At 39.2% G+C, this 72,089-nt stretch overlaps 1 long non-coding RNA gene across 1 annotated transcript; it reads right to left on the minus strand.

Annotated features, from left to right (window-relative positions):
- Positions 1-27,996: 27,996 nt before the first annotated feature.
- LOC142163544 (uncharacterized) lies at positions 27,997-30,702 on the minus strand. Its single transcript, XR_012694493.1, has 3 exons — positions 29,849-30,702; positions 28,421-28,541; positions 27,997-28,055 (listed from the first exon to the last, which is right to left on the minus strand). It is a non-coding gene; the product is annotated as an uncharacterized LOC142163544 (long non-coding RNA).
- Between the last annotated feature and the right edge of the window lie 41,387 nt (positions 30,703-72,089).

The raw sequence follows: 72,089 nt of genomic DNA on the forward strand, positions 1-72,089 counted from the left end.
ACCATAATGCATTCATAGGTCAAATCTGTATCTTAGCATCTTCTGCCTGTCCTTCATCAGGGTGATTTTTAGTCTATTTTTGAGTCTAGGTTTATTTTCAAAGTTTGCTTTTTCTTTTGCAAAATGTAGTTTGTAACAGACTGCTTCAATAATAAAGAGTTTGCTTCTTTCACGCTCATTCGTGTTTTCGAACTACGTAATGATCTGATTCACGTGAGTATCGTGATACGTAGGCAATCCTCATCGGATCCGATCGCATTTTATTTTGCTACAAAAAAAAAATATAAAAGAAAAATAAAAAAGAAAAATAAATGAAAAAAAAGGGGGGGAAAATAAAAGGAAAAATACCGGAATGACGCATGCTCTCGTAGCAGACATATAGTAATCCACTTAATTGTATAGGTGCATCATGCCCTACGTGAGACTAACTATCTGTTATTTGCTGCAAATTAACCGTGCGTTTGTCATTGAGCATATCCAGGGTTTTTGAAAAGACGGTTGGTTTGGTGAAAGTCTGGCCTCGCATTCATACTTCACGAGATCAAGGAGAGGTGCTCAACTACCTGTTGTTAGGACTAGAAGCAATACTCACACTTACTTCACCAGGTCAAAAGGAAGTGTGGAAATGTCTTCGGAAATTCCATTGCAAACAGTCCCCGTCTCTGAGGAGAGCTCAATCTCAGCCGTCCTTACGCCTGAATCCGCAACTGCGGAAGAAAATAGAATCCTACGGCTCCGCATGTTGGAAATGCTGGACGACTGGAGCAATGGGAAAGAGCCGCCAAGTGTCGTCCCCGGATTCCCTGAATTATTCTCCAGGTCAGGTGGGACTTCTAATGTCCCCATAAATTACCCTGCTACCCCATTCGGGTACCCAGCCAACTCCGCTCTCTCCACAGGATCACCTTCTGAGCCTCATCCCCGAATGTCGGCCACTGATGCAAGCATGAACATCTTTACTGCATCACCTTGCCCAGCTACGGCACAGCCTGCCACATACAAGCCAAGCTTTGACGCATCCTCTTTTACATTCCAAGCACCATCGTTCTCAATGGAACCAACCAGGTTCGCTACCAACAATAATCCTCTACCGCCTCAGTGCGAACTCGCACCGGGACAGGATCAGAACCCCAGGATTGCAGAACAAAATGAGATTGCTAAGAGAATGAGAAGCCTTGAACAAAGTTTGAAGAATATGCAAGGGTTGAGTGGACAAAAGAGCGTCTCTTACGCCGATCTGTGCATGTTCCCTCACGTGCACCTGCCAACGGGTTTCAAGACCCCCAAATTCGAGAAATATGATGGGCACGGTGACCCCATTGCACATCTTAAGAAATACTGCAACCAATTGCGGGGAGCCGGCGGAAAAGAAGAACTGCTCATGGCATATTTTGGGGAAAGCTTAGTAGGGATAGCTTCGGAATGGTATATGGATCAGGAAATGTCCCGATGGCATATATGGGATGATCTCGCCAGAGATTTTGTAAAGCAATTCCAGTATAACATCGACATTGCGCCAGACCGAAACTCTCTGTCGAATTTGAAGAAGAAGCCGTCGGAAAGTTTTAGAGAGTATGCTATTAAGTGGCGTGAACAGGCGTCGAGAGTGAAGCCTCCCATGGATGAAGTGGAAATGGTCACTACCTTTCTCCAGGCTCAAGAGTCTGACTATTTCCAAAACATGATGTCGGCCATGGGTAAGCCATTCGCGGAAGCAATCAAGATAGGAGAGATGGTAGAGAATGGGTTGAAAACGGGTCGGATTCTGAGTCAAGCAGCCATAAGGGCAACCTCCCAGGCCGTCCAAAGCGGGTCGGGAGGAACGACAAGGGGGAAGAAGAAGGAAGAAACGGCTATGGCAGCCTCTGAAGCAAGGGAGTATCGTCATCCCAGGCCCCATTTTCCGGAAAGGGCCTCACAACACTACTACCCCCACTCAAATGCGGCATATGCTCATCAACCTTATATGGTCATGAATGCCCAACCTTATAACCATTCACCACAACAAGCCAACCGAGGCCCAGCTCCACCTCCCAGAAATCAGCCTCCTTACCGCAACCACTATAACCCACAACCCCCGCAAAATAACTACCGCCCCCAAGAGCCACCTCGACGGCGGACTTTCACGCCCATTGGTGAACAATACTCCACATTGTTCCCTAAGCTAGTCCATTTGGGTTTTTTGCAACCAATTCCCCAAACGAGGCAAAACCCGACATCTCCTTCTTACAAAGCCGGAGTCAGATGCGCCTATCATTCAGGGGCCGAAGGACATGATACAAACGACTGCTGGTCATTGAAAAGAGTGGTCGAAAATTTGATAGAGCAGGGGAAGATAGTGCTAAGGGACGAAGAGATCCCAAATGTAACTAACAATCCATTGCCCGCTCACAATAATGGGCCGCTGATCGGCATGATTTGTGAAGACAAAGAGTTCGACCCTGCCTTGAAAGCCATAATTGCCATTGTCGACACAGCGAGGAGGCCTGAAACAGACCAGAAATCAGAAAGGGGGAGGAGGCCAAGGCTGCAGAAAGCAAGCCTGAAAAGAAGGTGGAGAAGAAAGTGGTACCGGCAAAGGGTGGAGTTCTTTACATACCGCGAGGTCAAGCCAAGAAGACGCAGAACTTCGGGATCAAAAAGACAAAACCTATGTATGTGCCAAAAGGGGCCTATGTGGTCCGGGGGACGATTCAACCACCTCGGCTGAATGAGCCAGTGGTTATCGGACGCGTGCCACAAAAGCCAATGACCAACCCGTCCACAGTACCGTGGAATTATCAAAAGACTTTGGTAACATACAAAGGTAAGGAGGTCATGGAAGAACTTCCAGAAAATACTTTCGTTGGAGGGTACTCAAATACCCAAGAACTGAACAACGCCACACAAAGGCGCTTCCCTCCAAAGGAGCCTGTGAGTGTTGAAGAAGCGGAAGTGTTCTTCAAGCAGATGAAGATGCCGGATTACGAAGTGATAGACCAGCTGCGCAAGCACCCTGAGCAAGTGTCCATGCTGTCACTATTAATGAGGTCAACCGAGCATCAAAAGATCCTGCTGAAAACCCTGAATGAAGCATACGTACCGGTCGAAACCTCGGTGGAGCAACTAGAGCGGATGACAGAAAGATTCTTCGCCGTCAACCAAATCTCCTTCAGCAAGAACGATCTACCCCCGGAAGGAGCAGCACACAACAAGGCATTGCATTTAACAGTCAAATGTGAGGACTACTATGTCAAGCGGGTGATGCTGGATGGGGGATCAGGTGTTGACATCTGCCCGCTCTCCACGCTGCAAAGAATGGAAATTGAGACCGGAAGAATCCGACCCAACAACGTTTGCGTGAGAGCTTTCGATGGTATCAAGAGAGACACCATGGGAGAAATAGACCTGTTGCTGGTCATAGGACCAGTCGAATCTCGAGTCACTTTCCAAGTGATCGACATGGACACATCTTACAATTTCCTCCTTGGAAGGCCTTGGATCCATGCGACAGGAGCCGTGCCTTCTACTCTTCACCAGATGGTGAAGTTCGAGTATGAAGACCAAGAGATCGTGGTCCATGGAGAAGATGAACATGCCATTTATCGGGACCCATCTATCCCGTATCTTGAACCAAGAGAAGGGAGTGAGCATACGGTCTATCAAGCTTTCGAGGTGGTATTGGCAGAGCAGCACGAAGAGGGAGTACCTTGCCCCCAGCCTTTCTTGTCTAACGCTTCGGTTATGGTGGCCAAAGAGATGATCCGACACGGATTTAGGCCGGGGAAGGGGCTTGGACGAAATCTTCAGGGAACGACGGAACCCATTACTTTACCAGTCATCAAGAAACCTTTTGGACTAGGTTTCAAACCTACTCCAGCAGACGAAAAATGGGCAAAGAAAAGGAGAAATGAGGGCTGGAAGTTGCCTCAACCACTGCCGGATTTACATGCGACTTTTGTCAGGCCAGGGTACACTGAAGAAGAAGAAGATGAGGTCTTCACAGTTGAGGAAATCGAGGAAATATGTGGGGCAATGAGGGAAATGCTCTACGAGGTCCATATGGTTCAACCAGGCGAAGGCACGAGCACTGCTGAGATGATATACATGGGGCCAAACGCCAAGCTCCAAAACTGGGAGATCACGCCATTCCCAACTAGACGGAAGTCCGGGTAGACCTGTCCTGCCACCTTTCCTGTATCACAAGTTATCTCCGGGACATAACTTGAACGTTTTCTTCTTTTCATTTGTTGTTCCGAATTCCTAGTTGTAAACGTTGTTGTCTTCCAATTTTCCAAAGAAAATGAAAAAAAAATCTTCATTGCTTTCCTTTCTTTCTTTCGTTCTGATTTTATTACTTTTCCTCTTATCTTCCTTTTCAGTCCTAATAATGCGGCTTTAAATATGACATGCTTGCGGACTTCACGCCCGGATCACAATGAGCTATTTAACTGCGAATTAATGAATCCAGAACCAGAATATGATGCGGAAGAGGCTTTTAGGGAGATAAACCGAGAGTTGGAATATTTCGAGAATAAACCTAAGCCAAATCTGAATGACACTGAACCGGTAAATTTAGGAACCCCGGAAGAAATCCGGGAGACCAAGATAAGCATTCACACGGACAAGAAAACGCGAGAGGCGATAATTCAACTTCTTCTTGAATTTAAAGACGTGTTTGCTTGGTCATATGATGACATGCCGGGACTAGGTGTCGATCTAGTGGTTCACAAATTGCCGATTCATCCTGATTGTCCTCCGGTTCAACAAAAGCAACGAAAGTTCAAAACCGAGGTCAGTGACAAAATTAAAGAGGAGATCACCAAGCAACTGAAAACAGGAGTGATCCGGGTAGTCCAATATACAACATGGTTGGCGAATGTGGTTCCAGTACCGAAAAAGGACGGGAAAACTCGAGTATGTGTAGATTACCGAGATCTGAACAGAGCAAGTCCTAAAGATAATTTCCCGCTGCCCAACATCCACATCCTCGTTGACAATTGCGCCAAGCACGAGATACAGTCTTTCGTAGATTGTTACGCTGGGTATCATCAGGTATTGATGGATGAAGAGGATGCCGAGAAAACTGCCTTCACCACGCCTTGGGGCACCTACTGTTATCGGGTCATGCCGTTTGGTTTAAAGAATGCTGGGGCTACTTATATGAGGGCCATGACCGCCATTTTCCATGACATGATGCATCAGGAAATAGAGGTGTACGTGGACGATGTAATAGTCAAGTCCAGGACACAGGATAATCACATCCAAGACTTGAGGAAATTCTTCGAGAGGCTAAGGAAGTATGACTTGAAGCTAAATCCAGCCAAATGCGCTTTCGGAGTTCCGTCGGGTAAACTTTTGGGTTTCATCGTAAGTAGGAGAGGTATCGAGCTAGATCCGACTAAGATAAAATCTATCAGAGATCTACCCCCCCCAAGAACGAAGAAAGACGTGATGAGTCTTTTAGGCAGGCTGAACTACATCAGTCGGTTTATTGCCCAGCTGACAAGCACGTGTGAGCCCATATTCAAGTTGTTAAGAAAAATGCGGCGATTAAGTGGACAACGGAGTGTCAAGAAGCCTTTGATAAAGTCAAAGAGTACCTTTCGAATCCCCCAGTCTTGGTCCCTCCCGAACCAGGGAGGCCACTTTTCTTGTATCTGACAGTCTTGGAGAACTCCTTTGGCTGCGTCCTGGGGCAACACGATGTGACCGGGAAAAGGGAACAGGCGATCTACTACCTGAGCAAGAAATTCACCAGCTACGAGGCCAAATACACTCTGTTGGAGAAGACATGCTGCGCTCTCACATGGGTTGCTCAAAAGCTGAGGCATTATCTCCAAGCCCACACTACATTCCTCATAAGCAGGTTGGATCCCTTGAAATATATATTTCAGAAACCAATGCCTACTGGGAGACTGGCTAAATGGCAAATCTTGCTTACGGAATTCGACATAGTTTATGTCACTCGCACGGCAATGAAAGCCCAGGCGTTAGCAGATCATTTGGCCGAAAACCCGGTCGATGAGGAATACCAGCCATTGGATACCTATTTTCCAGATGAAGAGGTAAACACCGTAGAAGTGATCTCAGAGGAAGCTCATGTTTGGAAGATGTTCTTTGACGGAGCCGTGAATGCCAAGGGTATAGGGATTGGGGCAATTTTGATCTCACCTGCCGGTCAGCATTATCCCGCCACAGCTAGACTTCGTTTCTTCTGCACAAATAATACAGCTGAATATGAAGCCTGCATTATGGGCATACATATGGCAATCGATCAGGATGTCAAAGACTTACTGATTATGGGAGATTCTGACCTGATCATCCGGCAAGTTCAAGGCGAATGGGAAACTCGGGATGTCAAACTTATCCCATACCGACAACATGTGGAGGACCTCAGCAAGCGCTTTAACTCAATAGAATTCAGGTATATTCCGAGGTGTCACAATGAACTGGCAGATGCACTTGCTACTCTGGCTTCTATGCTACCCTACCCGGGCGACGCCCACGTCGATCCTTTGGAAATCTAAATCAAGGAAAGACACGGTTACTGCAGTGTGATCGAGGCGGGATCAAATACGCAGCCTTGGTACCATGACATCAAGAGATTCTTGAAGACACAAGAATACCCCGAGCATGCAACTGGAGATCAAAAGAGGACCATTAGGCGACATGCAAGTGGTTTCTTTTTGAGCAGTGAATTGTTATATAAGAGGACTCCGGACCTCAATCTCTTAAGATGTGTCGACATCGAGGAAGCGAGAAAGATCATGCACGAAGTACACGCAGGTGTGTGTGGACCTCACATGAACGGGTATGTCTTAGCGAAGAAGATCCTTAGAGCAGGTTATTACTGGATGACCATGGAAAAGGATTGCTTTAGCTTTGTCCGGAAGTGTCATCAGTGTCAGGTGCACGGTAATTTGATTCATGCACCTCCCACGGAACTGCATCCCATGTCCGCACCTTGGCCATTTGTCGCTTGGGGCATGGACGTCATTGGACCAATTGAACCAAAGGCTTCGAATGGACACAGGTTTATACTGGTTGCCATCGATTACTTCACAAAGTGGGTAGAGGCTGTCACTCTCAAGTCGGTCACCAAGAAAGCTGTAGTGGATTTTGTACACTCAAATCTTATCTGTCGCTTCGGTATTCCTGCGACTATCATTACAGATAATGCAGCAAACTTGAACAGTCACTTGATGGGAGACGTGTGCGAGCAATTCAAGATAACACACAGGAATTCCACTCCTTATCGGCCAAAAGCCAATGGTGCTGTAGAAGCTGCAAATAAAAACATCAAGAAGATTTTGAGGAAAACAATACAAAGTTCCCGACAGTGGCATGAGCAGTTACCTTTTGCGTTATTGGGGTATCGCACTACGGTGCGCACATCGGTGGGAGCGACTCCTTATCTTTTGGTTTATGGAACCGAGGCCGTAATACCGGCAGAGGTAGAGATTCCTTCACTTCGAATCATTGTCGAAGCAGAAATCGAGGACAGCGAGTGGGTTAAGACTCGACTGGAGCAATTGACGTTGATTGATGAAAAGCGGATGGCTGCAGTTTGTCACGGACAGTTATACCAACGAAGGATGGCCCGTGCTTACAACAAGAAAGTCCGACCTCGGAATTTCGAAGTAGGACAATTGGTACTGAGGCGTATTCTGCCGCATCATGAAGAAGCAAAAGGAAAGTTTGCCCCAAATTGGAAAGGCCCATACATCGTAAGGAAAATATTGCCAAGAGGAGCATTGTATTTAGGTGATATCGAAGGAAATGACCCTGACACAGCGGTGAATGCAGATGCAGTCAAGAGGTACTACGTCTAGATCACACTCCAAGTGGTCCTGACACGTTGAAAAGGGCGAAGGTGTTTATTCCCCACTACTCCCCAAACACTACCCAATTCTCGCTACCACCTTTTTGAGCCAAAAAAAAAAAAAAAAAAAAAAAAAAACATTGATTGAGGCCTGAACTACGTTTGACTTGATTCCGAAAGGATACGTAGGCAGCCTCTCCCTGAGGTTCAGTCACACCAACAACAAAATCCCATTCACCCTGAAATTGAAAACCGGGGCATGTCGGACACTTGAGAAGTTTAGTATCAGCTACCTCTCTTTACCAGGTACAAGCCTTCAAATCAATTACCAAAGATAGTGGGAAACCGATAAGCATCACAAATAGAAACCGGCACACCCCGAGTTGAGAGAAATAAAATGAGAGAGTCTCGGCGGTGAAAACCTTCGGGCACCACGAGGCGACGGGAGAAGAGAAACCAAAATGAGAGAGCTTGTTTAGTAAAAACTCGCAAAGAGTGCTATCAAGCGACGACAGGAAGAGAAATGAGAGAGGTCAGCCAGCGAAAACCCGCAAAGGGCGCTGTTGGCCGAAAAGGAATGACGCCACCCCAAGAAGGTCTCGGCAAAGTTCCACCAGTTTTGGAATCACAGATCTGTTCTGGTTCAGGAAAACGCAAGCTCTTAGAAGGTCAGACGTCCAGTCCAAAAGGCATGTCATGTCATTTAAAGCCAGCGTTATCTTCCTCAGATAAGTCTTTCTCGTCCCGAAAAGGGTATTCCTTTTCTGATTTATTTTCCCCTGCTTTGTTTCTTTTCGAATCCCTTTTTGCATTTTAACCCGGAGTTCAGGACGCACCGGAAAGGGCAGGTGGCATGGTTTGTTTGCACGGAATCCCATCTCATGAAGGAAAGCACCTCATCTCGTTGATATGATTACCCAAGCATGATGAATCATGACGTTTGATGGTGTTCCGGAGTAAAGGAAAAGAGAGAAATCTTGAAATCTTCCCCAGCAAGTCCACCTTCGGACAAATCCCCACAGAGTCTCCCCCTGTACAAATCCCAACAGAGTCTTGTACAATCTCCCACAAAATCTCCCCAAATAAATAAAAAAAAAAAAAAGAGAGAAAAAGAAAAATGGAATCTCCCCAGCACATCCCAGCAAGTCCTTTTGTAAATATTCCCCAGCAAGCTTACCCCAACAAATCCCAAATCCCACTTTGAAATAAATCCCCAGCATGCCCATTGTACAAAAATCCACACGAAGAATCCACTTTGTAAATATTCCCCACAAAGCTTCCCTTTTGTACAAATCCCCACAAAATACCTCCAATAAAATCCTCGTTGAGAATCTCCAAGCAAAACGGGACACAAAAAAAAAGAGCCTTACGAGGCAAATCATCACAGAATCTGGAAATACAAGCCTGAGCGGTCTAAAGGGTTTCGGCATATGAATCAAATCAATGGCGGGACTTCACAACAGAAATGAAGACGCAACAAAGCAACCGGGAACGATCGAGGTCACCAAACCGACCGTCATTTCCGAACTAACAATTGTCCTTTGTTTGAAAAGTTGAAACAGGTATGATCCAAGACAACCGTGCAAGGAGCAGGTGTCGCCCAAAGAAGAAGGTACATGGGTACAAGAAATATTTTGGCAATAAGGAATTCACTCGAAAGGTAAGTTTCCACGAAACTCCCTTGTATCTTCTACTAAAACAAGAAAGTTCAAAAAAAAAAAAAAAAAAAGGTCGTTTAGTATTCTCGAACTTTGCCCCTAGCCAATCAGCATTAGGGTTTTAAACCCTAAACTGAATTTTCCTTTAGTCAGCATTAGGGTTTTAAACCCTAAACTGAACTTTTCCTTTTAGCCAGCATTAGAGTTTTAAACTCTAAACTGAGCTTTTCCATGCAATCAGCATTAGGGTTTTAAACCCTAAACTGAATTTTCCTTTAGTCAGCATTAGGGTTTTAAACCCTAAACTGAACTTTTCCTTTTAGCCAGCATTAGAGTTTTAAACTCTAAACTGAGCTTTTCCATGCAATCAGCATTAGGGTTTTAAACCCTAAACTGAATTTTCCTTTAGTCAGCATTAGGGTTTTAAACCCTAAACTGAACTTTTCCTTTTAGCCAGCATTAGAGTTTTAAACTCTAAACTGAGCTTTTCCATGCAATCAGCATTAGGGTTTTAAACCCTAAACTGAATTTTCCTTTAGTCAGCATTAGGGTTTTAAACCCTAAACTGAACTTTTCCTTTTAGCCAGCATTAGAGTTTTAAACTCTAAACTGAGCTTTTCCATGCAATCAGCATTAGGGTTTTAAACCCTAAACTGAATTTTCCTTTAGTCAGCATTAGGGTTTTAAACCCTAAACTGAACTTTTCCTTTTAGCCAGCATTAGAGTTTTAAACTCTAAACTGAGCTTTTCCATGCAATCAGCATTAGGGTTTTAAACCCTAAACTGAATTTTCCTTTAGTCAGCATTAGGGTTTTAAACCCTAAACTGAACTTTTCCTTTTAGCCAGCATTAGAGTTTTAAACTCTAAACTGAGCTTTTCCATGCAATCAGCATTAGGGTTTTAAACCCTAAACTGAATTTTCCTTTAGTCAGCATTAGGGTTTTAAACCCTAAACTGAACTTTTCCTTTTAGCCAGCATTAGAGTTTTAAACTCTAAACTGAGCTTTTCCATGCAATCAGCATTAGGGTTTTAAACCCTAAACTGAATTTTCCTTTAGTCAGCATTAGGGTTTTAAACCCTAAACTGAACTTTTCCTTTTAGCCAGCATTAGAGTTTTAAACTCTAAACTGAGCTTTTCCATGCAATCAGCATTAGGGTTTTAAACCCTAAACTGAATTTTCCTTTAGTCAGCATTAGGGTTTTAAACCCTAAACTGAACTTTTCCTTTTAGCCAGCATTAGAGTTTTAAACTCTAAACTGAGCTTTTTCCGTGCAATCAGCATTAGGGTTTTAAACCCTGAACTGAATTTTCCTTTAGTCAGCATTAGGGTTTTAAACCCTAAACTGAACTTTTTCTTTCAGCCAGCATTAGAGTTCTAAACTCTAAACTGAGCTTTTCCAGCCAATCAGCATTAGGGTTTTAAAACCCTAAACTGAATTTTCCTTTTAGTCAGCATTAGGGTTTTAAACCCTAAACTGAACTTTTTTTCCTTTCAGGCAGCATTAGGGTTTTAAACCCTAAACTGAATTCTTCCTTTGTTCGGCGTTAGGGTTTTAAACCCTACACTGAACTTTTCCCCAGCTAGTCGATATTAGGGCTCCAACCCTGCACTGAGCATGCATATCCTCTTTCATCAATTTTATGAACTACCTAGTGAATAATTAACGAAATTTTCCTAGTGAAACTGGGGCAGAAAATTTCGTTCGTTTGTTTTCTCCCGCAGGTCTGACCTCGAGCCACATGAATCGAAATGACCCACGAGATGAATCCCAGTTCGGAATCAAAGAAGAAAAAGACAAAAAAAGAGATATCCCGAGATATCAGAGTAAAGGGAAAGCAAATCGACTCCAACATTTGACTAACGTCCTGACCTCTGCCGGTCACATTTTATTCGGTATCCCGGAGATTAAAAAACAAGTCGCCACAACTCGCAAGCATCAAGATTCAGATCAGAGTCTACAAGCAGAATCAGCTAAGACCCAAGATCAAGTCGTAAAAGAATCATAGATAGGAATCTTGTAACTAGCAGTTGACATGCATAAAAGTAGTTAAGTTCAGTTTCCAATTTTCGCTTGGTTGTAATAAGGCGGTCAGTGACGTAGCAGTGACAACAGCAGCAGCAGTAGCGGCAAGCATTGCAGTCCCATGGTAGTCCCAGCTACCAAAACTTCTCGAACTACATTGACCTGATTCCTGTTTAGCCCAGGATATGTAGGAAATCTTTGAAGCAAGATTCGGTCAGATCTTTCAAAAAATGCTTCATACGGAGTGGTCTATAGGCAAAAATCGCTCATACACGCTCACTTGATCTTTGCACGAAAACCCTTCGTGTTTCCGAACAAAGAGGGGCAGCTGTGAGCACGTGATTTTTGCTTCACACGACAATCGCTCCAAAAAGAAATAAAAAAATATATAATTGGCCCCGCTGTACAATTTCGGATTTCTGTGCGGCACCTTGTGGATTTATTTGTGATTTTGGCCCATTCTTATTTATTTACTTTATTAAAATAAAATTCAAAAAAATATATATGTGTCCTGCGTAATTCAAACCGTAATTCGGTCGTTAAATAGAAAATCGTGAATAGGCATTTTCGTCCGTGATTTTATTTGGTTTGACTTTACCGGTTTTGAAGTATTTTAGTATGTGTGCAAATAATTGTATTTGAGTGTGTATTTAATTTTAATTTGATTTTTTTGGCTTAGCTTTGTTTTAAAATAAATCAGAAAAGAAGAAAAAATAATAAAAAAAAAATAAAAAAAAAATAAAGAAAAGACCCCTTCCGGACTTGGGCCAATTTTAACAAAATTGGCCCAAACAAACAGCCCAAGACCCAGGCCTGCCCAGCCCAGGTCACCTGATGCCCAGGATGTCCAAACGACGTCGTTTTGAGTCGTGCCTGATCTGGGCCGTTGATCTCAGAGTGATCAACGGCCAAGATCAATCCCCATAACCCATCAACAAACCCGACCCGTTTACACCCGGACCAAACCCAAACCCTCAACATTTGAAACGACACCGTTTCACTTAAGACCATCAGATCCAAACCGTAGATCTAGATTGATCTAACGGTTGAGATCGACCCACCCACTAACTATATAAGCCCGAATCCTTACCCTACCCCCCTATCCAATACCCCGGCCTCGTCGTCTTCACCCAAACCCATCTCCTTCAAACCCTAGCCGCCCCTGCACACTTTCACCAGAAACCCGGCGGCCTGAACGCCGGTGACCTTCCCCTTAACACCCTAAAACCCCCTTGCCATCCTGAACATGGATCTGCTAACCATGTGGTTCGAATCACCCCCCAGGTCCTCGAATCTTCATTCGAAGATTCGAGTCAAAACTCGATCTAACCCAACCAACCCCATTTTCGTACCAGACACTCCCCAGACCCCCCTCGTGACCAAACCATACTTGGTTTGGTCCGAATCTGATCAGGAAAGCGTGAACCCCAGATCTGAGTTTTTGGAATTTGTGGGTTCTTCGTCACTGGTCCATATCCGTTCGAACCAAAGAGGTTAAGGTCTAATGGACTTTAATCCAAGTGTTTCTCGTCTGAGAAACACTTCGTTTAAAGTCCGTTCAGCCTTAAGAAAGGCTTGGCCAAGTCCGAGTTAAGGTTTTGATCTTTTTGCGGTTTAAGGTGAGTTTTCTTTCTTTTCTTAGTTGTTTTGGTTTGTTTGTTCGTTGTAAGGGTCTGTTCGTTTGCTGTTTATGTCCTTGACCTCTATCAACTGTGCTTCAACTACTTCGCCTGAACCTCTGTTTTGTTTGTCTAAATTCCCCCTCCTATTCTGATAAGGCATTGTGTATTTGTTTGTGCAAGTAGCTGATTTTCGAGTTTGGACTGGTTAGTTGACTCCCCTAGTGTATTCCTGTTTAGTCAGTATAATGCGAACCATGTATCAATACTGTTTAAATGTTTGATTTTTGGCTGCGATTGTGTATGTTCATACTAATATAGTCGAGTCGACATGTGTCGTCAATTAATTTCAACTGTCTGAGCATAGTAAATCGATTTGCTTCTGTTGAACATTTGTTGAAATCAATTCAGAACCAGTTTTGTTTACTTATAGCTGTTTGATTTGGATCAGTCAATGTAAAAAAGGGATTGTTTATGTTTAAATCCTGAATTGGAAGGCATGTGCACTGGTGCACAGCATGTGCATTGGTGCACCTCATGTGCCTTGTGCACAGCCTGTTTTTCTGCATTAAGAAGCTTTTAAGTTTAAACAATCTGACAGTATATGCTGTCAGATATATTTTAATGCCCATACTTGCTTTTAGATAATAAAATGAAAAGTTAAAGCCTGCCAAGGGAATGTCATGGGATTAATACTTAAATAGCTAAAGTGGAACTGAAAAAGGGAGCACATGGGAGGGGTTATTTGATTTAATCCAACAGGCTGATAAAGGTGGGGGTTTGAGGCTTATAAAGGGAGGTTAGAGATACAGAGAGAGGGGAAGTTCTGGAGATAGACATACACACAAAGATAGAGAGAGGGACAGGATTAGGAGATAGAGAGGAGACAGAATTATAAGGGAAAAGAATATAGACAGACTGTGAGGAATTTTTGAAAGAGAGAGCTGAAATACACACTGAGAAGTATACACACACAGACATACATAGAGAGACAGAGGGGGAGCCTAAACTGAAATTCTGAGAATTGAAGTTCTGGGGAAAAACAGTAAAAAAAAAACTGGAAAAGGTCTCTTTCTGATAACTTAAGTATAAGTTCAAAACTGCAGACTGATATTGGATTCTTGAAAAGAAAGAAGATAGGAAAAGGGATAAGCAGAAAATCAGCAAATTACTTCTGTCTTGTTTGTCTGATTCCCAGTCTTGTTCAACCTGTTCAATCAATTCTGTTTTCTTCCAAGTATCAGCTGAGTTCATTAGTTGATTCATATTGTTCGTTTCCCCTGGGTTGGTCTGTCTTGGAGTATTATTCCTACTGCATTGTTTGCTGCTACCTGTCTACCATTTCTTGTCGGTTCTAACTGTATCTTGCACTGGGAGTTGTTCTATTGGTACCTGCTGTTACTGCTGCTGTTTGGTATCGCTTCTATTGCCCTACTGACCCCTTGCTCCTTCTGTTGTATCCAATATCCAGGTACATACTAAGACTCGCATTTGATGTAACAATGAAAGCATGAATCGAAAGATTTGAAGGATTTAGAAGCACCTGTTGTATTGCTTATGAATTGCCTTTTAATGTTGTTAAGATTTGTAGTTTCTTGGTCTGATTAGCCTAATAGAGACACATTAGTAAGGTTGTACTTAATTAAAGTTTATGCCAATCTGAAACTGTGACATTTTATTCGTTTAGTAGTATATAAGATGTAAATACCATCCATGAAAATGTGTAGCCATTTTAATACAATTGTTAGCTCAAACTCGCTATTTAAGCATGTTTCGAATATTTAAGGGCAAATGATTGTTTAGATCTGGCTAAAGATAATACAGTTTCAAACTCTTGAGTTTCAGTTTGCGTGAAGCAGTTTACAGGATGAGTTTCAAATACCACCAGTCGCATTTCCTAAACAAGCAATTTTAATTAATCTTGTCTGAATAAGTTAAAGTTAGGGAGCTCTTGTAACAGTCGTAACATTTCATCAATCCCATATACATTTCTTTTTTTATCAAGTTCAAAGCATGTTTTCATGAGGTACGATGTTTCTTCAGTCCGTAAATAATTAATCGGACGATTAGCTAAAATCCGGATTTGGGCCAAACACATAGTTAAAAATAGCACGCATCTTTTCTTCTATTTTTAAGAGACAAACACATCAGAAATGTAACCGTTTTAGGATGTTCCTTCTAAAATAATGAGACGAGCCTCGCCAAATGAGATGTAAATCGCGGGGCCCTCAATAAATAACCTTGATAATTATCTAGAATTCAGGATGGGCCATTTAATAAATTTCATGGCCTTCTACAAAGATGATTACGCGTTAGACTCTGTTGGCGCGGTTTAATTAAATCACATTCTTAAGTTCGGGTGCACATTGATGTGACCCAAATCCAAATCTCAATGAAGTCCAAATGTGTCGACAATCACGGGTGCATTGATTGTGACGTGGTTCGAGACGCATTTTCACGACGTTGCAATTCTGTAAAATAAATGACAATAATAAAGGCGATTAAAACTTAATAAAAGCACATAGGTCACAACATGTATTTAAATCAGATATTTAGCCATTATAACAATTTAAGCGACCGTGCTAGAACCACGGGATTCGAGGGTGCCTAACACCTTCCCTCGGGTCAACAGAATTCCTTACTTAGAATTTCTGGTTCGCAGACTTCATTTGGAAAAGTCGAAAATCTCCTCGATTTGGGATTCAAGATAAACCGGTGACTTGGGACACCAAAAGCCAAACCTTTCCCAAGTGGCGACTCTGAATTAAATAAATAATCCCATTTCGAATATTGTCACTTAAATTGGAAAAACTCCACCCGCGCATCTTACCCCTGGGGGCGGGGCGCGCAAAAAGGAGGTGTGACAATGAAAAGAGCTCAGAAGCTACGAGGCGACTCAAGGAAACTATTCGTGAATTCCCAGCTACAACATGAAATAACGTTTACAACATGTATAACATGAAGCTAAGGATAGAAGAAGATACTGTTCCATGATTCCAAAAAGAAGAAAAAGTAAGTTTGAGATGGCGGAAACCGAAAAAAGGTCCGATAAAAATAGGTACGAGCCATACATAGGACATGCGGGAAAAGATTCATGGTCAAAACAGGACAATCAAAGGTATGATCACAGATCAAGGAATAAAGAGTCAGGCTCTTCATCAAGATTTAGGAATGATTGAAACACCCATGAGTCACGAGATGATGATAGAAATTTGAAGGCGAGATTTGGCGGTTACAATTTCAATGTGAGCACTTTCGAGCTCGTAGCTATTTTGAGAAGCATGGGTGACAAGGTACGGTGGCCAAAAGAGATGAGATCAAATCCAAACAGGTGCAACCCTGATCATTGGTGTGAGTTTCATAATGATCACGGGCATAAAACAACAGACTGTTGATTTTTACAAATTGAAGTTGATCATTTATTAAAATAAGGGTATCTCACCGAGTTATTCAGTGAGAAAGGTAAGCAAGCTTACATGAAGAATAGGTAGGAATCACCTAAACCACCTTCTCCTAAAAGGACCGTCAACGTTATAAGCGGGGGTGAAGACATCAATGGCGTAACGTACACTGCAGCTAATAAAATTTCCAAAGTCACAATTACCCAAGGGAAACGGGTGCGACATGTATTAGAGGAAGATAGCATTACATTTGCTGATGCTGACGCGGATGGCATATTATCTCCTCATAATGGTGCCCTGGTAATATCTTTAATTGTACATGATACTAATGTGAAATGAGTTTTGATTGATCTAGGTAGTTCCGCGAACATTGTTTTGCTAAGAGTATTACGTGAGATGCAAGCTGAGGATAAATTAATACCAAAGGTGCATACTTTATCTAGATTTGACAATTCTAGTGTTATGACAAAAGGATAGGTAACACTCACCACATTTGCAGAAGGAGTTGTCAAAGACACAAAGTTTCAAATAGTAGATATGGAGATGGTTTACCATGAAATGGATGTTGTTCCTTTAACCTTGCATCAAGTTATTAAATTTCCATCACCATGGGGAATATGTCAAATCAGCGGGGATCAACATACATCCAGGAGCATCAACTCTGTAGCAGATTCAAGTACGAAAAAAGAAGAAAAATAGCAATCACAGAAGCCAGTTGACGGCACCACAGCACAAACCTCAACTGAACAAGGACGGACAGATGTGGATTCAAGGCCTGATACCATTCAAGAACCAGAAGAAAATGAAAATATCAAAACAACAATTGAAGAATTGGAGGCTGTGATGTTATTTACACAATGGACTGATAAGAAAGTCCACATATGGGCCAATCTAAGCCAAGGCATGAGAGGTAAATTAATTGAATTTTTGAAAACTAACATGGACTGTTTTGCTTGGTCCCACTCTGACATGATAGGAATACCACCCGAGGTAATGACTCACAAATTGAATGAAGACCCAACATACCCTCCTATCAAACAAAAGAAAAGAAAGCAAGGAACTTTCAAGAATCAGGTGATTCAAGAAGAGGTTCAAAAATTGCTAAAGATTGGATTCATCCGCGAGGTAAAGTATCCTAATTGGTTAGCCAATACTGTTGTAGTTCCAAAGAAGTATGGTAAGTGGCGAGTTTATGTGGATTACACAGACCTTAATAAAGCTTGTCCTAAAGATTCTTTTCCACTACCACGTATAGATCAGCTAATTAATGCTACTGCAGGGCATGAACTATTAAGTTTTTTAGATGCATATTCAGGGTACAATCAGATCAAAATGGATCCGGTAGATGAGGAAAAAACTTCATTCATAATAGACAGGGAGACTTACTGTTATAAAGTAATGCCTTTTGGTCTCAAAAATGCTGGTGCAACATATCAAAGGCTGGTTACTAAAATGTTTCAAGAACATCTAGGAAAAACCATGGAGGTTTATATAGATGATATGCTCGTTAAAACTCAGCATTCGAGAGATCATATATCACACTTGTCTGATACATTTCAGATTTTGCGCAAATTTAATATGAAATTAAATCCGGAGAAATGTGCATTTGGTGTCGCCTCAGGTAAGTTTTTAGGTTTTCTTATTTCTAACCGTGGTATTGAAGTGAATCCCGCACAGATTAAGGCCATTGAAGAAATTCCTGATATGCTTTCAAGCAAAAAAGAAGTGCAGAGGTTGACAGGAAGAATTGCAGCCTTGGGAAGATTCATTTCTAAATCATCAGAAAAGTGCTTTAAATTCTTTTCAACTCTTAAAAAGCAAGATCACTTTAAATGGAACGAAGAATGTCAGCATACACTCAAAAATTTGAGACATGCTTATCAAATCCACCATTGCTCGCAAAACCAAAGGCTGGGGAAAGACTGCTCATCTACCTTGCTGTTTCAGAAGTAGCGGTAAGTGCTGTTTTAGTCCGTGAGGACCAAGGTAAACAATCTCTGATCTATTATGTTAGCAAATCTTTGTTAGATGCGGAGACACGGTACCCTCAATTGGAAAAGCTTGCACTTGCATTAATCATGGCATCTAGAAAATTAAGGCCTTATTTTCAATGTCATCCTATTGCTGTAGTAACTTCTTATCCATTATGCAATATATTACATAAGCATGAATTGTCAGGTAGGTTAGCTAAATGGGCTATAGAATGAAGTGAATATGATATCACCTACCAACCTAGAACTACTATAAAATCTCAAGTGTTAGCTGATTTCGTGGTTGATTTTAGCCAATGGATGCAATTAGAAGCAGAAAAAGAGTTGCAGGTGTTTAACAAAGCTAACCCAGGAACTTGGACCTTGTTTACTGATGGTTCATCTAACGTAAAGGGTGCTGGTTTAGGTATTGTTTTGGTACCACCTACGGGTGAAACCATTCGACAAGCCATAAAATGTCATTCTATAACTAACAATGAGGTAGAGTATGAAGCTATGATTGCAGGTTTAGAACTGGCACAAGAACTTGGCATAAATCAGATTATAATCAAAAGCGATTCACAGCTCATAGTTAATCAAACGCTGGGGACTTATACGACCAGGGATGCAAGGATACAACAATACTTAGAGAAGGTACGGGATTTGATAAAGAAATTTCAAACCTGGAAAGTAACACAAATACCAAAGGATAAAAATGTTGAAGCCGACGCCCTAGCTAATCTTGCATCTGCGGCAGACCTAGCAAGCAATGAAAATGCTTCAGTTATTCATTTGTTTCATTCAATTCTCGACCTCGATAAGAATGAGGTAAATTTTAATAACTTAACTTGGGATTGTAGGAACAAGATTGTTGCTTTTTTGCAGTATGGTACCGTCCCTGAAGATAAGAAAAAAGCTCATGCGCTTCGAAAAAAGGCTGCTCGGTATTGCTTAAAACAAGGCAATCTTTACCGAAAAATGTTCAGTGGTCCCTTAGCAAGATGCCTCAGATCTTTTTAGACGGAATACGTAATGAGAGAAATACACGAGGGGTATTATGGGAATCACGCAGGAGGAAGGTCATTGGTAAGAACCTTAATTAGGGCAGGTTATTATTGGCCCAAAATGGAAGAAGAAGCGGAAAGTTTCATGGCTAAATGTGATAAATGCCAAAGGTACGATAATAATATGCATAGGCCCATGGAGTTATGACATCCGGTCATTGCACCGTGGCCATTTATAAAATGGGGTATGGATATCGTGGGTCCACTACCACAAGCAAAAGGATAGGTAAAATTTTTGCTCGTACTCACTGATTATTTTACTAAATGGGTAGAGGCAGGAGCATTTAAACTGGTGCGAGAAAAGGAAGTTAAAGATTTCATTTGGCGGAATATCATATGCCGATTCCGTGTGCCAAAGGAGATCGTGTGTGATAATGATCCTTAGTTTATAGGCACTCAAATCACAGAATTCTTTCAAAGTTGGCAGATTAAAAGGATTACGTCTACACCTTATCATCTGGTGGGTAATGGGCAAGCTGAGTCAACAAACAAAGTTATTATCAATAATTTAAAGAAACGTTTAGAGGAATCCAAAGGTAATTGGCCAGAAGTGTTACCTGGTGTTTTATGGGCATACCGCACAACAACAAAGACAAGTACAGGAGAAACACCATTTTCATTGGTTTATGGAGCTGAAACTTTAATTCCAATTGAGATAGGAGAGCCGAGTACATGATTTACACGGGCGACAGAAGAATCTAATGACGAGGAAATGCGTTTAAATCTTGATTTACTTGAAGAAAGAAGAGAAGCTGCACTAATAAGAATGGCAGCACAGAAGCAGGTCATAGAACGATACTACAACTGAAAAGAACACCTCAGATTCTTCAAAATTGGGGACTTCGTGCTCAAAAAGGTTTTTCAATATACGAAGGTAGCTAACTCGGGGAAATTAAGTCCAACATGGGAAGGACCCTATAGAATTCATGATATTGCAGGTAAAGGAGCATACGATCTGGAAACAATGGATGGCAAGATACTACCGTCACATTGGAATGTTGTTCATCTGAAGAGATATTATTTCTGAATAATACCCACGATCAGGATCCATATTTTAAAATTTAATTTTTAAATTGTTAAAATTTTACTAACGATTTTAGATGATAGGCAAAACGCGAACCCGTACTAAATGATGAGTCACGACCTGCAAGGCACGTGGAATAAATTAAACTTCTTGGCCTAGGGTTACAATTATTCTGATAGAAATTCAAACGAGTTAAGCAGTCTTCATCTATAATCATACCTTCGAGTACCGTATGTTTTTCCTTTACAGGGAAAGGACCAAATGAGAGGAACAATTAAGTGCTCGAGGCTTCATACTTCAACGCTCAAACACTTGGGGGACTACATAATATACATGGGCATGTGTATAAGGAAGGCAAAGAAGATCAAGCCCTGAAAAGTTCATTCATTGAATGAGTCAAGTGCAGAGCAAAGTCACGAGCTAAGGCCAAAGAAAAACCTTACCATAGTTAGGGTAAAGGTTATGTACTGAAACGAATTATAGATAAAAACCTCGTGTTCATTTTTCTTTTTTAAATCTGTTACAAGAAAAATAGTTACGAGAAAATTATAGATGTAATTCAAATACGTGTAAAGTGTTATTCAAAACTAGAAAAAGTTTAAATAAAAATTTGTCAAAGTTATTTCAAAGAAACATGTGTATTCCTATTTCTTTTATCGTATGTTAACACCATTATGAAGTTGAGACGTCTTCTTCATTAAGTGTCGAATATAAAAGAGCCCTCTTTTATAAAATTCATGATTAATGTAAATATTCATGGAGTTAATAGAAGCATTTGTAAAGAATAAAAATGCAAATTATTCTATAAGTCCTTAGAAATAAAGGCAAGAATAAACTAAACGGAAGTTCACGATAGTAACGAAAAAACTTCTTAATATTAAAAAGCTTAAGACTAAGTAGGAACTCAGTCATAAACTGCAAATTGTTTATACAAATTTCCCCATGAAAGGTCCGGAGGCTTGAATTTCCAAAACAAACCCTCAAATGAGACCAAGGGTTTTACCACAATTTTTCCAAAAAACAAAACAACACAAAGAAATTCAGATGACTTAAACTTATTACTAAGAAGATGTAGGAACTGAAGTAGGTGCTTCAACAGCAGCGGGCTCAACTGGGCTTGAAGGAGTTGGGATACCCGTATAAACTTCAACATTCACGGAAGCTTCAACCACGGGAGAAGGAAAATCTTGAGTTTGTTGAGCCTTCTCAATAGTTTCATTGATTTTAGCTAACTCAGATTTCAAGTTAAAAGTCTCTTGGCTAGCTTCAACTAGGGTATCACGGCGAGAATTCAAAAACGCCCAACTCACTTCAATGGCAGATTTATCCTCAAAGATTTCATAATCTCTTTCCCAGTCAGCAATTTCATTCTTTAATTTCTCATTTTCAGCCAAGGCAGAAGTGTAAGAAGCTTGAAGAGAAGCATAGGAACTTTCCAAGGCACAAACCTTATCAGAAGAAGCTCGGAGGTCTTATTATGCTTGAGTCAAATTCTGCACGAGCTCTCCAACATAAGCCTTTTTCTCACCCAAGAGAGCCTTCAACTCTCTAATCTCTTCACTTGCCTTGAACAACTGCTCGGAAAAAGAGGTTTCAAGACGAGCCTTTTCTTTATCCGCTTGACTTGAGGAAGCCTTTTCAATTGCCAACTATGAAGTCAAGGTCGTACCTGCTGCTCCAAGGTACTCTTACTTTTTTCTAAGTACTCCACATCAATCTGAAGGCTTTCATATTGTTCCTTCCAATTGCATGCCTCTAATTGAGAATCACGCACTAATTGCTCTGAGAGGGAAACCCTTTTCATTATCTTCGTGCCGATAAGATTGGCCTATAAAAAACAAAAAGGAAGGGAAATGAGAATCTTAAAGATAGAAAAATTTTAAAGCACAACAAAGGAAAAAAGAGAAGGGAATACCTTTAAAGAAGCATGCACAATATCATTCATCAAAGTCAAGGAGCTATGGCTCTCTAGCTTGGCTCTTTCAATTGATCCAATTAAGGGCTTTAGCCATACATCTGCTTGACCCGATTTCCTTAAGAGATTTCCCTCAGTGGGGACTTCAATGATTACTTGCCTCATAGCACCACTCCTACTTGAGGAGCCAACATCAACACAGTGAATGATTGGGGGAGGAATTGTTGAAGGAGGAACAGTAGAAGTAGGAACATTAGAAGTAGTAAAAACAATATGGGGAGGAACAGAAACAGCCGAGATCGGTAAAGAAGGAGTCACAGACACGGGTGTAGAAAAGGAAGCCAGAGGTGATTCATCCAAAACTGGGCCTAAGCCTTCACCACCAAACCCGCTGATAAAAAGCTTCTCAACAGAGTCATGAGCAACAGCAGGAGCAACATCACCATCAGAAATCACTACCAGGGCCTCAACAGACTCGGTAAGGGGAATAGAACGGCGGGGGGATGCTTCTTCTTCATCATCAGAAATGATGCGTCTTCGAGCCCGTGGCCTTGTTACTAAAGAGCCCCCGTCTTCCTCTTCTTCAGAATCTTGTTCATCAATGGCTTTTCTTCGATGAAGAACTCAAGATTACTTCTTGGGCCCTTTTCAAAGAGATACGAGAAGCCGCGACCGCCTCGACAGTAACTTCTCGAATAGCAAATCCTGATAGAAAGAAGGATTGAAATTAGTTCAGAGAAATAAAAAATATATGTAAAGTAAAATAAAAGCTCTTACCATGAGTTTTTACTTTCCAACAAAATTGTTGGGAAAGAGTCTTCCAAGATCTACCATCCATTGGAGAAATCTTCAATATCTTGTCTACCCAATCATGGAAATTGGGAACATCTTCCACAACTCCCATGGTTGCTGAAAAAGAAAAGCAAAATTAGAAGAAAAATCAACAAACTTGAAGAAAAAGATACGAGAAAGTCAGAAGACTCACGTGCAAAATTCCACTTCTCAGGGAAGGGAACGTTCTCATCACCCACTAAACCAACAGTGGGGGCAGCAACAAACCTGGCATACCGGTCACGGTCTTTGTCATCTTCAGGGCTAACTAGAACTCTTTTGCTCCTGGCTACTAGTGTAAAAACACCATTGCGAAAGAGTCTAGGGGAGTAAAAGTGAATTAGATGCGGGAAAGTAAAAGGCACAGTGGCTGTATTGGTCAAATGCCTCAAACAGGCGACAACCCTCCATATCATTTGGCCAATTTGACCCAAGCAAACATCAAAAAAATGGCAGAACTCGAGAATAATAGGATCAATAGCAGATTTGAATCCTAAAGTGAAAGGGTACGTATCGACAAATAAAAATCCGGTTAAGTAGGAGGTAATCCTTTTATTCGGATTGGGAATGATAATAGGAAAATCATGACTCCAATGGCAGTCTCTACGAACTATAGAAATCAAACCTTCAGTAATTTGAGTGGGATAGATATCAGCACGATCTAAAGAAGATACTTGGTTTCTAAGAGACTCTCTGTCATGATAAAAAGACAGTTCCGCAGGAACTATCTCTTCTACTAAAGGCTCACGAAGAGGTTCAGAAGGTTCTTTACCCCTAGAAGAAGATCTTTGTGAAAGAAAACCTCTAGTTCTAGAAGAAGGGCCAGAACTAGGTGAAGGAATAGAAGAACCACGTGCATACCCTAAACTACGGAGCCTACCTCCTCTTCTGCTCCTACTAGGGGCATTAGTGAAGGTATCAACAATGGGAACCCTTCTAGGGTTAGGTTTTGATGAAGACATGATGATACGATGAAGAAGCAAATAGAGATTTGAGAAAATTGGATGTTCAGAAAACTTTATGTTGTAAAGACAAAGAAGAAAATTATATTTATACTAAGAAACAACCATCAAAGGAAAAGGTGCAATAGTGGAAGGACCATAATAATGATAACTGACACTTCGTGAACAGTGAAGCCGTGAAAAAGCCTTAAAAAGTGCTGCAAAACTGCAGAACCAATGAAGAGGTGACACGAGTGAAGAACATTAAATGGAAGTGACAATTGAAGCGTTGATTCTGTCATAGCATTAATGGTGACAAAAATTCTCGTTTTAATGAAATTCACTTCCCAAATATTCAATCAATGAATAAATGGCAAGTGGGGGGACTATCTGTATCGAAAAAATTTCAGTTAACATATTAAAGTGGTGTAAAGATGACGTGTCATGACACATAGACTGGTCAAAGAGTTACAACTGGCAAAGAGACACGAGTTGCAACAGATACGAGCAGAGGCAAAGGAAGAGGCATGAGCGGTTATCCAAAAGACTCAGCGCTCGTACTTATTTAAGTCTAAGAATCAAAGGAAATGAATCTGACACTACATGGGAGTACAGATACAGTATTTAATAAACCTTAAATACTAAAAACATTAGAAAATCTGTATTAAATACAATGATTATGTAATATAGCATTTAATGTCCTTAATTGTCTATAATGGCCTTATTATGACAAAGACAAAACGCATATCTCCAAAATAGCTATAAAAGGGAGAGAATGGATCAATTGTAACGACACGAAATACTATCTGAATATACTGGTTTACTTGTTTTCTCTTGTTTATATCATTGCTAGTAAAATTACTTTCTTTCATATATTCTTTTGATTATCAGTAACCCGAGTTCTTCTAAATTAAAGCTTTGACCGAAATTCCAATTTTTGGGTTAAATAGTATACTTCACCACATTGTCTCCCTTTGTCCTCGTTGCCTTCATGTGAACAACATTGTCCCCCCCCCCCCCCCAAAAAAAAAACATAAATCTTCCATACGTGAGCAACGACACAGGGTTCGTGGCAGCGAAGTTTCTTGGAAAAAGTTACGATTTCCCAGGAGAAAGGGTTTGGGCTAGTGAGGTTGTGCCTATACAATATAGTGCCGGCCCAAGGCGGAGACAACTAAAGCAATCGCTTTAGGCCCCATATTTGTGGTTCACCTATAACGGCCCAGCTTCCTCCGTATTCGACGGCGATTTTGGCAACCGGAGAAAGTTGCTCAGGTAAGGACTGTAAATCAATACAATACCACAAATCCTCGTAGCAATAACCATGAACATATATCAAAGGGTGCGGTTGCGTCAGTTGCGTTGCCATTGAAGTTGAAATAGTGAGATACACACATACAAAATAGGTAATCCTGTGGCTTTACGTCTAGGATTTTGAAATTTGCGTGAATTGTAAAGAAATTGAAAGAGTTAGCTCTGTATTGTTTTAGGGTTTTTTAGATCTAGGGCTTTAGAATGGGTGGCGTCTATATGATACTCAAGTTTGTAGTTTCTTTCTTTCTTTTTATATATACTAGTATACGTATCCGCGCGATGCGCGGATTAATTCAATGGAAAAATGAATGGAGAGCGATAATAGAAAAAGATGTATATTGAAGTCAAAATTTAGTGGCCGTATTCAAAAGAATTAAACCAAAACACAAATAGATGAATTTCTTTCACTTGTTTCTAAAAGATTTTTACATGCCATTTGTTTGTATTTATCAGTCAAATTGCAGCTTGAATTGATAAACCTCCATGATTGCATCGATTTTTTTTTTTTTTTTTTGGTTTCTCTGTTTGATGTTTGCGTAGCAAAGTTGCTTAATTTAATTAGTTTTTTTTTTAAATTTAAATTATGCATTATGGTTATGAAGGTTTAATTATATGATAGACTAATGTTTTAAAAGCAAAGCAGCTTGTGATTTTTGCCCGTAAGAGTGGTTTTGGAAGGTTATGCATCATCTTATATATCTTAGAAATTCCAATATTATGATTGATAGTAGTACAAAATAATTTTATGTTATTTGGAAGTCATTGATATGGAGAGATTTGTTCTTCGTTTAGTAGTACCCACTATTAATTGATTCCTTCTTTGAGCACACAACTTAGAAAATCATATTGTTTCAAATATTATTACACACTTGAAAAGGGTGTGAACTTTTTTTAGCCCACAAAAATGTAAGACAGAATGTTGGGAAGTCAATGCTTGTGCCATATTACCCATTGATAAAACATAACATATAAAAGACTCTACATAACAATTGTACATGATTAAATACAACTGTATATAAGTCTTGCTAAAATATTTGCTTCCTCATTAACATCTACTGCCAAACAGAATATCAGAAAAATCCTAAGTGAAGAATAAAGAACTAAATTAAGTTTTAATTTGTCACAATGTATAACCACCAAATTGAATATAAGAAAAATCCTATTCTACTTCTAAGAGACTCGTAATGGCAAATAAAGTTGTTGAAACGTATTCCTCTAAATATTTAACTCAAATTGCCATATATGTTTCATGGAGGATAAATTATGACTAAGAAATAGTGATGGAAAAAATTTCATCAAGACTTGATGACATTTTTATATTTTTGACTTCCTCTAAGTTAGAATCAAAGCACATGGAGAAGTATCCATGAATCCTATAAATTGAACCATTCCGAAACATTTCTCTGTCATAGTGATAAAAGGGTATAGAGCAACAACAATAAAATCTCCATGATACATTCCCTGTCAAACAGTCCAACCAAATAGAATTCAACTTTCAACGGCAATAAAATTGCAGCAACGAAGAAGGTACACTAACTTCCTATTAATTCAATCACGAATATAATCGTAATAGCAGGTGAAAGAGGATAAAGCTTGAATGATAATTAAGTATAAAAATTCGATTAGTTCAAATAACTAAGATGTTGCATAAATATATCCCTAACAGAATGAGTCAACTAACGATTAAAGTACATATTCTTAGAAAAGAATCTGGATCAATAAAATCTATAATCGAATAAGTAAATTCACTTCACTGCGGCCAATCATAGATGTTTTCTTTTTTAACCACTTTGCAAACTTTGTTGCTCAAGAGTTAACAACTCAGATCGTCATCTAATAATACCGCGATCTTGTCATCTTGTCATACGTCTTCAATGGAGACATCATGTCATTATCATCTGTAGTTTTCTATAGGAATAAATAAAATTAACATTCAGATGCTTCGTTTGTTAAAAAAAATTAATCGTATCCATACCTGTACAGTCATTTAGCCACTATTTTTACATTTAAGCAGAATAAATTAAGCTCAAATAATGACTTTCTTTGTTCTACTATGATAAGAAAAAAAGGGATCAATTGCAAAACAAATTTGCATTTTTATCAAAAAGTTTCATGCAAGTGAGTAAAGTATTTTGTGGTGTATTAACTGAGTTTTAGCATTTCATGATTTACACACAAAACACATCTTGTGATACAAATATCAATGCAGTTTATTTAATTTTTTAACAGCATATATGTTTACTTGCTACCGAATATAAACCCTTGATACTAGTAATTAAGTTCTTTAGTGAATCCTTAGAAGAATCCGTGTTTTGACCAGATCTAAAATTTTATTGTCAAATATATATATATATATATATATATATATATATATATATATATAAACAAAATAAGTGTCATTTTAAAGGACAAATTAAAAGTTAGCAAAGTATTTATCTCACATTCCTTCTCTTCATCTACGCTTTGAATAGTATTGAAGTCAGGGTCCTAACAAATATAAAAAAATTAAGTCTTGAAAAAAAACTAAATATGAAACTAACGTAAATCTACAAGTTAAATATGTTATGATGTTTGTGAGCAATGATCACATACGGTGAAGTCATCTGAATATGGAGCATGAGTATATTTCTTTATCAGATGAGGAGTCATCTGTAAGCCTAACAACATTATAAACTTCATCTTGCATCTGAATGTTCGAACTTTTGACAATGACCTTAAACATGAATTTTCTTTCAAGAATATTATTCAACTCTACTGGTTAGGAAGATTCGTCAACATCGCCAGTATTCTAGAAGAAATTTCAGCTTAGAAAATTATTTAAAAACAAATATGAGCTTAATTTAAAAAAATACCTCAAGTAATCTTTCCTTCAATTCGTTTGCGGACTTGCCTATGAGAAACATGAATTTTCGGTCCCAGAGCAACAGTGAAACTGATCCAGTAGTGTCCATGACCCTAACTTGAAGCATGTACCTAAATACATGTTTGATTTGAGATATAACTATATGTTTTGATGGATTAAGAAAATATAATTTCTGTTATTACCTATTCACAGTCGAGTAATCATTATTTTTATATTTTGGGTTTGGGCAACGATAATGTTACTACTTTTATCCACCTTCTTTTGACACTTCTTGCCTGACATACGACCACCCTTTTAGAAGTTCTAAATTTCCAATACTTGCAATAATCCAACTTGTGATATTGAAAATGAGGATATCATGTTTGTGCAAAATAAAATGATATAAATTAGGCATACTTTAAATTAGGCATATTACGATCGTCATTAATCAAAAACCAAAATGCCAATAGAGATATGAATATATGTAGATTAATTTGTGGAAAAACAGTTATTTACATACATTTTTTTTGGTAATTAAAATTACTATTAATCACCAACGAAAATATTACAAAGCATAGCATAGCATTCCCAGCTAGATGTTCTCTACAAAGAGTACCCAAGACCTAAAACTATCTGTTTTTTCTAATCCAATACATGTATTATATAACTAAGCTGAAAACAAAACACTATGACTACTTTCTTACATACAACTTTCTTACTAAAGAGATTGAAGAGTAAGTTAAACTAAGCAGATTATCAGCTATTTAGAGTGAAGAAGTAAAACAGTTAAAACATAAAGTCAAAATAATTATAATTATGCTCATATTACATGAAAAAAATGGCACCGTCTTTTTTTATCCTCATTGTCTAGTGGTGCCAACAATGCCTAGAAATTAAAAAATATACCAAGAGCAGAGCAAAAATCCAGATTTACAAATTTAAAAATAGAGAAGCAAAACGTGACACATACTGTAGTATATCAATGAGAAACATATTTGAGGATATATGAATTTGGTGCACAAATGCTTCAATCGGGTTATTGCTACTGATTAACCCATGAATACACACATATGCAAATTAAAAATAGAGTTAGCAAAACGAATTATAAGACGATAACATATTTTTAAGACCTTTTCATCTTGTAGAACCAATTCAATTTGGAAAGTAACGCTTGAATTGTAACGATCGGGTACTTCCCATAGACGAACAACTCGAACTTTCAACTTCCACTGCATCTTCGAAATTGTTATATCCTTGATTAAATCAATGTGAGTAGCCATATTTTGCAAAAAACATATATTTTCTTGAATTTTTGATAGCAGTAGAAGATTTGAATATAAGAACAAGAACAGAGTACCATAGAAGTTTTTTAAGGGATAAATCTGAATCTTTAACCATACTAAGCGGTACAATTTGCAATAAAAGATAAAATACATACCAATTTGTCCTTCACATCAGTGAGGAGTTCCGTGATGCACACTTGTATCAAAAAACTGACATGAGGAGCGGTCTCACTAAACTACAGAATGTTATTAGCTTACAAAGGAACTGACTGAATATCACTAGTTAGGACGAGAACAAAACAAAGCAAAGGTCAATGACCTTTTCTCTTTATTTCCAGTAATGACATACATATGTTTCCAACAATAACAAAAGCTTAGGTCAAAAGCCAATGCAACTATTGGCATCTTCCCAGTTATATTTTCACCGTTTGGTTATTTCCATCATGATATATATATGTGCCAAGAAAAGCAAAATCTAAAGTTAAAAGCAGATGCAAACCATTGGCATCTTTACATTTACACTTTTATCACAAAACAGGTCTTTTACTTTGTGGTGGAGCAAATGACCAAAAATAGCAAGAGAATGAGGCCGATCAGTTGGTAATCCATCAAACTCTCTACTTTATACTTCTAACTCAAAAGAGAATCATCTGAGAAGACGGACCAAAAAAATGATCATTCCGATCCCAAAGCTTCAACCTTTGGACCATGAAGAGCAGGGGGATGAAAGTCTTTGCCCCAGCCTCAAGGTACTAATGGACAAGGTGTCGACATTTCTGAAGGTGGTTCACACCCTCTATACGGTAACACCAATGCATCTTTTAACGGAGGATTTTCGCCTTTTCAATGTCGATCCATTTCTCCCTCACAAAATACTCCGAGTACCATAGAAGTTGAACGCAGTTTGGAGCAGTTCCATATGGTTTCAGTCGTGGTTTTGGTTTCAATCGTGCATATGTTATGGTTTAGCAACTGCCCTCTATCAGTGTAGGTTTGCTGAGTAAATTTAAGGAAAGCAGTTTTCTTTTTTAAGTAAACAACATATGTTTAATCAGTTAGTTTTTTTAAATTAATGAAATATGAATTAAATAAAGCACTTTCTTTTTTTTAAAAAAAATTACGGTCTTCATAGTTCAAAAGTAGATGATCAAATAATTTTTTAAAATGTATGTTTTAAACTTAGTTAACTTTTAAAAAAAATAAAGCTAAAATTTTGAATTAAATAAAGTTGTGTTAATTTTTTCTTTGAAATGTATGTTTTAAACTTAGTTAACTTTTTTTTAAAAAATAAAGCTGAAATTTTAAATTAAATAAAGTTGTATTAAAAAAAACGGCTCTTCATGGTTCAAAGTTAAAGAGTAAAAAAATTATGTTTTACAATAATTTAATTTTTTTAAAATAAAGAAATCTGAAACTGTGAACGATTTTTTTTTCAAATAATTTTATAGCTCCTATTTTTTGGAGGATTGTCCTAAATTGTCAAGTGGCATATTCTGATGGTGCCACTTGGCGAAATGAGAATGTTTATTGATATATGTATATGATAAATTACATTCAATATTTCATTTTTATTCTATATTTGTAATCCTCTAGCAACTCTTCTAGGAGAGATAGATTTGAATGTAATCTTTCTCTTAGAAGTGAGAGATCCATCCTGTACCTTATTTGTTGGCTCCTTGAAATTCTTAGAATAGGTCATTCAACATATTGGACTGTTCTTACTTCTATCAACTCGGGCAGAAAACTTAAATAAAAGACACTCCAGAAAAACTAAAGTAACTATAAACTCATGTAGAACTATATCTAATTAAATTATACCTTTTCATCTTTCTTGTGTGCATCCTCGATTTGAATTTCACTTTGCAACAATGATTCGGTCTATCTCTTGCGATTTTCTTTAGGGAATATTTAGGACGCTTCCATCATGGATGACACTATTTCATCCTACAACATAACCAATATTTGAATTTTTCTACTATTATTTTCAAGTTGGAAAGTTTAAAGGTTGGAAAAACTGTATAGGAGACCAACTGTATATAGGAGTTTTATTTTAGATTCAGAATTTTAACCACAAGTTTAAAAATTCTGAGTTATCTAGAGCTTGGATAAGATTTTTTTTTCAAAAGCTTTAACAATACAATAAAAGTTAGGATTTTTCTTTTCAATCCCAAAACATGTAACTATTCCCTCCTTTGAAATAATGTACCAATTTGTTCTTAGTTTGAATAAATTAAAAAACCTACTCGAAAAAATATGGGAGGAACTCTTCATGTTAACTGAATTGACAGGTTCACATTTATGAATTTGTTTTCTATTTTGAATTATTTTAAATCTTAAATTCTCAGGTTTAATAAATTAAAAAAATTGCCCAGAAAAGTAATATAATGATCTGATATTAAAGTGTTAATTGAATTAGTAGGCTTCAATTTTTTGAACCTAGACTCTTGACGTTAATTGAAGTGGTAGGTTTTAATTTTTTAACCTATTTTATATTTTAAATTATTTTTGAAACTCCAACTTGAAAGTACTCCTCAATTTGAATTGGTAGTTTTTTATTTTTAATTTTTTTAATTTTGTTTCTTATAAATAATAATATAAAATTAATTTTCTTTTTAGGGATAAAAAACGTGTCATTTAATTGTGCAAATAAGCTATTATTTTAAAATTTTAAAAATTTTGATATTTTGAATTTTGGAAAAAAAGTGTCCTTAACGGTTTTTTTTTAAATAAATTTGAACCTTCAAATTAGTTGGAGGTTTGTCCTAAAATTGACACATGTTCATTTTCTGTTTTGACACTTGACACAATATTATGAATTTGCCTCTCCTTTTCTATATTAATAGACACTTGGCACAATATTATAAATTTGCTTCTCCTTTTCTATATTAATAGATATTCTATTTATATTAGCAAAACGGGAAATGAGTTAGTTTGTGGGTAAACCTTACTTTGAAAAGCTAGCAAATGAGGTCCTGTAGAAGGTGGAAATTAAAAGAGTAGAAACTATTGAAATTTTTATGACGGAACAACAACAACAACATAACCAGTATTATCTTATGTCGTGGGATTTGGAAAGGATAGTGTGTGTTGGGTTTTAAGCATTAATATGGCTTAAAAGAGGGTGAATGGAAATGGAGGGAAATGAAATTTGTAAGTGAGATTTTAAGTTTTCCCCCCTTGATGAAGGAACATTGTCCCATATTTGAAAAGGAAGAGGAAAAGGTTTTTAATGGGTATATAAGCAATTGCTCTTCTTCTAGTTCTTAAAAAGTTGAGAAGAAGGCAAGCCTCGCACCGTCGTCGTCGCTCGCTCGGCTTCGGATTCGGTCAATTGATTAATTAATTTTTTGGACCAATTTTTTTTGTTAATAGTAAATATTAACAGCCAACCGTTTTCATTTTTCCGTTTTCTATTTTGGTAATAGAAAATTAACTAGCCTCTTCAATTTTCCCTCTTTATTGTTGAATAAATAACTATTTATATTATGGCATTTATGATGTGGCCGTTTTGCATAAACAGCCATTCAGAAGAGTTGCACCTCTTCAGATTTCAGCCCAACATTGGCTATAAATACAAGTTCATTCTCTCAGATTTTCCATACGACTTTCTGAGTTTCTCCTCCTTCTGCATTGTTTTAAAACTTCAAAGAAAGCAACAGTAAGTGTGATTTGCTACCGAACTTTGTGTTCGCTGAAACACTGGAGTTTGAAGTACCAGTAAACCAGTGTGTAATTCGTTCTATTTTGGGAGAAAATAATCCATAACCTTGGGTACTAGGAGGGGATTAAATTCCTTAAGGAAACACTGTGAATTCAGTGGGCTCGGATTAATTTTTGTTTCGTTTATATTTCTATTTATGTTGTTTTATCTTTCCCATAATTAGTTTACAAATACAGCTTAATACCAGTGTATACGTAAACCTTGCCCCTACCTTATGAGGATAGAGAGATTGTTTCCAATAGACCCTCAGCTCAGGATAGTATAAGTACCACATTAATAAAATATAGCCTAGAAGGGACAATATCAAAAAGCCATATAAAAATAGAATAAAACAAAATAGTAAAGTGATCAACAATGAAAGAAAACAACGGTTAATCATAAAAACCTACTACCAACAGAAATTTTTTTATGACGGGACAAATCCTAATGTATATTTCCTTTTCTTGTTTACCATTTGTTCAAAAAAATTAAGTTTCATAGGGAGCAATGCTTCTATTCATGATTTGCCACGCTTTTCTCTCTGCCATTTTCTAAGAAAACTATTTATATAATCAAATCACTTATATAATGTTATAAGGTAATTATTACAGACAAATTTATATGATATTAATTAATCAATTACCTAGTAAAATTAGCAACAGCTGACGTACAATCTCATTCACTGATAACTATCTACATATATTCTTCTTTATGTGACAGAGGGTGAAAGGGAAATAAGATAAGCTATGGATAGTGACTTATTGCACATTTGCACTAGTACTCAATTATCAGCATGTCACTAGATCCAAGAAATTAAAGTTTAAAGGAATGGTCACAGCAGTTGAAAGTTGAAACCAATTAAATTGGGCCTGAAGATGCACTTTTTGTAAAGCAGTGAAGGGTTTCTGTGGTCCTCATAGAAGAATATAGAAAAAAAAAACTTAACCAAAATAAAATATTATATATATATATATATATATATATATATATATATATATATGTATATTTTATAAAAGCATGAATATTTAAATGCTAAATGTTGAGCGACAAAAATATTCCTGAAATATTGATTGACTTTTAGGCCTTTCAAAATTAGATTCATTCTTCAAACAAAACAATAGAATATGGGATAAAATTGTAAGATTTAGTGTGAGTTTGAAACTAACCAATACTATAAATTTTAAAACCATAAAACTACGTGAATTATAGTGTCTCAAATATAGGAATTTGTTACCAACTAATAGTAATTTTTCTTAAAGCCCCTTATCATTGGAAAAAAAGAAGAAGAATTTCTTAATCCATAAAATAACGTAAACTTCCAATGCCATTCTAATTCCTTTTGGACAAAATAAAAATCAGAAAGCTATCAAATTGCTCTATAGTGAGGAATTTATAATTTAAATTTATATTTTTTAATAACTTAATTGTACAAATTATATATATATATATATATATATATATATATATATATATATAATACACACAAAAAAAATTAAGACACTAAATAATGGTTGGCAAAAATATCAACGCTCGCACATACAAGCTTTAGAGTTGCATGGTAGGCATGAATAGGTTTGAATATGAGTATTTGCGTGACAGAATGAATTTTATTCCTTCGAATAAATTATAAATGTGTTTTCAATCTATATCTAAGATAAATAGTTAAAAAGAAATGTTTACAAGTCAACAACAAGGATATGACAGTTTGGTTTGGTAGATATGGTGATCTTTTAATATATATGAATATATACACGCTAGAAATGCTAAATCTCAATTGGTAACTATTCCAAATAAATCAATCACTTTTAAAAAATAAATATACTAAGTTACATCTAAATGTTATCTGTGACGATTGATTTGATTGGAATAATAAAAATCTGGGTTGAATAATTTCCTAGCGATAACTTTTGTATAATATGATTCAAAGAAATGTGTTTTCAATATGTGGCTAGGAATTTAAAAATTTTAGACATAAAAATGTGTAATAATTGAAACAGAATAACGTCCAACTAAAAAAAGTATCATGAATGACAGTGATAGCTAAATGACTTTTAAACTTAGTTTTCTCCGTTATCAATATATTTTTATCTTGAGAAATACATTAGACGTCATATACGTACCTAAAGGATTAACTAAAGTAAATCATAAATTCACATAATAGTAAATAATAGTATATTCGTTAAGTTATTTTACAACTTCAATCACATAAATTTGTAACTCCATACTATTTAGTTTTAATTTGTTCTCTATATTATGTCAAAACACTATTTATGAATTGGTTTGTATAATAAATTATATTTTATTTATTTATTTAAGGAACTGATTTCATACTGTGTACATATGCAGTTGAAAGTTTATTATTGCCAGTACACGCTTCTCGTGCAACGTATATATATATATATATATATATATATATATATATATATATATATATATATATATATATATATATATATATATATATATATATATATATATATATATATATATATATATATATATATATATATATATATATATATATATATATATATATATATATATATATATATATATATATATATATATATATATATATATATATATATATATATATATATATATATATATATATATATATATATATATATATATATATATATATATATATATATATATATATATATATATATATATATATATATATATATATATATATATATTATAGGAGTCGTTAGTCTTCTCTTTGTTTAGGATAGGATCCTTTATTGTGTGGCTATTTTTTTTATTTTTTATTTTTGTGTGTGTTTAGGAATCTTTAGTTTTTTGTTTTTAAAGATTTTTACGTATGTCTTTTCTTTGTGTAGCTATTCATAAGTTTCGATTAATGCTGCAAATCGCATAAATTGCAAATTGATGCAAACAAGTTAGTAATGTTTCATTAAAGAATAATGATCGCATGAGATTTGTTTTGTGATTGCATAAGTTTGATTAGTTCTGATATGTGGTTCTTCTTTAATTATGATGGGTTTTTAATATAAATGAATTCTATGTTGGTATTTGTAACTACAAATAATTTTTAAACATTCAGGTTGTATTTATTGTTTACCATTTAAATTAATACAAAGTTTGAAGTCTATAGAACTTTGGCTTTTCTAGAATCGTTTTTACATGAGCAGACAGACCTTCAGAATAATTTTTGAAATGGTCTTTAGCTTCGGAAGTTACATTGGCAGTCGTTCAAAAGGAAAGTTGTATAATTAGTTATTACACTTATATTAATTGGTCAAATTAAAATGTCTTTTTATCACACACACTATAATTACGTATTTTAGTCGCTTATTATACTCTAAATTACTGCACTTTAATTGAGTTTGAGTTTTAATCGTTAGTGTCTTGCGCTAATTATGTATTTTATGCCTTGTAAGAGTGATTCCAAGTTATGTAGATATTATGGAATGAATTCAAGCAATTTAAAACTTTGAAGTCCGCGTAAAAGCCCAAGGAATCAAGCCGTGATCGTGTACAGGAATCAACGGATGATAGTTAAGAACAAAACGGAGAATCGAGCGGGCATACGGCGCACAGTCTAGTAAAATGCACATAACGTTTTGCTCAGAAGTCCGTTTGAGCTCCACAATATATCATCGTAAAGCTATTTGAAGGAGCTACAACTTTCATGTTTTGCATTTTTGCGAATTCACACTACCGCGGTGCGTGGAGTGGCGCACAGTGCGCCGCACCTGCGGAAATTTCTTGCAGCCTGTCAGAATCAACAATCTGAACTTTCCCACTGGAGCCCCGTATGCTACGGCGCGGTAGTGCAAATTTTACAGAGTGATTGTCCTATTTCGTACGGGAGAAGGTATTTTCGTCTGGGCCCGACCCTACTTGATATAAATACATGTAAAAACGCTATTTTGGAGGAGTTGGACATACTTTGGACACACTTTAGACCTAAGAAGAACACGGAGCCGTCGTGGAGACCGGAGATTCGACCTAAGGAGGCAAGAACACACTAGGAGCAAGGCGGAGAATTCTTCACGAGTTTTTCACTTCCTTCTTCCTATTTTCATTATTGGTTATGAATTCTCGTATTGTAGTTATGCATACTATTATGAATAGTTAATTTGTTATCTAGGGTTTTGATGGAACCTGTTGAAGGATGATTTTATCGTTATATTAATATAGATTTGCCGTAGTATTATCTCTATTTGTTCAACTATATGCTTATTGTTGTTGATTGAAGGGCCCTCAATTAGCTGTTCCTATTTAGTGTGCATTACTCGGGAGAGAGTGTATATTTAGGTAGTTGTTGAACATCATCACTCCTAACGTATATGAGGTATCAATACGAATGGTTTAAAGGCGGGATTAGGGATAACGAAACCTTGGGTGCGATCTAAGTGACTTGTACTTAAAAGCTAGCTAGTGTAATTCGGGGGAATATGTCTAGTATATTATTGTAATTACTCGGGAGAGAGTTACGACAGTCAGAGTGCTCATGATCGATAAAGAAGACTTAGGCGAATTTATAGAAAACATAGCGGGAAAGATGCTGACAATTGGAGAAATCATAACTCTAGACCTCCTTAATCTTTTCTTCAACCCGTAGTATCTTTAGTTGTTAATCTTCTACTTTAATTATTTAGTTAATTAGATATAAGAATCTTGATATTTATTACTTAGAAATCGTTCGAGCTTGTCTTCTTAGCAATATTGAACAGTTGTAGCTAAGACTTAGTTCTCTATGGGATTCGACTCCGGACTTGTAAACCAGATTGTATTTGCAACAACCACATAGTTCTTTTTATAAGGCATAGTTGGGCGTGATCCGATCGTTGCAAATATAATTCGGTTTACAAGTCCGGAGTCGAATCCCACAGAGAACTAAGGGTTAGCTACAATTGTTCAATATTACTAAGAAGACAAACTCGAACAATTTCTAAGTAATAAATATTAAGATTCTTATATCTAATTAACTAAATAATTAAAGTAGTAGATTAACAACTAAAGATACTACGGGTTGGAAAAAAGATTAAGGAGGTCTACAGTTATGATTTCCCTAATTGTCGGAATCCTTCCCGCTACGTTTTCTATAAATTCACCTAAGTCTTCTCTATCGATCATGAGCACTCTGACTGTCGTAACTCTCTCCCGAGTAATTACAACAATATACTAGACATATTCTCCCGAATTGCGCTAGCTAGCTTTTAAGTACAACTCACTTAGATCGCACCCAAGGTTTCTTTATCCCTAATCCCACCTTTAAACCCTTCGTATTGATCCCTTATATACGTTAGGAGTGATGATGTTCAACAACTACCTAAATATACACTCTCTCCCGAGTAATGCATACTAAATAGGAACAGCTAATTGAGGGCCCTTCAATCAACAACAATAAGCATATAGTTGAACAAATAGAGATAATACTATGGCAAATCTATATTAACATAACGAGAAAATCATCCTTCAACAGGTTCCATCAATACCCTAGATAACAAATTAGCTATTCATAATAGTATGCATAACTACAATACTAGAATTCATAACCAATAATGAAAATAAGAAGAAGGAAGTGAAAAACTTGTAGAAGAATTCTCCGCCTTGCTCCTAGTGTGTTCTTGCCTCCTTAGGTCGAATCTCCGGTCTCCACGACGGCTCCGTGCTCCTCCTAGGTCTAAATTAAAATGTGTCCAAAGTATGTCCAACTCCTCCAAAATAGCGTTTTTACATGTATTTATACCAAGTAGGATCGGGCCCAGACGAAAATACCTTCTCCCGTGTGAAATAGGACAATCACTCTGTAAAATTTGCACTACTGTGCCGCACCATGTGGGCCGCCAGTGGGAAAGTTCAGATTGCTGATTCTGACAGGCTACAGGAAATTTTCACAGGCGCGGCGCAATGCACGCCACTCCACGCACTGCGGTAGTGAAAAATCGCAAAAATGCAAAACACGAAAGTTGTAGCCCTTTCAAATATCATTCCAAAGATATATTGTGGAGCTCAAACGAATTTCTGAGCAAAAAGTTATGTGCATTTTACTAGATAGTATATCGTATGCCCGCTCGATTCTCCGTTTTGTTCTTAACTATCATCTGTTGATCCCTGAACACGATCCCGGCTTGATTCCTTGGACTTTTACTCAGACTTCAAAGCTCCAAATTCCTTGAATTCATTCTATAATATCTATATAGCTCGAAATCACTCCTACAAGGCATAAAATACACAATTAGTGCAAGACACTAGCGATTAAAACTCAAACTCAATTAAAGTGCAGTAATTTAGAGTGTAATAAGCGACTAAAATACGTAATTATAGCCTATTATCAATATATATACTAGTTTTAGAGTACGTGCATTGCACGTGCATTTTATGTCTATCAATAAGAAAGTGTATAGAATATAGAATAAAAATGGTTATGTATAATAGCAATTGATGTAGAGGTAGATGCAACATCCATTTAAAAGGAAAAGTCAATATTACTACATTATGTAATAGAAATAACTGGTTGCATGCAAAGACGAAGACTTTGGGTAAGTTCATTACATAGTATTTGTAATTAGAGATATTTTATTTATAAATAATAATATGTCATGTTGTTGTATCAGATCCAATATCTCTTTATAGATAATGTTTCTTAGTGTATGCTCCTTTTTGTCACTTCGATTATTCTGTCATAATCAGCAAGCCCTTATTCATGAAATTGATATACCTTTTGCAAGAGCAACATGTATTTGTCCATGTGAGAAAATATAATGCGGAAAATACTGTCCTAACATTAGGATTAGATAGATAGATAGATAAATAGATAGAGAGATTGATTTTTATAATTGCAACATAGAAGAAAGACTGTATACAATAAACCCTTATGGTCTGGCCTTTTTTTGAACCCCTCACATAACAGGAGCTTAATACACCACGCAATAAAGATAAAATCATAAGAAAAAAAATTATGCTTATTGCTTTTGTCGAATATTTCTTAATGTGAGTCCTATAAGAATGCTTATTGTTGGAAGAAATATTTGTTTGCTGATGTATGCTTATAGTTTTAGTAGAATGTTTGTGAAATATTATATTTTTTAATAATATATTCATGACTTCAAAATTCACAAATTTTCGAATCTATTTCTTTCATCTATGTGGAGTCTCTTATTAGTTGAATTGGAAGTGTCTCAAGAACGTGCAAACTCTAATGAAGCTACTCAACCAACCCATGAGCCTGTCAGAAAAGCACGAGAAACTTTTAGCATCACATTAAAAAATGCATCTCAATTACTAAGTATAAAATTGTTTAACAAAAAGATATTGAAACATTTTTTATTAAATTAATTAATGAAGATAAAAAGGTAAATCTCAGCCAAGTATAATAAAATCTAGATTAAATGACGCAAGAGAGGAATAAGGTGAATGATGCTTCCTTAGATGTCGGAACCAAATGATTACACATAAATATGATAACTTCTAATGTAGAAAAATATTGCAATGAATGCGATTGGCCAAGATATAAGATGATGTATGGATTTCAGATTTGTAGTAAGCAAAGTTGTCTTTTTTGCATTCACTCTCCTTCTTTACAAAGTGTTCTCCCTCTATTTATAAGGGACAATCCCCTTTTAAACCCTAAAAATGTATAACATAAAGAATATTCGAAAAGCATATTCCCACTGTCTCCTACTACGCTTACACTACTACAGACATCATACGTCCACTAACCACTGTCGGTCGTCACCCTATATAACGACCAAAAGACGCTACATTGCAAGGACCTCGTTCCTCGCCGTACTTAGTAGTGGTCGTGGTCGTCCAAATTTTGACCTATACAGTTAGTCCCTCCACTTGTCGAGGTTGCGGCCTGATGCATCCTTGATAAGCGGACGTCGCCTATACATGCGGAGATATTTGGCTTGCGAATCGTAACGGTTTGGCCAACAACGGAAGAGTAGTGCGCTTCACGATACATTGGGTGGTGTGTCCTGTTGGGAAATGACATCACTTCCACGTGCGTCATCATTACGCCTCTTTCCGAGACAGAGACTCATTGTTGTCGCTTCGGTTTTGGTGCCATTGGCAGCCTTCCACTTTGATTCTGGCGCTAACAAACCCTATAAATAGGTGAAGGGTTTGTTTTTTCAAAACTTCTTGGCCATTTCTTCTTTGGTTATTCCTTCTCATATATTCAGCTTTTGCTCTTGCGATTTCTTTGCTTCCTCTCTTCCGTTCACCGTTCTTGACTTTTTTCGTTTTATTAACATATATTCTGCCATAGATATGCCTAGAACACATCGGTCATGTGAGAGGATTTCTGACGCCACCCCGTTATCCATGGCGCTTCCTTCTGGTGGCGAGGACATGATGGTGGAGGAAAGGGACAATTTTCCCACCGTGGATAAGTTACTTCCGAGACACCCCATGTATCGAAGTGACTTCCTTAAAGAACCTGCTCCTACTCCCACTTCGGTAGTATCTAAAACTGAGCAGGCCTATATAGATGCCCTCCGTACTAAGTACAACATTCCCCCTCATGTCGAGATGGTTCTGGTGGGGAGGGACTTCGTAGAGGTCCATAGACCGGGGTATTGTGCTTTTTATGAATACCACTTTGTGATTGGTCATTCCTTCCCCCTTCTCCCGTTAGCAGAAGAATTTTATCGATTTTATCAGGTTTTCCCGGCGCAACTTTCTCCTCACGTACAAAATATTTTTGGTGTTGACAAAATACGCGGAGTTGGCGGGGTGCGAAGTTGACATTCACCACCTCTTGCACTTGTTTTCCCCTAGTTTTCTCAGGGGCTATGGTGCATTTGAGGCACCGTCGGATCAAAAGGCCGGTGGTCGGAACCAATGACCGGGCGAGCCATAAAGTTTGGCGTAAGTATTTCTTTGTCAGAACTGAACACATTATGTCGGACCCCGCTGGATTCCCGGAGCGGTGGAATGATAATCGTAGGTGTCGTAACTTGTTTACTCTTTTTTTTGTTCATCTTAGTATTTATCTGCGGCTTTCTTTTGCAGTTTTGGGGCGTACAACCCGTCCCATTGCCGGTATAAGGGACTGGGTAGCCCGTTTACTACTTCACTCAGTGGAGACTCGAGACTGGCCCACTTTTGTGAAACGTTTTGGGCCGAAGGTCTCATCTGGTAAGTGTTTTCCTCTGTACCGCTCTTTGGTTGTTTGCCATTGTCTATTGATACGACTCTTTGTGATGACAGGTCGTGGAGCTTCTAGGCAGAGGGCCCAAGTCCCTACATTTTGCCAAGCCATTGCCTCGGCGGGAATGCAATTTACTTTGGAGGAGTCCGTCCGAGAGGGTCGTGCTCAGCCGGTACAGGTAAGAGACTTCTTTCGGGATATGGTTGTGAGGGAAGAGATCTCCTCTTTACCAGTCTATCACCTCATGGATGAGTCCTCTAATGGGGACGAACCTTCGTTGAGAAAAAAGAGGAGGGTACAGCTCGGGAAAGACGTGGCCATTGATACTGGTAAGAGTGGGACGGGTGCATTGGAGACGGCACATGTGCCCGCGTTTATGGCAGACGCCATCTTAGTGGGGAGGTCTCCCCAAACAGAAGGTGTATACCAAAGAGGGGGGTCTGTACGCTTCGTTGAGGGTGGCACATCATCTACTGTCGAAAGGGGCTTACGCGCTAATTTTTAGAGCGTCACACTCATGTAGAGGTCAAACCGGAGGGTTCTGATCGACACATAGTCATCCCTGGGGACTAGGACTTGCTATCGAACTGTGATCAGGTGGCGTCCATTGTTGCCCCTTTATGTGTTGCTCCTAAGAGCGAGGTACTTAGAGCGATGAGTGATGTAGAGTTGTCACAGAGTGTTTCCGGCATGGCTCTACTAGTAAATGCCTCTTTTTCTTTTCGTCGTTGGATCTGTTTTACAATTCTTGGCCCATCCTTTTGTTTTTCATATTAGACCCTTATCATGGAGATCAAGTGTGAGCGTCGGGAAAGAAGGAGGATGACCGTCTATGGGAAGATGTCCTCTAAGTATCAAGAATACCGCACCAAAAATCGTGCGTTAGCCGACATCTTCACTCAAGATTGCGACTTTAGCTGTTCCGAGATGGGCTTAAGTAGAGGGAGGATCAATTGGCGCATAAGGTTGAAGAATTGAAAGAGCAAGACAAGGAGCTTATGAAGGCCATTGCCCGTTGTAGTGAGCTTGAGGCGGCCTTTAAGGTCAGGGATGATGAGCTTGATCTAAATAAGGGAGTGATGTCCGAAAATGCCAACCTCCAAGCAAAGGTGGCCAACTTAACTGCCAAACTGGACACGAAGGCGGCGGAGGTCGTTGAACTTAAGAGTGAACTGAGCGCAACTGCTGATGGATTGGCCCACGCCGAAAGGATAGGTCAACTACTGTCTTTGAGGCAGTGGATTTAGAAGACGCCCTCCGTGTTTGTAGATTGGAGTGGGACAGTAGAGGTGTTTTCACTTAAGGTAACGGGACTTGAGGGGCATATTCAAGATTTGGAGGCGAAATTGTCCGCGTTAAATGAGTAGGTGAAACAGAGGATTTGCGATGTCAGTCGTAGCCCTCTACATCCCATGCTTCGGCTGATCCTGTCGTGCCTCGCCATTTGTATGATTTGTGGGTTCACGCTGAAACCTGGCTCGATGTGTATAAGGCTCTTTATGCTGACGGGAGGGCATCTGAGACAAAGTTTCGAGATGTGCGTGCCAAGGCCCGTGCAGCTTGTGAGGTATGCGGGTATAACCCCATCACGCCTGGCGAGGATGATATTAATTCTGGTGATGCGGACAAACTTGCTTTAAATTCTTGGTACGTGGAAGTGTATGCCACATGGAATGATGTGGCATAGTATTCGGTGGTATTTATTTTTGCTTTCCCATTTTTGTGAGGGCATCTTTGAGCCCTTTGTAAAAACAAATACTTGTAATATATTTGTTGTAATGAAAATTGTTTTGGTCGTGTACCTCTGAGTTGTTGTTTCTTTTTTCCGGTTTGTTTGACGATGACTTTTGCCGCAGTCATGTTATTCCGAATCTTTTTTGAAATGTTAAACCGAAGTAGCAACGGCCTTAGTCATAGGGATATTACTTTCTAGCTGGCGCCGAAGTAGTATCCCGTCATGGTTCGGGTGAAGTCGAACTCTTTCCTTCGATGATGGCCTTAGCCATTGGGATGTTACTTTCGAGCTGGTGCCAAAGTAGTATCATATCATGGTTCGAGTGAAGTCGAACTCTTTTCTTTGACGATGGCCTTAGCCATTAGGATGTTACTTTCGAGCTGGTGTTGAAGTAGTATCCTGTCGTGGTTCGAGTGAAGTCAAACTCTTTTCTTTGACGATGGCCTTAGACATTAGGATGTTACTTTCGAGCTGGTGCCGAAGTAGTATCCCGTCGTGGTTCGAGTAAAGTTGAACTCTTTTCTTTGACGATGGCCTTAGCTATTGGGATGCTACTTTCGAGCTGGTGCTGAAGTAGTATCCCATCGTGAGGGTGGCATTCTATTTTATTTGCTGGAGTGTCGTGTATGCCGGTTTTATTTATACATTGGATACGCATGTTGATTTCGTATACATAATGGAGTTATTTTATTCATATGTCGGAGATACATGTTGACTTTGTAGTACAATGGTGGTACATGTCGATTTCGTACATACAATAGAGATTCTTTATATTTAGTTTCTTCATTGCTCGGCCTGGAGATGTCATCAGTAGGCAGGGCAATGAAAAATACTTCAAACCTCGAGACCTCTCCCTCGTCGCCTCATTAAAAACCTCCCCGAGAAAACTCGATTGGGATAAAACCAGGGTGAGGGAAAAAGCGTACGATTTAGGCGGCGCCTCTTTTCAGAAGTGAAAGTACTTGAGGTGGGCGACATTCCAGTTATTTTGTAGTAGTTTTCCTTCCATTTTCTCTAGTTGGAATGCTCCTTTGTTGCTGCTGTGATTTTATATGGCCCGTCCCAGTTTGTTCCTAATTTCCCTTCATTCGGGTCTTTCGCTGCTTGTGTTTTGGCTTATAAAACATAGTCCCCAACTCTGAGTGGTCGTACTTTGGCCTTCTTGTTATAGTACCTTTCTGCTTGTTGTTTTTGGGATATCACTGTTATATGTGCCATATCCCTTCGTTCTTCGACCTCATCCAGATCTTGTAATCTGCTTTCGTCATTGCTTGGTCCAATCTCATTGGAGTATCTCAGGCTAGGTTCCCCGACTTCAACGGGTATAACTACGTCAGTGACGTAGACTAGTGAATACGGTTTCTCACTCGTGCTAATTTTCGGCGTTGTGCGGTAGGCTCATAACACCTCTGGTAGTAGTTCCGGTCATAGCCCTTTGGTGTCCTCGAAATTTTCTTTAATATGTTCAATATTGTTTTACTGGAGGATTCCGCTTGACCGTTGCCGGTTGGGTAATATGGCGTGGAGAGTATCCGCTTGATGTGTCATTTTTCGAAGAACTCAGTCGTCTTTTTCCCGATGAACTGGGGTACGTTGTCACAACTAATTTCTTTGGGGATGTCGAAGCGGCATATGATGTTTTTCCAGATGAACGCGATGACTTCTTGTTCGCGTATTTGAGCGAACACACCTGCTTCCACCTATTTGGAAAAGTAATCAGTTAAAACCAAAAGGATGCATATCTTACCTCACCCTGCTGGGAGGGGTCCGACGATATCTATCCCCCATTATATAAATAGCCATGGAGAAGTGACGGAATGCAGGAGTTCCCCGCCTAGTGTATCATAGGGTCGTATTTCTGGCATTGCTCACATTTGTTGACGTAATCCGCGACCTCTTTTTTCATAGTGGGCCAGTAGTATCCTGCACGAATAAGACATTTGACGAGGGCTCGGTTGCCTATATAGGCATCGCAGTGGCCTTCGTGTACCTCTTCGAGCACACGCCTTGTCTGATTTGGTCCAAGATATTTGGCCAAAGGACTGCCGAACGTCCTTTTGTAAAGTTCATGGTTTATGAGGTCGTACCTGGCTGCTTGTATTCGGAGCTTTTTGGCTTCTTCTTTATCTTGGGGGAGTGCTCCCTCCTACAGATATGGTATGATGTGATTGCGCTAATACCAAGTTAAATTTAAAGAATGTACCTCGACTTGGTCTATTGATGAGTGGAGGAGGGTGACCACGCTCTCCTTGGTGATATTTATTGTTGATGCTGCCAGCTTGGCGAGATCGTCTGCTTTGATGTTTTATGCTTGCGGTATTTGGTCGAGTCGGCATTCGTCGAATTCTGGCAGCAGCTTGTGGATTTTGGTCTGGTATTTTTGCAACCTCTACTCCTTAACCTGGAAAGCCCTAGTAACTTGGTTTATGACAAGTTGAGAGTCGCAGCGGAGGATGACTCGTCGAGCACTATACTTAAGGGCCAACTTTAGTCCTGCAATTACGGCCTCATATTCGGCCTCATTATTAGTCATATTAGGGCATCATATAGTTTGGCAAATTACTTCGTCCGTTGGGACTTCGAGTATGAGTCTCAGTCCGTATTTTGACGCGTTAGACGCGCCATCGGTGTAGAGGACCCAGAGGTCGAGTCGTTTGGGTAAAGTGCGAAGCGCTTCTTGCTCGACTTTGGGTAATATTTCTACACTAAAGTCGGCGATGAAATCAGCGAGCACTTGCGACTTTATTGCAATTCACGGTTGATATGTTATATCGTGCTCACTCAATTCTATGGCCCATTTGGCCAACCTACCCGATAATTCGGGTTTGTGCAAGATGCTCATGAGAGGAAAGGTTGTCACCACCTTTATTGGGTGGCACTGAAAATATAGTCTAAGCTTTCGAGAAGCTATGACTAATGCTAGAGCCAGTTTTTCAAGGTGGGGGTACCTTGTTTCAGCGTCGATTAAGGTTTTGCTGATATAGTAAATTGGATATTGCATACCTTTGTTTTCTCGGACTTGAACAACACTTACTACGACTTCGGAGACAACTAGTTAGACTAGGAGGCACTTGCCTGGATATGCCTTGGCGAGTAAGGGTGGTGAGGACAAGTATGCTTTCAGTTTTCTTAGGGCGTCGAAGCATTTTGAATTCCACTGAAGTCCATTGTCCTTCCTTAATACATTAAAAATTTATAGCATCTATCTGATGACCGTGAGATGAACCTCGACAGGAAGGCTATCCGTCCTGTCAATTTTTGTACCTACTTTTTGTTGGTCAATGTTTTGGGTATTCCTTCGATGGCCTTAATCTGATCTGGGTTGACCTTGATGCCTCTTTGTGATACCAAGAAACTAAGGAACTTACTCGAGGTTACACCGAGTGAGCATTTTTTGGGGTTTAGTTTCATGTCGTACCATCTTAATATGTCGAAGGCTTCCTTCAGATGATCGATATGATCTTCTTTCCTTTTCAACTTAACCAGCATGTCGTCGATGTAGACTTTCATTGTTTTACTGAGTTGGTCTTTGAAAGTGGTTTCGATGTAGACTTCCTTGGTGAGTGATGAAAGTGTTTTTCTCCTTGTCTTCTTCTTCCATGAGGATATGGTTATAACCCGAGTAGGCATCTAAGAAACTTAGAAACTCGTGTCTTGCTATTGCATCGATGAGCTGGTTGATGTGTGGCAATGGAAAGGAGTCTTTTGGTCATACCTTGTTTAGGTCTGTGAAATCTACACACATCCGCCACTTTCCATTTTTCTTATTTACCATGACCACTTTGGTGACCCACTAGGGATATTTTGACTCTCGGATGGAGCCATTTGCGAGCAACTTATCGACTTCTTCGCTGACGGCTTCGTTGATTGCGGTATTGAATTTCCTTCTTATTTGCCGTACTGGAGGGTATAGGGGATCGACATTTAGTTTGTGTGTGGCGATATCTTTTGGGATACTTGGCATATTTGCATGGGAGAAGGTAAACAGATCGGCATTGGCAGTCAAGAATTTATGAAACCTACCTGGTTTCGAGAGGTTATGCCTGATATAAGCCTTTTTTGTATTATTGTTACCATCTAGTAGGACGGGATCAAGATCCTCTATCTTCGACTCGGATGCTTCCACGATGTCGGGGTCCTTGATAACGTATGTCCGTATGTTAAGTTTGGATCTAGACATCGCTGATTGCTATGCTTCCGCATTTTCCCTTTTTAGTTGTTGGGTGTGGGCGCAATCCTGGGCTATGCGATAACATTCTTGCGTGGTGTGTTGCTCACCTCGGATACTAAATACCCCCCATGGAGTAGGAAGCTTGATCACTTGATAGAGACTAGAAGGGACCGCTCGTATGGCATGTATCCACGGGCGCCCTATGATGGCGTTGTAGGTTATTTATTGGTTCATAACGTGAAACGTTGTTTCCAGGGTGACTCCTCCGGCTAGGACGGGTAGCACTATCTCTCCAGAAGTTCGCTCGACTGCATTATTAAAACCTGTTAGCGTTATGCAGCGCGGTATTATTTTGTCTTCGATTCTCATCTGTACAAGGACTCGAGGATGGATAATACACGCGCCGCTCCCGTCATCTACCATTATTCCTTTTACATCAGTATCTGCAATATGTAAAGTGATAACAAGAGCATCGTAGTGAGGGAAAGACAAACCGTCGGCATCTGACTCTATCATCTTCGAGGTCATCATACAGTTCATGGGTGATTTACCATTTGAGTTTATGTGTGGTGGTGAATTTGACATGATTGATTATTGCGCCATCGCTCCCGCCGATGTTCATCTGTATAGTGTGAGCGGGAGAAGGCGGTTTTTGAGGTCCCTAGGGCTGTTCGCGTCCGCTGATCGCAGCCTACTCTGCTATACTATTGAGTAGCGAGAGAGGGTCGGAGCAGTTTTTACCCGATTTAGGGTCGGGATCGATTTCCACAAAGAGCTAGAATTTGGAATCGAGTATCTATCTAGTGTAGAGTTGTGTAAGTGTTCTAAATTACACTTCTACTCATTTTGGGGGTTTTCTTTTTTACTTCTACTATTATCAAAATACAAATGTTAAATGCAACTAGATTAAGCTAAGAGTTAAACTAAAGAAGGTTGTTCAAATGGTTTAAGAGGCACTAGGGTAATGACTTTCACCTAGGTGGTTAATTGACGGGTAATTGAATCTAAGACACGATTGACATAATTGGAAAGTATGATATAACCGTTGCACGATATTACCCACTATACACCTCTCGGTGGTTCGAGTGATTTTGCCCGAATTGACTTTCTCAAGACCAATTGGGTATGCAAATTTGCACAAGCAACTAGGGGTCAAGTCGGGTATTACTCTCTCGAGGTTTAACCCTTTAATTGGGGCTATCAATCTCTTGAGTATGCCCCAATTCCTTGTTGGACCAATTTCGGAGACTTAGGCTCTCTTTCTCAAGAAGAGCCCTAGTCAACTAAACACAAACTAGTGTTTGCAACCACTAATTCAGCAATTAACCATGAAATTGGCCCAAATATCAAACACCCATAGTCAATCTAGCCCTAAAATACAAGACCCAACACTAGGCTTGAGCCACAACCCTAGCTTATAGGTGTAGCTACTCATAATTAAAGAAGAAAAACAAGAAATAGATGAAGAACAACTCATATTAATTAATCACTAATGTAAATAACAAGATTCAATGATGAAAAGTAGATAAAATTGCCCAAAATGGCTAAGAAAGTCGAACCCATGAGCACATCTACGTTACAAAACTATCTAATACCAAAAAAATGGGGAAAAAGCTATTTATACTAAGCTGAAAATTCTGGACAAAAATACCTCTGTAGGGTTAGTGCGAACTGCACAAAATGGTGTGCGGACGCACTAGGGCTGTGAACTTGAAAATACAGCTCTCTGAACTAAGGCAATGCGGACCGCACAGATTGGACTGCGGCCGCGTAGGCTTCTAGTATGGTCCGCACAGAATGGACTGCGGACCACATTGGCTTGAAACTTCAAAACTAGCATCTCTCTGATTCTTGGGTCTGCGAACCGCACTAAGTTGAGTGCGGCCGCATTAACTTCAGTGCGGACCGCACAAACCTAGTGCAGCCGCATCTTTGTGCCTGAATGTCAACCTCTCTAAATCCCCTAGTGCGGACCGCACAGAATGGTGTGCGGCTGCACTAGGCCTGTTTTGCCTGAGCTTTGTCTTGTCTTGGAACTTGTGCAAGTTTCACTCCTTTTTGAGCTGATCTTTGATATTTTGTCACTTTATTGATCAAACCTGCAATCAAGCACAACTTGTGAGCCTTTTGGGACTATTTTGTATGAATTTCTAATCAAAGCATAAGCAAGAAGGAGTATAAAATGCGTTAAAATCCCTAGTTATCAATTTCCCCCAAACTTAAGCTTTTGCTTGTCCTCAAGCAAACAAAATAAGACCCACCCCTTAAGGGAAAATCCAAGAAATTTTTAGCTGACCTAAAGTAACCTCATCTAGCATTAGTTGGGACTAACAATTGCCCTCAATACAAATGAATCATTAACAACTTTTACTCCTTGAAACACCATGGACTAAGTGCGACACAAGAGCATCAAGAATTGAATCAACACATTAAAGAACTCTTTTCTATTACTTCGGTCATTGTAGAACCCAAACTTAAACATCCTCAACTCTCCCTAAGCAAACCTCACCTTTAGAATAGTGGCGCTCAAAACGAGGTTAATGGAAGTTCACTCATCTCTCTCAAGAAAAAGTCACAAGTCCTGCTCTAGGTACCATATGCTTGCCCCTTATGTGAGTATCCACTAATGTAAGCTTCATTCAACTCAAGATCATATAGGGCTTTTGTGGAGACATTGTGAAGACTTTTAGTTCAGGGTAGGAAATGTTTTGGTCTAAGTAACTTCCATATTCCCTTAAGTACTTATTTTGATTAATTTGATATCCATTTACTTGACTCTTTTAATCATTTCACTTGTTTCTAAGGGATTAGAGAGACACGCTGTCACTCTTTCTTATGCATTTCAAACCTTTTCTCCTTTTTCAACTTTCCACACCTTTCATTCTTTGCTTTTCTTGAATCCCTTTTTATTCTTTTTCATATTGAACATTCTTTTTGTCTTTTGCTTTTCTTTCTTTTTCATTGCCTTTACTTTTCTCCATTTTTGTGTTTTTTTACCACTTTGTTGCAGTCCTCGTCTCTCCCCCAAACTTATACTTTTTCCATGTGCTAAAGTAAAGATCGGGTGCCAAGAGAGAGTATCTTTTAGAACAGGTATAGTCTTGTATCATGGTTCTTGAAGTAAACAGGTCTAGGGCTCAAAAGGGTTGACTAGGGATTTTATCATTGGTAGGTTATGGAAGTGTTCAAGCTATCATTTGGACCAAGGAGAACCTATAATCATATCTCAAGTCAAAATTCGCTTAGGATTTTGCCTCAATAAACATTCAGGGCAAGTTCTAGACCAATGGCTCGGGACTTGGACTTGTAATGCAATTACTCACCACACGAGCTATGGGATCGCTAAAGACATAGAGTTGGGGGCTCACAACAACCTTAGATAAGATTTGAGCACACAATGGTCCCGAAAAACCACTTGATGATTATCGTCCAACACAAGAGTATCAAAGTCATGACTTTCACCATCCTAAACACAACAATTTATTTTTGACCATAAGATCAAAGGCAAATGTGCTAGGCCCAAGTGAAGCTTTGCTTGAGGCACCCTTAACTACTAACTACTAAAAAAAACGGACTTAAACCCTTAAGAAGGTTGTCACGCCATCCATCATTGGGAAGAGCCACCCGGTTCACACAACACTCCACCTTTGGAAAGAACCGTGGTATTAAGAAAACCAAAGGTTTATAGCAAACTTTCAAAACAAGAAGCTACGAATCACAAATAAGAAGCTATGGAAAGAAAAATTGCGGAAAGTAAAATGAATATATACAAGAGGGGATTTGTCGAATATACAATAGATGGGATGAATATGTACAATGTAACATAACTTTATATACAGACCCAAAGTAAAATAAAAGTGCGATAAATGTAACGAAATATTAAAATTATATATAACCCAAAGATGAAAAATCAAGAAAGCATAAAAAATGTCAAATATATACAATCATCTGAATGTAGGGCCTACCCTCTCAAATGAAAGCTGTCATTGTCCCCAATGCCAACTAAACCAAATAAAGCATCAAAAGAGAAAGGAAAAAGGATATAGGGACTCCCTATGGCCTGTCTGTCTGCGTAGGCTCCTGAGTGGTCCCAGGTGTCGTGTCCCCTTTTTCTCGCGAAAATCGAGTTTGTGACATCTGGGAGGATAACTCGTTCCTTTTCGGGAATTGGGTTTGAATTGAAGAGTCACCACCTAATGATTAAAGTGCATTAGGACACTAGGAGGGGTTTGTTTTGAGTAACCAGAGATTGGGTAAGGGCTTGAAATTATCCCAAGGGAAAGATGTTAGACACCCCTCAGGATCCACTAGTGTGGTTCCCAACCAAACTATTGTTGTGAATTAAGTGCAAATAATACATAGGCAAATAAAGTCTTCAAATAAGAGGGGATTTTCACATAATGGTTACAAATAAACAAAAGTAAGAAAAAGGAACTAAAAGAGTTGATTAATGGTTTAAAAACGATTTAAAAGAAACAAAAAAACAAAGGAAAGGGGGGGCTAGGTTTATTAATAATATGGATCATCCCACACAACATCCGGTAATCACTCCTCAGTGAGGGGCTACACGTGATGTTATTGCGTGGTCATCATATCCATATCTACCATTCCCACCCCGTTAAGGTATTAAAGCGCAGAATGGTCTCGTTTACTTATTGCATGATATTACTCGCCCCAATCCTATCAGCCCCGAAGGCACTTGGGACTACTAATCCTAGAGGGAGGAGGTATTGGGCTTATTTGTGGTTTCAAAAGGTAAAATACTAAGGCGACAAAAAAATACATATAACAAGTTTGGGGAAGCATATAAATAGATAAAAGGGCTCAAACAGACCTCCTTAAATCAAAGAAAAGCATATAGTTTAGCATGTCTTACACGTACTGATTAGGGTCTGATTAAACTTAACAGTTGGGGTTGACTGATTTATTGCATATTTCATATAAGAAGCCCGAATCAGGTCTGCCTGCTGGTTGTAGTTAATAAAATCTGATTTCGTTTATAAACTACCCTATGGCTTGCCTAAGTGTTAGACAAAAACCTATAGGCATGATATTTACTGATTTCAAAAAAGATGAAGTATACAGATTTTAGAAAAAGGTTATCAGTTATTCAGGAAAGACGAGTTTTGACAAAAGATCATAAATTCCGCAGACGTTAGACAATAATTTTAGGTTTGTAGACGAGTGAGACGCTTCAGACTTGGTTATTAATTCCTATAGGCATGCTTTCTAGGCGTTGTTGATTTTAAACACTTTTACAGACATAGCAAGAGTGCAAAAATCCTATAGGCATGGCATCTAAATATTGTACTTCGTTTAAGCCTATGAATATGATATCTAAATGCAGTTAGTTGTTTAAGCCCTATAAACAAGTTTGCCTAGTGATAGATGCATATGCAGGATTCGGATTTCCAGTTAACTATTAGCATGGTATCTATATGAGAGATGCAGAAATTTAACTATAGGCAGGATATCCATATGAATGCAGAATTTCAGAAACCTATAGGCAGGATATCTATATGGGTGCAGAATTCCTTATAGGCATAGTATCTACATATGAAAGTGCAGAATTCCTATAGGCAGGATATCTATGTGATATGCAGAAATCAGAAACCTATAGGCAGGATATCTATATGGGTGTAGAATTCCTTAGAGGCATAGTATCTACATCAAAATTCTTATAGGCAGGATATCTATGTGATATGCAGAAATTAGAAATTCCCTATGAGCAGTATATCTACTCATTTTACAAGCATAGTTACCCTTCACTTTTCACTAACCATCCTCAAAAGTTATTACAAGTTATTACAGTCCAAATAAAATAAAGAAAAATACATCAAAAATTGAAAATTACAACCAAGGAGAACCTGATTCAGACTTCCTGTCTGAAAGTATGAAACCAACTCCAAAGATCATGTTTCAAAGCCTTTCTCCCACTTGGGTGTGTCAGAGTTCCCTAAGAGTTTCATAAGAACTCCGGGCAGTGCTTACACCCAAATGTATCACCATATTAAGCCAAAGTGCAGCGTGGAAGGTCCAGCCCTCAGGTGTCCAAGTTTAGAGGGAACTCAAGGTCCCAAGGCAAGGCTCACAAGAGGGGGTAGAACTTAGGAACTAAGAGAGAGTGTAAATGCAGAATTCTGAAAGGGGGAGAGGGGAAAAGAAACAGCACACATGGGGATATAGGGAGTGAGGAGTTGCAAGAGGTAAAAAGCATGCTAGTGGGCATAACCCAACAATGGGAGATGTTGGCACACCCATAAGCCTACTAGAACACATTGTTTAGAGGTTAGGATCCCTTAAGGGATCAAGTTCAATCCATAGACAATAACTTGTATATTGCCATGTCTTAAACTGTAACTCAAAGCACATAAAGGGAAATAGGGAATAGAGATTCATAGCAGAAACAAGAAAAAGGGAATCAACATGCTAGTTTAAGTATTTAACTCTGCAGAAGTAGTAAAGTAGACATAGATGCAGAAAGCGGTAAGTAAACACATTGTGGGGATGCTGAAATTTGAAATTAGGACATACCAGTTTCAAAGAAACAAGTAGAGAAAATGCAGTAGTCTGGTTAAAACCTCAGTGCATACAAGAAGAGAGAGTTCTATTATGTGAGTAAGAGTTAAGAAGAGATTGTGAATTGTGTCGTCTTCCGTGTGAAGAAAGGTCATGCCCTTTTATAGTGTAAAAACCAAGTAGAAATAAGGTAAGAAATAATTGAAGAGTTGATTATCAATTAATTACACAAGACTCCCTTTAGTTAAGGGATTCAGATTCAAACAGGTATAAACCAATTAAGGAAAGAAATTAATCAAACACTTTGTGCAAAGTAGGCAATTAGGGGTGAATACATAAAAGTTATTTAATGAAGAGGTTTTTGAAATACACGGTTTGTGCGAATAAGGTAAGAAGATCAATTAACAACCAGTAAATCAAAAAGGTCTGAGATTTTGACTTAAGGGAAATCAACAAACAATGGAAAGGGAATCAATTAGACCCATATTCAGAGGGAAGTACGAACTAATCACAAATTCAGAAGCTATGTTAAAGGGAAGTCTATCATATATAAGGAGCATACGAACATGTTAAGCATGAAGGAAAACTGTAGTGTCATTGTAAAGCCAGTACAAAATCCAGTATAGAAACATTTAGCAAAAGGTCAGAATCGTATGAAAGCAAGGAATGGGTCTGAAAGAGTTAGGGGTTTTGAAATAAATCCTAAGTTCAATCAAATCACATAATCAAGCTTGGCGGAACCCACAAATTCTAGGGTTTCCACACTGAATCAAGTATAGAGATGAGAAGGCAAGTAGTTGAAATAGGCTCAGAGGTTTCAGAGTTGAAATCTCTTGCATGCTTCTTTCATCAATAGGAACTCATGAGAAAAACATGATAGCAAAGTAACATTCAGAACATAGTAGAAGCACTCAAAAGAAAAACACTGATAGGAACAGTAAAAGAAACATGCTTAAGAGATTTTTCTGAAGAAACTTAAATAGGGCATAATAGAAGGAAAATAAGGAAGCTTAAGAACTTAGCAGGAAAATACAGTAGGAGAAACATGCTGGAACATAGTAGAAGACAAAAAATATAAGAACACAGTAGAAAAACATATGAGAGCATAGTATGGAAAACATGGTAGAAGAACATACAAGCATGGAGTATATAAAACTCAATAAAAGAACATACAAGAACAGAGTGTAAAACCTCAGTAGAACATACAAGAACATAGTGTAAAAACACAGTAGAAGAACATAAAAGGTAGAAGAAAATATAAGAACACAGTAGAGACAAATAAACACAAAAGACAAAGGAGAGAAACTCAAAGAAACACTTAAACATTTTCAAAAAATCCTAGATCGGAAACGAAGCGGTTTTGAAAGTAATTTTTGAAAGAAAAGTTAGGGAAATCATTTGAAAACTCAAGGAGACCACAGATACACAATGTATCTAAGGAAATCGGAGAAAACCTCGAAGGGTTAGGGTTTCAAAAGAACCCTAGAAGTGAGATAGGCTTTGAAAGATCACAAATCTGAGTCGGAGAGGTCGGAATCAGACTCAAACCACCATGGTACGCCGGAGTAAAGCTGGAGATGGCCGTGGAACCTTGAATTGACAGAGGTCTGGGTGAAAACTTTCGAGGTCAGGCCTCAAATCTTCAGGTATCAGGCGCGTGGGAGCAAGAGAATGTGAGTATAAGACTCCCAGAGCCTGAGAAGCCATGGATTCCGATGGGTTTCAAGGTGGAGGTGGTGGTAAGAGGCGGTTAGGGTTTGGTAATGTTCGAGAGAGTTTGAGAGTTCAGAGGCGGATGGTAGGTGAGAAATGAGAAGGTTAGGGTGGTCGTTTGGGTTAAAAAAGGTAAGAGTGAATAGGGGTCGTTGATCTCTTGGGTCTGGGTCAGGTAGGATTTAATCGGGTCAGGGGCGGGTTTAAATTAAAATTGGGTTGGGGAATTGAGATTGGGAATTGGGTTCATTTGGGGCTCAAATAAGGCTAAAATTGAAATAAATGGGGCTAACATAGTAAAATAATTAAAGATACTAAATCGATTAATAATATGTAAATAATAAATTAAAAATAGTGGAATCAAATTTGTAATTATAAACAAAATTAAATATTATAATAGGCTAAAATTGCAATTATATGCAATTTAACTTTAAAAAGCTAAATAAATCTGTAAAAAATGTGCAAAAATTACTTTATCTATATTTTGGTATAAATATGAGAATTCAATAAAAGGTGTTACCAAAAATGATAATTTGGGAAATAATTATTGATTTTTTCTGATAAAATACGGCGATAAATTGATTTAAAAATTGAAAAAATAATAAAACACTTGTATATGCATATATATGCATACGTATTCTATTTTGAAAGTATTTTGCATATAAAAATATACATGAAAAAATTAGGTATCAACAGTTGCCCCTCTTTACCCGGGAAGGATTCAGTTATTGGGTAAAGATATGATGGTCAATTTTGACCGAATGGAATGGTTTGAATAATTTGACCGAGCTTTGGCTCCTGAGCTACCTACATATCCCTGTCTTACAGGAATCAGACCATATGTAGTCCAGGATCCGTCGGCGGAATATGCTGATGGAGATTTTCCAAGACGGACGTGATATTTGGGTTAGGATGGATGGTTAAGTCTAATAGGGCTCCGGGAACTGGAGCGGGATTGCTCCTGCTGAGACGAACATTGCTCGCCGGTTTACCTGCAAATGAACAATGTGTTATGCGGAAATTTAAACATAATGTAAGTTCCCGTCGGACCATGAAATGTTGTCTTTGGACGGTTAGGATGATGTTCTCAGACCATGACGTCCTGGGCCATGAAGCGTATAATAAGGATTCACAGGCCATGAAATGGTGCTCTCGGGCTATGAGAATGATGCCTCCGAACTATGATGCCTTTGAATAATGATATGCAAAAATTAAGAGGGGTCTTCAGGCCATGGCATGGCGTTCTCGGGCTATGAAAATGGTGCTTTCGAACAATGATGCATTTGGATGATTTGACGATCTTTCAGCCTATGAGATGCAGTAGGTGGCGATCTTTCAGCCAATGCAAGATGTAAATAAGGTGGCAATCTTTCAGCCGATGCAAGATGTAAATGAAATGGAGATCTTTCAGCCATACAAGATGTAAATAAAGTGGCGATTTTTCAGCCGATGTAAGATGTAAATAAAATGGCGATATTTCAGCCGATGCAAGATGTAAATGAAATGGCGATCTTTCAACCATGCAAGATGTAAATAAAGTGGCGATCTTTCAGCTGATTTAAATGAAGTGGCGATCTTTCAGCCGATGCAAGATGTAAATGAAGTGGCGATCTTTGAGCCATACAAGATGTAAATAAAGTGGTGATCTTTCTCGGAAGGTAGAATGGTAGCCTTATGCAATGCAAAGAATGCAGATGGAGGTAGAGCTTAACCTCGGAAGGTAGAATGGTCGCCTTATACAATGCAGAGAATGCAGATGGAGGTAGAGCTTAACCTCGGAAGGCAGAATGGTAGCCTTATGCAATGTAGAGAATGTAGATGGAGGTAGAGCTTAACCTAGGAAGGCAAAATGGTAGCCTTATGCAATGCAGAGAATGCAGATGGAGGTAGAGCTTAACCTCGGAAGGCAGAATTGTAGCCTTATGCAGGAAGAAAAAATAGCAAATTGCAATAGAGTGTTCTTAGCTGATAGCGGATTGTGGTATCGTGATTGCTGGGGATATTGTGCCTACTGAGGACACTGTTATGTGAGGACAGCAGTTGTGAGAAAGTGCAATGGTTCGGAGAGTTGTATTCCTAAACTTTGTGAGTGAGCGTATAGTATATTTGATGATTTTGCAACCAAGTACCTGCATCCAAAGAAAAAGTCGTGAGTTTGTAAAGGGAGAGGTTAGTTCGTATCCCTGCTGGCTTTGCTTGACCTGCTCAATTTTGATCTGGTGATACTGCCCGTATCATTGGGGTAGCGTTGCTAAACAGAGCGATTTCAGAAATAAACATGCATGATTTTAGTAAAGAAAATGTAACATAAATACATAATTAAGAATAGTTTTCTTTAGATGAACCGACGACTGCGATGTGGTTCAAAACATTGCAACTTCTCTTGCTCCGGAATTTTGAGGGTCCTCCTCAAAATTCTGCCCCAGTTTACGGGGCTGCTGCTTCTGACAGCTGCTTACGGTGAATGGCTGAAATCACTTCGGAATTTTGAGGGTCCTCCTCAATATTCTGCCCTAGTTTCCAATTGCGGGGGAAATGAAAATTTTATTGAATTGTGGCCGAACCCATAGGGCTGCCTACATATCCCCTCTTAAATGGGAATTAGGTCAGGCGTAGTTAAAATTACATCATATAAGGAAAGCATAAAGATTACACATAGTATCGCTTGACTGCGTCTGAATTGATCGGCTTTGGCCAAACTTCTCCGTCCATTTCTACAAGTATGAGGGCTCTTCCTGTCAGAACTCGGTGAACCATGTACGGACCCTACCAGTTGGGAGAGAATTTCCCTTTGGCTTCATCTTGATGCGGAAAAATTTTCTTTAACACCAACTGCCCCGGTGTGAATTGTCTCGGCTTAACTCTTTTATTGAAGGCTCTGGACATTCTATTCTGATAGAGCTGACCGTGGCAAATTGCATTCTTTCTTTTTCCGTTTATAAGATCTAGTTGCTCGTAACGACTCTTTACCCATTCTGCATTGTCGAGCTCTGCTTCCTGTATGATCTTTAAGGAAGGAATTTCTACCTCAACGGGAATGACTGCCTCTGTACTGTAGACCAGCATATATGGGGTTGCCCCTGTCGATGTGCGGACTGTGGTGCGGTATCCCAATAAAGCAAACAATAGATTCTCGTGCCACTGTTATGCTTCTCTATCATTTGCATTAGTATCTTCTTGATATTCTTGTTAGCGGCCTCTACGGATCCGTTCATCTGAGGTCTGTAAGCTGTAGAATTCTTATGTTTGATCTTGAAGGTTTCACACATGGATTTCATCAAATCACTGTTGAGGTTGGATCCATTATCAGTAATGATTAACTCTGGAATCCCGAACCGACACATGATACGGTCGCGGACGAAATCCGCCACGACTTTCTTAGTCACTGCCCTGTAAGATATTGCTTCAACCCATTTGGTGAAATAATCAATTGCTAGTAGGATAAACCTGTGTCCGTTTGATGCGGCAAGTTTGATTGGTCTGATAACATCCATTCCCCAGGCGGCGAACGGCCACGGAGAGCTTGTTGCATTAAGCTCATTTGGAGGCACATTTATCATGTTTGCATGTATCTGGCAGCGGTGGCACTTTTGGACATACTGGATACAGTCTGTTTCCATAGTTATCCAGAAGTAACCAGCTCGGAGTATTTTCTTTGCTAAAACAAAGCCATTCATATGTGGACCGTAGGTCCCTGCATGAATTTCCTCTAATAGCCTGGATGCTTCCTTTGCGTCGACACACCTTAGTAATCCCAAATCAGGAGTCCTCATGTACAGAATTCCTCTGATGTGAAAGAAAATGTTGGATAACCTCCGAAGCATGCGCTTATGAGTAGCGTTCGCGAGTTCTGGGTATTCTCCTTTTGCCAAGTATTCCTTGATATCATGAAACCAAGGCTTTCCATCTGCTTCTTCTTCGACATGAGCACAATAAGCGGGCTGATCATAGATCTTTACCGGAATGGGATCAATGAAATTCTTGTCTGGATGTTGTATCATGGATGATAGGGTAGCCAGTGCATCGACGAATTCATTCTGGACCCTTGGAACATGCTGTAATTCTATCTTTGTGAACCTTTTTCTCAACTCCTGCACATGATGCAGATAAGGGAGTATCTTTGAGTTCTTGGTCGCCCATTCTTCTCGGACCAGATGTATAAGCAAGTCTGAATCCCCCATTTCTAGCAACTCTTGGATGTTCATGTTAATGGCCATCTTGAGCCCTAAGATGCAGGCTTCATACTCGGCCATGTTGGTGGTGCACGGGAACCTAAGCTTGGCAGATATTGGATAATACTGACCGGTTTCTGATACTAGGACTGCTCCTATGCCAACTCCTTTGAAATTTGCTGCTTCATCGAAAAACATTCTCTAACCGTCTTAGGATTCTACAATGTCTTCTCCTATGAATGATACCTCTTCATTAGGAAAATATGTTTTCAGGGGTTCGTATTCTTCGTCCACGGGATTTTCAGCAAGGTGATCTGCTAGTGCATGTCCTTTGATTGCTTTCTGAGTCACGTAGACAATGTCAAATTCACTCAACATGATTTTCCACTTGGCCAGCTTGCCAGTGGGCATGGGCATGGGCTTCTGAAGGATGTACTTCAAGGGATCCATTCTTGATATAAGATATGTAGTATAGGCACAGAAGTAGTGCCTTAACTTCTGAGCTACCCAAGTCAAAGCACAACAGGTGCGCTCTAACAGAGAATACCGAGCCTCGTACAGGGTGAACTTCTTACTGAGGTAATAGATGGCCTGCTCCTTCCTCCATGTTTCATTATGCTGTCCCAGAACACAACCGAACGCTCCATCCAATACTGCAAGGTAGAGCAATAGAGGTCTACCCGGCTCAGGTGGAACTAAGACTGGTGGTGTTGATAGGTATTCCTTGATTCTGTCGAAAGCTTTTTGGCAATCATCAGTCCATGTGGTAGCGACGTCCTTCTTCAACATCTTAAAGATCGACTCACAGATGACCGTAGATTGTGCTATGAACCGGCTGATGTAGTTAAGTATTCCTAGGAAGCTCATTACGTCCTTCTTGTTCTTTGGTGGTGGCAGTTCTTGAATAGCTTTGACCTTAGATGGATCCAGTTCTATCCCTCAGCGACTCACAATGAACCCAAGTAGTTTTCCGGCAGGAACCCAAATGCACATTTTGCGGGGTTCAATTTTAGGTTGTATCTTCTCAGTCTGTTGAAGAACTTCCTCAAATCTTCCATGTGGTCAGTGGCTTTCTTGGACTTTATGATGACATCATCAATATACACCTCAATCTCCTTGTGTATCATATCATGGAAGATAGTAGTCATGACCCTCATATAAATGGCCCCTACATTCTTTAACCCGAATGGTATCATCTTGTAGCAATACATCCCCCATGGTATAATGAAAGCCGTTTTCTCAGCATCTTCTTTGTCCATCCAGATCTGATGATATCCAGTGAAGCAATCTACAAATGATTGCAACTCATGCTTGGCGCAATTGTCGATCAGGATGTGTATGTTCCACAAGGGGAAGTCGTCCTTTGGACTGGCCCGATTGAGATCCCGGTAGTTGACACAGACTCTGACCTTCCCATCCTTCTTCGGCACTGGCACAATATTGGCTAACCACGTCGGATATTCTACTACCCTAAGGACCTTAGCTTTGACCTGCTTAGTGATTTCTTTCTTGATTTTCAGACTCATGTCGGGTTTAAACTTTCTAAGCTTCTGTTTTACCGATGGACATGTTGGATCAGTTGGAATTTTATGGGCCACAATAGATGTGCTCAAACCAGTCATGTGATCATATGACCAGGCGAATATGTCCTCATATTCCTTTAGAAATTCTGTGTATTCTTCCTTTTTTGACGATGACAAATAGATGTTGATCCGAGTTTCTTTGATATTTTCTACATCTCCCAGGTTAACAATCTTGGTCTCGTCCAAGTTGGACTTAGGTCTGTTCTCAAAATTTTTGACCTCTTTAACAATCTCTTCTGGTATATCATCTTCCTCTGAATCTATGCTCGTTTGTTGCGTTGTCTCGTTGCATGTCACAACCATTGGTTCATCAAGATAGGTAATAGTAATGTTGTATAATTAAAGTAATGAGAGAAAATAATAAGAGTAAGATTTGTAAGGAAACCGAAATGCTTTGATAAATTTCATAATTGTTTTGAACATTGGAAGATCTTATTGCGAGAATTCAAAAATGCGAAAGGAAAATCAACTAATAAAAATAAAAGATAGTGCATGATGTTTTGTTCAGCCTTGCTACCCCGAGGCTTTCCGAGCTCTGGTGGTTCTGATGGTCCAATTGTTGAGGTATACTCCTCGGCTTACGACCTGTATGGAAGGGCCTTCCTCCCCCTCCTCCTCGAAATTGACACAACAATCCATGTCATCTTCTTCTAGGAATAAATTCCTCACTGCTGCCAGTGCTTCCTCTTCTTCTGACCCATAGGTAATATCGACCGGCTGGAAAGTCTGCTCTAAATGTGGTATTGGCTACTCCAACAGGTAGTATGGTCCACGCCATAGTGGCGACCAGTTGTTGAATTCCTCCCAAGTATACTCGTATCCTAGACCAAAAGTGGTGCCATGTTTCTTCAGTTTGATCGGCTTGGCGATTCCTTGGAAGTTTTTGCGAAGTCCCTTGCCAGGCTCATATCCGCTCCAATTCAATATGCTTTCGATTTTTTTGTCCCACCATTTGTCTTTGTCAACGGCGTTGACTCGCTCGATGTGGTGATAGGTTTCCCTGCCTATCTTTCTCCTTCCTCCAATCGTTGGGATGGTTTGGCGACTGTATATGGGATTGCTCTCGTCGCCGTGAATGATCACCTCTTGGTGGTTCCACTCAAATTTCACCGCCTGGTGTTGACTCTATGGACCCAGCGGCATGAATCCATGGTCATCCCAACAACAAGTTGTAAGATGCCGGCACGTCTATAACCTGAAAATCAACATTGAACCAAGTAGGCCCCATTTGCAAATACAAGTTGATTTCCCTAATGGTGGATCTTTGGGAACGGTCGAAAGCTTTGACGTTAATGGCCCCATCCTTGATCTTATGCAGACCCTTTCCCAATATTCTGAGTGTTACCAATGGACAAATATTGAGGCTGGACCCTCCATCAATCAGGACCCTAGTGATAAAATAATCTTCGCATTGTACAGTGATGTGCAATGCTTTGTTGTGACTCAACCCTTTTGGTGGCAGCTCATCTTCATAAAAAGTGATCTTGTGACTTTCCAATACCTGCCCTACCATGTTTGTCATTTATCCTCCGGTGATGTTGCTTGGTACATATGCCTCACCCAGCACCTTCAACAAGGCATTCTTATGTACGTCGGAACTTTGTAGCAAAGCTAGGATAGAAATCTGTGTCGGTGTTTTGTTCAACTGATCAATGACTGAGTATTCCTTAGCTTGTATCTTTCTCCAGAGATCATCGGGCCTAGTTTCAGTGATGGTCGGCCGACTAGAGGCCTGCTTACTTGACTCAGCTAAATTCTCCGGAGTATAAACCCTGTCGGTTCTTGTCATACCCTATGCTGCAACTGTTTCCCCGAATTTAGCTTTCCCTTTCCTTCTCGCCTCGGCTGTGTAATCGCAAGGTATGGCATTTGTATGGAACGGTGGTACGGCCGACATTGTTACTAGGATAGGCACCTTTACTCCGAACGGAGCATGTATTTTGGAGGGTAAAATCGCAACTTCAAACGGTGCGAGTGCGTTTGCTGGAGACCCAAACTCAACCTCAATTTGTGTTGGCGTCTTTGTGGGGGGTGGTGCTTCAAACTCAAATGGTACATACATGTTTACCTCGGCATCCCCAGGAGGCTGAGTCTGGACTACAATGTGATTGAGGGTGATTATTGGCTTGTTTGGTTCGTCACCTTCTATGATTAAACAGATCGATCCTTGGGGATCCCAATCATCCTCTACTTTAATCATGTGAACACCTTCACCCTTATGGTCCGGCAGAGGGTTGTTGTGGACGTTCCGAGTAGGCTCCTTTGCTACAATGATCTTGTTATCAATCAAAGTCTGGATCTTGTCTTTCGGAGAGCGACATTCATAAATGGTATGCCCTTTCATGCCGGAATGGTATGCACAAGATTTATTTAGATTAACCCATTGAGAAGGGTTTTTCGGGGTTATAGCAGGGATAGGGGTGACATAACCAGCAGCTTTGAGCCTTTCGAACAGCTGATCAATCAGTTCAGCAATGGCGATATACTGTTTGGGGGGTCTGCGGTCAAAATTTGGTTGAGGTCTAGGAAAGTTTTGGTGTGTGGGAGGTAATTGATAGTGGGATGACTGAGCATTGTAGGCTTGGTAGACATGTGCAGGTTGGGAATATTTGGGTGAAGTAGGTTGATATGCGGGAGGTGGGGGTGATTGGTAAGTAGGTGGTGGAGTTTGGTAAAAGGGTGAGGGTGCTTGGTAATTCGGGGCAGGATGATATGTGAGTGGAGGTATCGGATAGGCTTGGTATTTGATAGGGGATTTGGCTTTTTGTGCAACCATTACAGCACCTACGTCCCTTTTCTTGGACGTACCACTAGACTGTAAAGCCTTATTGGTAGCTTGCAAAGCTTTAAAGTTTGTAACCATACCACTTTTGATGCCTTCCTCGATCCTTTCCCCTAGCTTGATGATGTCGGAAAATTTCTGGCTCTCAATAAACATCAGCCTTTCATAGTACTGAGGGTCTTGAGCCCAGATGAAAAACTTGTTCATTTGTTCATCTTCTAAAGCGGGTCTGACCTTAGCAGCTTCTGATCTCCAGCGAGCGGCATACTTGCGGAATGTTTCCGTGGGTTTCTTCTTTAAGTTCTAGATGTAAAACACATCTGGTGCATTTTCTGTGTTGAACCTGAACCTGTCCATAAATTTGGATTCCATACTCACCCAGTTCGACCATTTCTTCGGGTCTTGGCTAATGTACCAAGATAGAGCATCTCCTTTCAGACTCCTCATAAAAAGCTTCATGTGAATCCTTTCGTCCTTCCCTACTCCAACCAGCTTGCCGTAGTATGTTCTCAAGTGGACTCTCGGATCCCCGGTACCATCAAACATCTCGAACTTAGGAGGTTTGTACCCCTCGGGCAGTTCGACATCTGATTGTATGCAAATATCTTCGTAGTTCAACCCTTCAATCCCCTTACTTCCTTCGACACCCTGAATTCGACTAGTCAATTTCTTGAGTTCCAAAGCCAGGTTCCTGATAAGTGAGTCTTTATCATTAGACTCAGGTGTGCTTGAGACAGGTTGGGTGGAGTGTGGCATGGTTTCCACATAGATGGAGGTGTTATGGTGTAAATGGTCATTTGTGGAATTTAGAGGTTCTGGGATGAGCAGTGGAGTATTGCTGGATGCATGGCATGTATTGCAGTGGTGGTGAGAAGCGGGATGGTTTTGTGGTTTTGGGATGTTTGTGGAGGCGTGGGTTTCTGAGCATTTGGAAAATTGTCATCCGGAGGGGTGAGGGAAAATGACAAGTTTGCCAGATTCCGGACTTGATCAAGTTCCTCCTGAAATTTCAACAGTTTCTACTCGAGTTGGGACGCACTTTCTTTGGAGACCTGAGCACCATGAGTGACCTCTACCCGTTCAGTTGAGTTTTCCTTTCTGGTGTTGTTCAAATCTTCCATCTTTCCTTTGTTCCTGATTCTGATAGGACTAGGAGGAGGAGTGGGTGGAGGGCCCTTTGATATTGTGGAATATGATGACTATGCCAGAGTGTACGAACTAACCTTTGGGAATGGGAGTAAATAAACAAAAAGGTAACAAGTCAGTGGGGATTATAAGAAAGTGTTACGATATTTAAACACATAGTGCAAGAATGTAAATCGCGTCCTAATTTGGGAGCCTCGTTGTGCCCGAGGTAGCCCTAGCAATAAATTGATTTGGAGAACTTAGAATGTTAAATGCCTCATTTTATTGATAAAAAGTAGACGAATCCCAAAACGACACTAAATAACAAGGAATAAAATGTCATTAGTGGCCATTGGCCTTATTACATTTCATAAAGTAAAAGAAAACTCCTATCTATTTGGTCCCAAAAGGACCTTCCCCAGACTCGGCATCTTTAGATCCATTGAATAGCTTCACCAGCTCGCGAAGTCGTAGCAGCAGGTAGGCTTTGGCCAGGTGTCCACCCTCGTTTCCTTCAGCATTCTGGCAGTCCTCGATCCTCTTGAGAAATTTCCTTTCCAGCTCCACTAAACCTCGTTCCAGGTATCCTAATCGCTTGTTGGCACTGACAACCATGTCTTTCCACTCTTCAATCAGTTTTTGGTGGGCTTCTTGAATCTCATGGTGCTCATTTTCACATTCCTGAATCCTCTTGTGCAGTTGGTTGTATTTGACTTGTGCTTCAGCCTTTTCATCAATGATTCTGTGACCTCGAACAAACCCGGGATGGCCCAGACCAATGTGATTATCCTCCAGCCAGCCTGAATAGTATGGGGTGCAGCCAGTATGGTATCTATCTGGTTTGATATTATCTTTTCCCATGATGATCTTGCAATGCCACATATGCTGAGCTTGGCACTTATAAGGACTATCATCAGTTTGGAAGTCAGCCCAGAAGTGACTCATCTTGTCGACCCTTGGTATAACCTGCTTCCTACCAGTCTGTCTCATAACTCGGAGAGGGACATAAGGGTAGTTTTCTCTTAAACCGATCAATATCAAAAATGGTGTGTCCCTGGATCGGGCGATGAACTCTTCAGTAGGGAACCACTCGAACATCCATTGTATTTGATCCTCACTTAGATTTTCAAATAGCTCCACCCACCGCTTGGCATCTTCTGGCTGAGCAAACATGTTGGGCATGTAGTTCATTCGCCTTGGTTGATAGAAGGTTATATGATCGTCCCAGTCTCTACGTTGAATCTCTTACCGATATTCACCCCTTTAAAGATGCTCCATGAGCCAGAGCTGGAGTAGCAAGTTGCAGCCCTCGAAGTGTTGGGCTCCTTTTTGACACTTTTCCAAGGCTCGGTATATCTCTGTGATGATCATGGGCACTATGCTAAATGGTTGTCCAGCAATTCCCTCCATCAAAGTTTTGGTGACCATGGCTAGCCTGGTGTGGATCCTTGCTTTCTTCATTGGAAACACTATCATCCCTAAGAAGCAGAACTTGAAGACAAAGACCCTTCGGTGAATATGCCCCAATGATGTAAAGGCGAACTCATCCGGATAAGTACGGTAGGATTTGTTGTGACCGTACCTCTCATATAGATAATCAAAGGGAATGTAGGACTCCTTCAAACATGTCAAGTCTGGATTTTTCTTTAGGCCCATCATCTTGAGAAAACCTCTACCCTTGCGATTTTCCGGCATTAACAAACCCGGGGTCTCCCATGGTATACCAGCCAATCCTCCTATTTCCTCTAGTAGTGGTATCATCTCAATCTCTCCGAAGCGAAACACAGACCTATCATAATCCCAGAACAGAGTAGCAGCTTCTATGATTTTGTTGTTGGGTTGGACCTCTAGGAGGGAAGGTAGATTTCCTAGGTATTTCCGGACAAGAGTCTGATCACTGGAATGAAGATCCTCCTACCATCTTAGCAACCTTGGGTGGATGTTTGTGACCATGCTGAATCTGGGGACATCGTGCCTCATGTTTCTACAAGACAAAAGGGTTAGGCCCTTACCCCTACCAGAATCGACTATTAAATACCAATAATTGGCATAAAAGCATTTAGTTCTCCAAATAAATGCACACAACGTGATAGTGTCCGTTTGGGTTTTTGAGAAACCCAGTGGGCTATGGACAAGGCTATCTTAAAGAGTCATTATGCGGATAACATAACTGACTCGGCTAGGTTTGAACATGATGCATGCACAGTTTAAAAAGACTAAGGTTTCTACGGGGTTTTAGACTGCTACCCTTGAGCGGAAAACTCAAGAGGAAAAGGCATGGAACCGTCGACTACACCGTTGATCGACTGGTTTTACCGCAAATACACCTTTGCCAGTTTTAAAGGGTAATAATATCAGAAGAGTGCAACCACTCATTATAAGTGTTTCTATGGTATTTGTTTGGAACGAGTGGAAAATGATGTTGGAAACATGCATATGAAATAATTAAAACAAGTTGTCACGTATTTACACGTTCATAAAGTAGTAATTACAATAATTTAAAACAGTAATAAAGGAGTGCAGTAAAGGAAAGAAGTGAAAGAAACAAGGAAAAGAAACAAGAGACAAGTTAGTTTTTTGTAGTAGAAGAGGGAATTAAATGCTTAAAGGTATTAACAAATAAGGCACATAAGAAATATAAAGTCACAGTAATAGCTCGAAATGGTAGAAGCCTAAAAGATATCCCCAGCAGAGTCACCACGCTGTCGCGCCCTCTTTTTCTCGCGAAAATCGGATTTGTGACATTTGGGAGGACAACTAGTTCCCTTTGGGGAATTGGGTTTGAATTGAAGAGTCGCTGTCTAATGATTAAAGTGCATTAGGACACTAGGAGGGGTTTGTTTTGAGTAACCAGAGATTGGGTAAGGGCTTGAAATTATCCCAAGGGGAAGATGTTAGGCACCCCTTAGGATTCACTAGTGTAGTTCCCGGGCCAAACTATTGTTATGACTTAAGTGCAAATAACACATAGGCAAATAAAAGCTTCAAATAAGAGGGGATTTTCCCGTAATGGTTACAAATAAACAAAAGTAAGAAAAAGGAACTAAAAGAGTTAATTTTCTTAAAAGAAATGGTTTAAAAAAAAGATTTAAAAGAAACAAAGAAAACAAAGGAAATAGGGGGGGTCCTAGGTTTATTAATAATATGGATCACCCCACACAACATCCGGTAATCACTCCTCAGTAAGGGGCTACACGTGATGTTATTGCGTGGTCATCATATCCATATCTACCCTTCCCACCCCGTTAAGGTATTAAAGCACATAATGGTCTCGTTTACTTATTGTATGTTATTACCCGCCACAATCCTATCAGCCCCGGAGGTACTTGGGACTACTAATCCTAAAGGGAGGAGGTATTGGGCTTATTTGTGGTTTCAAAAGGTAAAATACTAAGGCAACAAACAAAACACATATAACAAGTTTGGGGAAGCATATAAATAGATAAAAGGGCTCAAATAGACCTCCTTAAATCAAAGAAAAGCATATAGTTTAGCATGTCTTACACGTACTGATTAGAGTCTGATTAAACTTAACAGTTGGGGCAGACTAATTTATTGCATATTTCAGATAAGAAGCCAGAATCAGGCCTGCCTGCTGGTTGTAGTTAATAAAATCTGATTCAGTTTATAAACTGCCTTATGGCTTGTTTAAGTGTTAGACGAAAATCTATAGGCATGATATCTACTGATTTCAGAATAGATGAAGTATACTGATTTTAGAAAAAAATTGTCAGTTATTTAGGAAAGACGAGTTTTGACAAAAGATCATAAATTCTGCAGACGTTAGATAATGATTTTAGATTTGTAGACGAGTGAGACGCTTCAGACTTGGTTATCAATTCCTATAGGCATGCTTTATAGGAGTTGTTGATTTTAAACACTTTTACAGACATAGCAAGAGTGCGAAAATCCTATAGGCATGGAATCTAAATGTTGTATTTCGTTTAAGCCTATGAAAATGATATCTAAATGCAGTTAGTTGTTTAAGCCCTATAAACAGGTTTGCCTAGTGATAGATGCATATGCAGGATTCGGATTTCCAGTTAACTATGAGCATGATATCTATATGAGAGATGCATAAATTTAACTATAGGCAGGATATCCATATGAATGCATAATTTTAGAAACCTATAGGTAGGATATCTATATGGGTGCAGAATTCCTTATAGGCATAGTATCTACATATGAAAGTGCAGAATTCCTATAGGCAGGATATCTATGTGATATGCAGAAATCAGAAACCTATAGGCAGGATATCTATATGGGTGCAGAATTCCTTGTAGGCATAGTATCTACATCAGAATTCCTATAGGCAAGATATCTATGTGATATGCAGAAATCAGATATTCCCTATGAGCAGGATATCTACTCCTTTTACATGCATGGTTACCCTTCCCTTTTCACTAAACATCTCCAAAAATTATTACAGTCCAAATAAAATAAAGAAAAATACATCAGAAATTGAAAATTACAACCAAGGAGAGCCTGATTCAGACTTCCTGTCTGAAGTATGAAGTAAACCAACTCCAAAAATCATATTTCAAAGCCTTTCTCCCACTTGGGTGTGTCAGAGTTCCCTAAGAGTTTCATAAGAACTCCGGGAAGTGCTTACACCCAAATGTATCACCGTATTAAACCAAAGTGTAGTGTGGAAGGGCCAGCCCTCAGGTGTCCAAGTTTAGAGGGAACTCAAGGTCCCACGGCAAGGCTCACAAGAGGGAGGCAGAACTTAGGAACTAAGAGAGAGTGTAAGTGCAGAATTCTGAAAGGGGGAGAGGGGAAAGGAAATAGCACACATGGGGATATAGGGAATGAGGAGTTGCAAGAGGTAAAAAGCATGCTAGTGGGCATAATCCAACAATGGGAGATATTGGAACACCCATAAGCCTACTAGAACACATTGTTTAGAGGTTAGGATCCCCTAAGGGATCAAGTTCAATCCATAGACAATAACTTGTATATTGCCATGTCTTAAACTGTAACTCAAAGCACATAAAGGGAAATAGGGAATAGAGATTCATAGCAGAAACAAGCAAAAGGGAATCAACATGCTAGTTTAAGTATTTAACTTTGCAGAAGTAGTAAAGTAGACATAGATGTAGAAAGTTGTAAGTAAACACATTGTGGGGATGCTAAAATTTGAAATTAGGACATACCAGTTTCAAAGAAACAAGTAGAGAAAATGCAGTAGTCGGGTAAAAATCTCAGTGCAAACAAGAAGAGAGAGTTCTATTATGTGAGTAAGAGTTCAGAAGAGATTGTGAATTGTGTCGTCTGCCGTGTGAAGAAAGGTTTTGCCCTTTTACAGTGTAAAAACCAAGTAGAAATAAGGTAAGAAAACATTGAAGAGCTGATTGTCAATCAATTACACAAGACTCCCTTTAGTTAAGGGATTCAGATTCAAACGGGTATAAACCAATTAAGGAAAGAAATTAATCAAATACTTTGTGCAAAGTAGGCAATTAGGGGTGAATACATAAAAGTTATTTAAGGACGGGGTTTTTTGAAATACACGGTTTGTGCGAATAAGGTAAGAAGATCAATTAACAACTAGTAAATCAAAAGGGTCTGAGATTTTGTATGAATAAACCGAGTCAAAAGATGGGAAAGGTTTTTTACTTAAGGGAAATCAGCAAACAATGGAAAGGGATCAATTAGACCCATATTCAGAGGGAAGTAGGAAGTAATCACAAATTTAGAAGCTATTTTAAAGGGAAGTCTATCATATATAAGGAGCATACGAACATGTTAAGCATGAAG

Source organism: Nicotiana tabacum, chromosome 8, assembly GCF_000715075.1.
Source record: "Nicotiana tabacum cultivar K326 chromosome 8, ASM71507v2, whole genome shotgun sequence".
Classification (NCBI taxonomy): domain Eukaryota; kingdom Viridiplantae; phylum Streptophyta; class Magnoliopsida; order Solanales; family Solanaceae; genus Nicotiana; species Nicotiana tabacum.